Genomic DNA, 71921 nt, shown 5'->3' on the forward strand with positions numbered 1-71921 from the left:
AGGGAAAGGAGACAGGGTTTAAAGCTGAAATTTAGCAGTTTATTTATGAAACGTGACTTTCTTTGAGGACAAACACCAAATAAATAAATAAATAGACATCCAACTGTGACTCTCAAAAGCTGTCATCTATCCCTGACATTCAACGGCATTACCATCGCCGAATCCCCCACCATCAACATCCTGGGGGTCACCATTGACCAGAAACTTAACTGGACCAGCCATATAAATACTGTGGCTACGAGAGCAGGTCAGAGGCTGGGTATTCTGCGGCAAGTGACTCACCTCCTGACTCCCCAAAGCCTTTCCACCATCGACAAGGCACAAGTCAGGAGTGTGATGGAATACTCTCCACTTGCCTGGATGAGTGCAGCTCCAACAACACTCAAGAAGCTCGACACCATCCAGGACAAAGCAGCCCGCTTGATTGGCACCCCATCCATCACCTTAAACATTCACTCCCTTCACCACCGGCGCACTGTGGCTGCAGTGTGCACCATCCACAGGATGCACTGCAGCAACTCGCCAAGGCTTCTTCGACAGCACCTCCCAAACCCGCGACCTCTACCGCCTAGAAGGACAAGGGCAGCAGGCACATGGGAACAACACCACCTGCACGTTCCCCTCCAAGTCACACACCATCCCGACTTGGAAATATATCGGCCGTTCCTTCATCGTCGCTGGGTCAAAATCCTGGAACTCCCTTCCTAACAGCACTGTGGGAGAACCGTCACCACACGGACTGCAGCGGTTCAAGAAGGCGGCTCACCACCACCTTCTCAAGGGCAATTAGGGATGGGCAATAAATGCCGGCCTCGCCAGCGATCCCACATCCCATGAATAAAAAAACCCTTTTTGCTTCTCATTTGTGTGGAAGCACCAATGGCAAAAAGTAATGCCCGCCCACAATCAATCTGATTGGTTCAAATAGGTTTTAGCCCCGCCCCTTCAACTGATCTGATTGATTGTACCAGCCGCCAGTCCCACTTTGCATGTGATCTGATTGGTTGATACTGACAACCTTTGGTCCCTCTGATATTTGGTGTCCTGTCTTCACCGAGAGTGCGACCCTGACCCTGCTCCCCCATCCCAGGCACCGAGAGTGCGACCCTGACCCTGCTCCCCCATCCCAGGCACCGAGAGTGCGACCCTGACCCTGCTCCCCCATCCCAGGCACCGAGAGTGCGACCCTGACCCTGCTCCCCCATCCCAGGCACCGAGAGTGCGACCCTGACCCTGCTCCCCCATCCCAGGCACCGAGAGTGCGACCCTGACCCTGCTCCCCCATCCCAGGCACCGAGAGTGCGACCCTGACCCTGCTCCCCCATCCCAGGCACCGAGAGTGCGACCCTGACACTGCTCCCCCATCCCAGGCACCGAGAGTGCGACCCTGACCCTGCTCCCCCATCCCAGGCACCGAGAGTGCGACCCTGACACTGCTCCCCCATCCCAGGCACCGAGAGTGCGACCCTGACCCTGCTCCCCCATCCCAGGCACCGAGAGTGCGACCCTGACCCTGCTCCCCCATCCCAGTGCGACCCTGACCCTGCTCCCCCATCCCAGGCACCGAGAGTGCGACCCTGACCCTGCTCCCCCATCCCAGGCACCGAGAGTGCGACCCTGACACTGCTACCCCATCCCAGGCACCGAGAGTGCGACCCTGACCCTGCTCCCCCATCCCAGGCACCGAGAGTGCGACCCTGACCCTGCTCCCCCTTCCCAGGCACTGAGAGTGCGACCCTGACACTGCTCCCCCCATCCCAGGCACCGAGAGTGCGACCCTGACCCTGCTCCCCCATCCCAGGCACCGAGAGTGCGACCCTGACCCTGCTCCCCCATCCCAGGCACCGAGAGTGCGACCCTGACCCTGCTCCCCCATCCCAGGCACCGAGAGTGCGACCCTGACACTGCTCCCCCATCCCAGGCACCGAGAGTGCGACCCTGACCCTGCTCCCCCATCCCAGGCACCGAGAGTGCGACCCTGACCCTGCTCCCCCATCCCAGGCACCGAGAGTGCGACCCTGACCCTGCTCCCCCATCCCAGGCACCGAGAGTGCGACCCTGACCCTGCTCCCCCATCCCAGGCACGGAGAGTGCGACCCTGACCCTGCTCCCCCATCCCAGGCACCGAGAGTGCGACCCTGACCCTGCTCCCCCATCCCAGGCACCGAGAGTGCGACCCTGACCCTGCTCCCCCATCCCAGGCACCGAGAGTGCGACCCTGACCCTGCTCCCCCATCCCAGGCACCGAGAGTGCGACCCTGACCCTGCTCCCCCATCCCAGGCACCGAGAGTGCGACCCTGACCCTGCTCCCCCATCCCAGGCACCGAGAGTGCGACCCTGACCCTGCTCCCCCCATCCCAGGCACCGAGAGTGCGACCCTGACCCTGCTCCCCCATCCCAGGCACCGAGAGTGCGACCCTGACACTGCTCCCCCATCCCAGGCACCGAGAGTGCGACCCTGACACTGCTCCCCCATCCCAGGCACCGAGAGTGCGACCCTGACACTGCTCCCCCATCCCAGGCACCGAGAGTGCGACCCTGACACTGCTCCCCCATCCCAGGCACCGAGAGTGCGACCCTGACCCTGCTCCCCCATCCCAGGCACCGAGAGTGCGACCCTGACCCTGCTCCCCCATCCCAGGCACCGAGAGTGCGACCCTGACCCTGCTCCCCCATCCCAGGCACCGAGAGTGCGACCCTGACCCTGCTCCCCCATCCCAGGCACCGAGAGTGCGACCCTGACCCTGCTCCCCCATCCCAGGCACCGAGAGTGCGACCCTGACCCTGCTCCCCCATCCCAGGCACCGAGAGTGCGACCCTGACCCTGCTCCCCCATCCCAGGCACCGAGAGTGCGACCCTGACCCTGCTCCCCCATCCCAGGCACCGAGAGTGCGACCCTGACCCTGCTCCCCCATCCCAGGCACCGAGAGTGCGACCCTGACCCTGCTCCCCCATCCCAGGCACCGAGAGTGCGGCCCTGACCCTGCTCCCCCATCCCAGGCACCGAGAGTGTGACCCTGACACTGCTCCCCCATCCCAGGCACCGAGAGTGTGACCCTGACCCTGCTCCCCCATCCCAGGCACCGAGAGTGCGACCCTGACCCTGCTCCCCCATCCCAGGCACCGAGAGTGCGACCCTGACCCTGCTCCCCCATCCCAGGCACCGAGAGTGTGGCCCTGACCCTGCTCCCCCATCCCAGGCACCGAGAGTGTGACCCTGACCCTGCTCCCCCATCCCAGTGCGACCCTGACACTGCTCCCCCATCCCAGTGCGACCCTGACCCTGCTCCCCCATCCCAGGCACTGAGAGTGCGACCCTGACACTGCTCCCCCATCCCAGGCACCGAGAGTGTGACCCTGACCCTGCTCCCCCATCCCAGTGCGACCCTGACCCTGCTCCCCCATCCCAGGCACCGAGTGTGCGACCCTGACCCTGCTCCCCCATCCCAGTGCGACCCTGACACTGCTCCCCCATCCCAGTGCGACCCTGACACTGCTCCCCCATCCCAGTGCGACCCTGACACTGCTCCCCCATCCCAGTGCGACCCTGACACTGCTCCCCCCATCCCAGGCACCGAGAGTGCGACCCTGACCCTGCTCCCCCATCCCAGGCACCGAGAGTGCGACCCTGACCCTGCTCCCCCATCCCAGGCACCGAGAGTGCGACCCTGACCCTGCTCCCCCATCCCAGGCACCGAGAGTGCGACCCTGACCCTGCTCCCCCATCCCAGGCACCGAGAGTGCGACCCTGACACTGCTCCCCCATCCCAGGCACCGAGAGTGCGACCCTGACCCTGCTCCCCCATCCCAGGCACCGAGAGTGCGACCCTGACCCTGCTCCCCCCATCCCAGGCACCGAGAGTGCGACCCTGACCCTGCTCCCCCATCCCAGGCACAGAGAGTGCGACCCTGACCCTGCTCCCCCATCCCAGGCACCGAGAGTGCGACCCTGACCCTGCTCCCCCATCCCAGGCACCGAGAGTGCGACCCTGACCCTGCTCCCCCATCCCAGGCACCGAGAGTGCGACCCTGACCCTGCTCCCCCATCCCAGGCACAGAGAGTGCGACCCTGACCCTGCTCCCCCTTCCCAGGCACCGAGAGTGCGACCCTGACCCTGCTCCCACATCCCAGGCACCGAGAGTGCGACCCTGACACTGCTCCCCCATCCCAGGCACCGAGAGTGCGACCCTGACACTGCTCCCCCATCCCAGGCACCGAGAGTGCGACCCTTACCCTGCTCCCCCATCCCAGGCACCGAGAGTGCGACCCTGACACTGCTCCCCCATCCCAGGCACCGAGAGTGCGACCCTGACCCTGCTCCCCCATCCCAGGCACCGAGAGTGCGACCCTGACACTGCTCCCCCATCCCAGGCACCGAGAGTGCGACCCTGACCCTGCTCCCCCATCCCAGGCACCGAGAGTGCGACCCTGACCCTGCTCCCCCATCCCAGGCACCGAGAATGCGACCCTGACACTGCTCCCCCATCCCAGGCACCGAGAGTGCGACCCTGACACTGCTCCCCCATCCCAGGCACCGAGAGTGCGACCCTGACACTGCTCCCCCATCCCAGGCACCGAGAGTGCGACCCTGACCCTGCTCCCCCATCCCAGGCACCGAGAGTGCGACCCTGACCCTGCTCCCCCATCCCAGGCACCGAGAGTGCGACCCTGACCCTGCTCCCCCATCCCAGGCACCGAGAGTGCGACCCTGACCCTGCTCCCCCATCCCAGGCACCGAGAGTGCGACCCTGACCCTGCTCCCCCATCCCAGGCACCGAGAGTGTGACCCTGACCCTGCTCCCCCATCCCAGTGCGACCCTGACACTGCTCCCCCATCCCAGTGCGACCCTGACCCTGCTCCCCCATCCCAGGCACTGAGAGTGTGACCCTGACCCTGCTCCCCCATCCCAGTGCGACCCTGACCCTGCTCCCCCATCCCAGTGCGACCCTGACCCTGCTCCCCCATCCCAGGCACCGAGAGTGCGACCCTGACCCTGCTCCCCCATCCCAGGCACCGAGAGTGCGACCCTGACCCTGCTCCCCCATCCCAGGCACCGAGAGTGCGACCCTGACCCTGCTCCCCCATCCCAGGCACCGAGAGTGCGACCCTGACCCTGCTCCCCCATCCCAGGCACTGAGAGTGCGACCCTGACCCTGCTCCCCCATCCCAGGCACCGAGAGTGCGACCCTGACCCTGCTCCCCCATCCCAGGCACCGAGAGTGCGACCCTGACACTGCTCCCCCCATCCCAGGCACCGAGAGTGCGACCCTGACCCTGCTCCCCCATCCCAGGCACCGAGAGTGCGACCCTGACACTGCTCCCCCATCCCAGGCACCGAGAGTGCGACCCTGACCCTGCTCCCCCATCCCAGGCACCGAGAGTGCGACCCTGACCCTGCTCCCCCATCCCAGGCACCGAGAGTGCGACCCTGACACTGCTCCCCCCATCCCAGGCACCGAGAGTGCGACCCTGACCCTGCTCCCCCATCCCAGGCACCGAGAGTGCGACCCTGACACTGCTCCCCCATCCCAGGCACCGAGAGTGCGACCCTGACCCTGCTCCCCCATCCCAGGCACCGAGAGTGCGACCCTGACCCTGCTCCCCCATCCCAGGCACCGAGAGTGCGACCCTGACACTGCTCCCCCATCCCAGGCACCGAGAGTGCGACCCTGACACTGCTCCCCCCATCCCAGGCACCGAGAGTGTGACCCTGACACTGCTCCCCCATCCCAGGCACCGAGAGTGCGACCCTGACCCTGCTCCCCCATCCCAGGCACGAGAGTGCGACCCTGACACTGCTCCCCCATCCCAGGCACCGAGAGTGCGACCCTGACACTGCTCCCCCATCCCAGGCACGGAGAGTGTGACCCTGACACTGCTCCCCCTTCCCAGGCACCGAGAGTGCGACCCTGACACTGCTCCCCCATCCCAGGCACCGAGAGTGCAACCCTGACCCTGCTCCCCCATTCCAGGCACGGAGAGTGTGACCCTGACACTGCTCCCCCTTCCCAGGCACCGAGAGTGCGACCCTGACCCTGCTCCCCCCCTCCCAGGCACCGAGAGTGCGACCCTGACCCTGCTCCCCCATCCCAGGCACCGAGAGTGCGACCCTGACACTGCTCCCCACACCCAGTGCGACCCTGACACTGCTCCCCACTCCCGGTGGGACCCTGACACTGCTCCCCACTCCCAGGTACTGTGCAGGCAGGGTCCACCCAAGGCCCACTCCCTCTGTCTAGGCCTCAGAGAGCCTGGCTTTGATGGTCTAGGTCACCGGTGTAGCCCAGTCACACTCTAGGCACAGACCCTACCCCTCGCAGGGTCTCATGCTAGAAATGGGGCCCTCTTCCCTTGGGATCGTCTTCCTGCTATTGGGGAACAGCGGCCGGGACATCCCCAGACCCGAAGATCTGTCGAGAGCCTACATGAGAAAGGGAGCCCTTACCTTCGCAGCCTCCCTGGCCTTGCTGCCTTGTCCCCTCAGATCCTCTGGTCAGAGGGGTTCCCAGGCACATGGACCACCATCAGCTTCACCAGGCATCCCGATAATGGACACCCATCAGACACAACTGGAAAGTAAGGTGGGCGGGTGTGCCGGGACGCTCCTGCCCGTCTTATCACCATGGAGTTTAATTTAGATAAATGTGAGGTGATGCATTTTGGTAGATCGAATCGGGCCAGGACCTACTCCGTTAATGGTAGGGCGTTGGGGAGAGTTATGGAACAAAGAGATCGAGGAGTACAGGTTCATAGCTCCTTGAAAGTGGAGTCACAGGTGGATAGGGTGGTGAAGAAGGCATTCAGCTTGCTTGGTTTCATTGGTCAGAACATTGAATACAGGAGTTGGGATGTCTTGTTGAAGTTGTACAGGGCATTGGTGAGGCCACACTTGGAATACTGTGTACAGTTCTGGTCACCCTATTATAGAAAGGATATTATTAAACTAGAAAGAGTGCAGAAAAGATTTACTAGGATGCTACCGGGACTTGATGGTTTGACTTATAGGGAGAGGTTGGATAGACTGAGACTTTTTTCCCTGGAGAGTAGGAGGTTTAGGGGTGATCTTATAGAAGTCTATAAAATAATGAGGGGCATAGATAAGGTAGATAGTCAAAATCTTTTCCCAAAGGTAGGGGAGTCTATAACGAGGGGGCATAGATTTAAGGTGAGAGGGGAGAGATACAAAAGGGTCCAGAGGGGCAATTTTTTCACTCAAAGGGTGGTGAGTGTCTGGAACGAGCTGCCAGAGGCAGTAGTAGAGGCGGGTACAATTTTGTCTTTTAAAAAGCATTTGGACAGTTACATGGGTAAGATGGGTATAGAGGGATATGGGCCAAGTGCAGGCAATTGGGACTAGCTTCGTGGTATAAACTGGGCGACATGGACATGTTGGGCCGAAGGGCCTGTTTCTATGTTGTAAACTTCTATGATTCTATGACTGCCCTGTTCCAGGCATAGACCCAGAACTGCCTGTCTGGGGAAGCCCTGGGCAACATACACAGAGCGGAGACCCATCATAATGAGTCACTGGCCTCTTTTCCTGTCTGTCGTGTCCGGGCAAAAGCGTTTCCCAGGCACGAGGGAGGACAACATCGGGGCCTATTTTGTAAAATGTCAAAAGGTCACAGGCACATCCCATTGGGAAGGGGAAAGTGGGGGAGGGGGGGGTTGTGAGGGATATACGGAAGTGGTCAGAGATGGCCTGGTCTCTGATAGAGAATATGGGAGTAGGGAGGTCGAGGGAGCGGCTGTGAATATGTGTAGAAGAGTTTATATGGAGGGAGAGGTTTAAGAAGGAAATCAGGGCAGTAAACTCAGAGGAGAGGTGAGCTGAGATGGAGGTTGAAATCCCCAAAGATGAGAAGTCGCTCAGTGCAGAGGCTGAGGGAAGGAAGCAGTGAAGATATCTCCGTGAGAAACCTGGGGTGGAACAAGGTGAGGTACTCGAAGGAGGAGAAGGTACCAGAGGAGTTGGGGGACAGACCTAGGCGATTTGGTGATAAGGGCCACACCTCCACCTCGACTATTTGGGCAGGGCAGGTGGTGGAAGGTATAGCCAGGCGGAGAGGCTTCCGGAAGGGGCGAGGTGTCGCCACACGTGAGCCAAGTTTCAGTCCAAACCGTGATGTCAATGCAATCATCCACAACAAGGCCGTGGATGGTAAGGGCCTTGTTGTGAGTGAACACACGTTCTGGAGGGAAATGTGGAAAGGAGCGGGAATAGTTGATCCATTGGCAGAGTATGAGGAGGCAGCGGTGGGAAGGGTGAGCTGGATTGGAAAGAGGTTGGCGAGATTAGCCTCCAGCGGGCTGGGTGGGAAGGTCGACAAGAGACGATGGGAAGGTGGGCATTGACTCGATCAGCCCTTCAGACAATGCGAGAAAGGCACAGAGGGAAGCTATGGGACTATCCAAATGGGGATTTAAGCCTGGGACAGCGGCAGGAGAGCAGGAAGCGAGAAGAGTGGTGATGGGTTGGGGTAAGGATTGGGGGGCAAAGTGCTGTCGACACAAAACTAGAGGGATCGTGAGTTATGAGGAGGATGCAAAGAGGCTTCAAGGCAATTTAGACAAGTTGAGTGAGTGGGCAAACACATGGTAGATGCAGTATAATGTGGATAAATGTGAAGTTATCCACTTCGGAAGGAAAAACAGAAAGGCAGAGTATTATTTAAATGGTGATAGATTGGGAAATGTTGATGTACAAAGGGACCTGGGTGTCCTTGTACACCAGTCACTGAAAGCAAACATGCAGGTGCACCAAGCAGTTCGGAAGGCAAATGGTATGTTGGCCTTCATTGCAAGAGGATTTGAGTACAGGAGCAAGGATGTCTTACTGCAGTTATACAGGGCCTTGGTGAGTCCACACCTCGAGTATTGTGTGCAGTTTGGTCTCCTTATCTAAGAAAGGATATACTTGCCATAGAGGGAGTGCAGCGAAGGTTCACCAGACTGATTCCTGGGATGATAGGACAGTTGTATGAGGGGAGATTGGGTCGACTCGGCCTGTATTCACTCGAGGTTAGAAGAATGAGAGGGGATCTCATTGAAACATATAAACTCTGATGGTGCTTCTGGCCTGTAAGGCCTGACCTGACTGGTCAATTTGGCCTGCACCCAACCCATTTCCAGTAAAAAGTTGCTTTTGAATACAATATGTTCTTTATACAGTATATCTGAAGGTGAAGTGAGAAATATATGGATATATACAGGCACATAGTGAGAGCCAAATTTAAGCTGCACTCAACAGAATGTAGATTCCTGTGCACGAAATTATGAGGGGCACAGATAGGATGGATACTAAGGAGCTTTTTCCCTTCGTTGAGGGTTCTATAACAAGGGGACATAGATTCAAGGTAAAAGGCGGGAGGTTTAGAGGGGATTTGAGAAAGAACTTTTTCACCCAGAGGGTGGTTGGAGTCTGGAACTCACTGCCTGAAAGGGTTGTGGAGGCAGGAACCCTCACAACATTCAAGAAGCATTTGGATGAGCACTTGAAATGCCATAGCATACAAGGCTACGGACCAAATGCTGGAACATGGGATTAGAGTAGACAGGGCTGATGGCCGGCGCGGACACGATGGGCCGAAGGGCCTCTATCCGTGCTGTATAACTCTATGACTCTATGACTCTATGAAGTTTCCCCTGGCTGGGGGGTCCAGAACGAGGGGTCACAGTCTCAGGATACGGGGTAGGACATTTAGGACTGAGATGAGGAGAAATTTCTTCACTCAGAGGGTGGTGAACCTGTGGAATTCTCTACCACAGAAGGCAGTGGAGGCCAAGTTATTAGATGTATTCAAGAAGGAGATAGATATATTTCTTAATGCTAAAGGGAGCAAGGGATATGGGGAAAAAGCAGGAACAGGGTATTGAGTTAGACGATCGGCCATGATAATTTTGAATGGCGGAGCAGGCCCAAAGGGCCGAATGGCCTACTCTTTCTCCTATTTTCTATGTTTCTATGGATGTAGGCATCGCTGGCAAGGCCAGCATTTATTGCCCATCCCTAATTGCCCTTGAGAAGGTGGTGATGAGCCGCCTTCTTGAACCACTGCAGTCCATGTGGTGAAGGTCCTCCCACAGTGCTGTAGGAGTTGCGGAGAGGGAATGAACCCAGGAGCTGTTCGAGGGGCAGAGTATCAGAAGGTGCACTGCTGGAGGTTTCCCAGTGGAAACGGACAGCTGAGGAGGAGTGGAGAGTTGATCATGAGCCATCAGAGGTTGAAGCAGGAGTCTAGCGGAGGTGAATAGTGGTCTCTGCGTTAGCAATGCACACCAGCGGATCGCATATCCCAGCAGAGGAGCGAGGGGCAATGGGAGTGAAACCCAAGGACAGAGAGCAGTGAAGCCCAGGGAGCCAGGGGAGGGTGAGAGGTAAATCCACGGGATCAGTGCAGGTGAGGGAACTGGTCCGAGGAACGGCTGTCGGGAGGTGAGGAGCCGGTCCCGCCCAGACCAGTGAATGGGACGGGGAGTTCTGAAAGTTGAGTGGAGTCGGCAGCTACAGGAAGCAAGCGGAAAACAGCAAAGCAGAGATCATCTGGCAGTAAAGGAGCAGAAACCAGCGCAGGATGGGAACCATTAGGAACAGATCAGAGCTAGCTCAGCGTAGAGTGAAAACCTCCCACTAGACGAGCAGAACACTGAGGGTGCAGGAATAGACCAGATACTGGAATAGAGACAGTCCAGGCAGCAATCTTTATTGCACCAGTGGGACTTTCCTGCCTTGTACTTGCAGCAGATTTATCTAGAGCAGACATCCATTATCCACAATAAAGGACCCTCTATTTCCCACAGCAGCCATCCTGGTGCCAATTAGTTTTGATTTATGGGACTTCCAGTCAAGGTACACAGCCTGAAAAGGAGCTGTATCAGCAGCCACAAAAAAAACTCCCAAACTAAAACTTAATATCGTCACAATCCGCAGGACTTCAGAAAAGACATGAAAAAAGCTAGGAATTAAAATGGGACCCCAGACCCAAGTGTGAAAACTTTCCCCCTCTTACCCCATTCCTAGTGTGCGAAGGAGCTGCTCCTTTCAAAGTAAGTCGGAGATCTGTTTTGCCGAGTTACTGTGGGAGACCAGCGGAATCCCTGGGAATTTCGGGCCCGTTGACTTTCGTTGATTGAGACCCTTCATTCCCTGTGCTTGTGGTGTGGGGAAAGTCTGTCAGTGTCTGGGGTGGGGGAGGACGGAGCACATTATTGATGGGTCCAAATCAAGGACATTTGCCTCCGCAGTCCCTGGGTCAGCGGGGAGGCAGTGACAAAGCTTTGCCATCTGCTGCAGAGATGGCTGCAGCCAACCGGCACTATCAGTGGCGGTTTAGGTCACCAGTTGCTCTGCCTCTGCCTCATTCCAGGCTCACACTGCTGTACCAGCTAATGTTCAGCCAAACGCCCCGACTCCACCGGTACACCGCGCCCCGACTCCGCCGGTGCCCAGCGCCCCGACTCCGCCGGTGCCCAGCGCCCCGACTCCGCCGGTACACAGCGCCCCGACTCCACCGGTACACCGCGCCCCGACTCCACCGGTGCCCAGCGCCCCGACTCCACCGGTACACAGCGCCCCGACTCCACCGGTACACAGCGCCCCGACTCCACCGGTACACAGCGCCCCGACTCCACCGGTGCCCAGCGCCCCGACTCCACCGGTGCCCAGCGCCCCGACTCCACCGGTGCCCAGCGCCCCGACTCCACCGGTACACCGCGCCCCGACTCCACCGGTACACCGCGCCCCGACTCCGCCGGTGCCCAGCGCCCCGACTCCGCCGGTACACAGCGCCCCGACTCCGCCGGTGCCCAGCGCCCCGACTCCGCCGGTACACAGCGCCCCGACTCCGCCGGTGCCCAGCGCCCCGACTCCGCCGGTGCCCAGCGCCCCGACTCCGCCGGTACACAGCGCCCCGACTCCGCCGGTACACCGCGCCCCGACTCCGCCGGTGCCCAGCGCCCCGACTCCGCCGGTACACAGCGCCCCGACTCCGCCGGTGCCCAGCGCCCCGACTCCGCCGGTGCCCAGCGCCCCGACTCCGCCGGTGCCCAGCGCCCCGACTCCGCCGGTGCCCAGCGCCCCGACTCCGCCGGTGCCCCCATCCCACGGGTGTTTATTTTTGTGACTCTCGCAGGCTCCTCACCGTTTGACTGACAATTGTTCGGTGACGTCATGGGGAGGGGCGGGGTTTCCGTGTGATTGACAGGAGAGTGACAGGTCAGACACCGAATGGGGCGGGGTTTCCGTGTGATTGACAGGCGAGTGACAGGTCAGACACCGAATGGGGCGGGGTTTCCGTGTGATTGACAGGCGAGTGACAGGTCAGACACCGAATGGGGCGGGGTTTCCGTGTGATTGACAGGCGAGTGACAGGTCAGACACCGAATGGGGCGGGGTTTCCGTGTGATTGACAGGCGAGTGACAGGTCAGACACCGAATGGGGCGGGGTTTCCGTGTGATTGACAGGCGAGTGACGGTCAGACACCGAATGGGGCGGGGTTTCGGTGTGATTGACGGCTGCCCCTGTGAGGCGCGCTTTCTCCCTGTCCCGCTCGCTTGGTTGGGAGATACCTTCGCTCCGCCTCTGTTTCCCGGGCCCGCCCTCCGGCCCGAGCGGCTCCAAAAGGCCAGGGCCGACATGGGGAAAAGGCCACATCGACTGTTATCATGAAGATTGACAGCCTAACTGAAAGTGACGTAAATAAACCGGGAACACTTGATTGACGTGGATGATACCGAATCAGAATGCGTCATAAACATAATTGACAGCCGAGGCGACGAATCAGAGCGCTGTGGTGCGTGTGATTGACGGGCTTGGTGCCCAATAGGACTGGCCGGATGCGTCAGTGACGGGGCGGGTGACGGATGTGGGCCGCGTAACTCCTGATTGACAGCACCCCTGACGGAGGTGATTGGACAGTGAGTGTGACTGACAGTGGGATTGACCAGTAGGGGCCGGGTATGCGCTGTGAGGCGGGGCGGCGGGCTGGTGATAGTCAGGCGGCGGTTGGGAGGCGCGGGCAGACGGCGAGCGGGAGCGAGGCGAAGCGCACGGACCGAGCAGACATGGCGACCGACAAGTACCTGCCCGAACTCATGGCGGAGAAGGACAGCCTGGACCCGTCCTTCGTGCACGCCACCCGGCTGCTGTCGGCAGGTGAGGGACCGGCGGGCAGGCGGCGGCTGCGGGCGACCTCCCACCAGCAGGGCCTAGCACGTGGGCCCGAGCGGCGGCCTGCGCGCCACTTTCTGGCCGGCGATCGGCCTTTTACTCCCGGTTTACTTGACGGGGCGTCGCTAGGAAGCGGTTCCCGGGGCCCAAGACTCGAGCGGCAGCGGCTGCGATCGGGGTGAGCCCGAGGCCCGCGCCGTGCCGGCTCCTCAACAAGGGCCGGCGGCGCGGCTGAGAACAAAGGGAGCGGCGCCTGGGCCTCGCCGGGAGGGGGAGGGGATCCGTCCTCCGTCCTCCGTCCTCCCCCCGTCCTCCGTCCTCCCCCCGTCCTCCGTCCTCCCCCCGTCCTCCGTCCTCCGTCCTCCCCCCCGCCGTCCTCCCCCCGCCGCTCGATCCCGGGCCCTCGATCCGCGTCCCCACTCGATTTCCCCCCCCCCCCCCCCCCGGGCTCCGGGCCCTCGATGCCGGCCTCCTCCAACCCTCTCCCCCCGTGCTCGATGCCGGCCCGGCGGACGGGAGGTGGAGTTGGCGTCGGTCCAGGTCGCCATTATGCTCTCGGAGTGAGCGCGATTGGGGCCGCGGGGCCTGGGCTTAGCGCCCGGCCGGAGGGAGAGCCCCGCGGGGGACAGGGTCTCCGGCCTGTGAGGCTGCCGCCTGTCGGGGGGGAGGATCCCGGTGTTTTAACACACGGTGCGCAGCGCCACCGAGGGCTGACGGGGCCTGGGCTTTAATTAATTTATTCAGCGCCTTTCACCTTGTCCCTCTTGAGGTGAAGTCATTAGTGTTGGAGGAAACGGACAGGCAATCTGCGCACAGCAAGATCCCACAAACAGCAATGCGCTAAAGACCAGGTCATCTGTGTTTAGTGATGTTAGTTGAGGGATAAATATTGGACCAAGGCACTGGCGAGAGTTCCCCTGTTTTTCTTTGAAGTAGTGGCCATGGGATTTTTACATCACCTGAGAGGGCAGATGTTTTAATGTCTCATCTGAAAGGCAGCACCTCTGACAGTGCAGCACTCCCTCAGTACTGCACTGAATTGTCAGCCTGGAGTTGGGCTTGAACCTATAATCTTCTGACTCAGACAAGAGTGCTACCCTCTGAGCTACTTGGCTGACATGTTATGAATTATGCAAAGTTGCTATTTCATCAAAGGCAAGTTGATTCATGGAGAATATGAACTTTATCTGCTCATGACCAGTTAATTATATATTATGATATATTTGGGATCAGAAACTTGCTTCACAGCATGGCGACTGAAATGCATGACCAAACGTTTGTGGTTTGGAAATGTGTGCCCTATGTAAGATTAATTGTATACAGTACACTTGGAATTGTATTTTTTGTTGGTTAATGTAGAGTACTGAGATTAAGGATTAATCACAGTGAATTTGTCACAGTCAATCACACAGTGAAGTGAATTTGTGATGGCTCCTCCCTTGGACATGTAGGAATTTTTAGCTGATAGTTATTTCTGCTTTATTCGCAGCGGTTACATTCACCTTGCTGTGTGTTGGTGAATTTAACCAACTGGATGCTCTTGTGATTTATTTGTAGTTCATTAAATAGTTATGATGGAAACAGTCTGGTTTAGCTGTTTCCTCATGTGCAAGCAGGTTTGAGATGGCAGCACTTTCATTATCGGACTTGTATCTGTTGACTCTCAACAAATTTTTGCACTTGGCAGTTTGCAGTGGGCAATATAATCCATTGACTGGTAACGGCAGGCGTATGGACCACCCTGATGTGAGTTCATATCGCTGGTTTGCACTTGCCTCTTCCACCTGGAGCATTCTCCGCTTTGCCAGATTTTCCATACTTCCCTCCACACTCTGCTGCCCTGTAACCATTTATGCATCCTCTGGGTCTCCTCTTTCTATAATTCTTGCATTATTGCCTCCTTTTGTCATACCATTATCAATTCTGTCATCTCCTGGCCTCCACTTAATCACAGGCTGTTTTTTCTCTCCCCTCCCCTGGCTTTGTTCCTTATAAGCTGTTCAGCTGTAACAAATCCCTATTCTGTCAAAAAGTCAGCGATCTTAAAGGCTAACCCAACCTTCCTCTCCATAGATGCTGCCTGTTGAGTGTTTTCTTTATTAGCCAGTTTAGGTTATTCTGTTGAAGGCAGATAACTGTTTTAACTGTGGTTAGGTCACCATATTGTGCTTGGTATTTGTTTGTATTGCTGAGGTTGTAGGAGCTAAATCATGTTCAGTGTTTAAGTCAGTGCTGATGGCAGTATCACCGAATACACAAGTCTGGATCTCATTTAAGGAGCAGGGCACTTGATTCAAGTTACACTTTGTAATCAAGTTCACTGTCACAGCCTCTTGCTGCTTATGCACGATATATGAACGATATCAACGGCACTAACAATTTACTTTATGGGTTGGCTAATGTTCCTTCATAGACTGGATTGTTCAAATTACTGTGTTTTTTGTTATACTGTCACCCATGTTGCAGCAGTTTGTAAGAGCTGTATTTAAATTGTGATTTTCCAATAAAATCAATGTTATCTGAACCTGCTTTAAGCAGGGTTTCTTTCACCTTTCTGCAGTTGTTGATCCAGAATGCCTGTACTGAAGTGGTGCAATCTGCACAGTGCTGGAGTACTGCTACTAAAAGCCAGTTGACAAGTTTTTTGTTGAATTTTTAGGTAGATGTGAAATCAGACTTTCATCTGCACATATCTAGGCTTTAGGTGTTCAATTGATTTGCTTGATAACGGTGTTAAAAATGGTTCTCTGTTTCTTGTCTCTCCCTCCTGACTGCAAAGCTGTCTTGAGGCTTAGCTGTGAAAGATAGGCTTTCCATAATGGATGTAATTACATAAACGTGCATGTGTGAAATCGAGAAAATTCAAATGGATCTCCTGTGGTGCTGCTCCCAGCGAGTTGTAAGATATGCTGCTTTATATGGAGGGGAGTATTGCATCAGTACTCTAATGCTAATGGGGCAGCTGTGCATAACTTAAGATATACTTGCTGTGTCCTGGGTCAGTTTGAGCCTTGTCTCTTATACATAATGTGTGTATATATGACCTTTTTGGAACAGTATGTAGTGAAGGCCTTCTACAATAAGGGGCAAATGCTGGTCACAAGTTTTGCTGTTTGTTTGAAATAGGATTTACTGCCAGTGACAATGCTTGCCAACCTATCAGCAGATCTGAATAGCTTCATTCCATGACTGGTGTCCCTGCAGTGCACGGCTTGTTTATCATTCCATGTGTAGGAAAGATTGCAGCAGGGTGGCACTCTGATCTGCATTCTTGACACATCACATGGCTCTTGGGACTGTGTTCTTGTCTGACATTGACTACAAAACTGAAGATTTGCAATACAGGTGCTGATGTTTCTTAGCCAGTGCTGTGGTTAGTTATTATATACTATTTTAGTACATGTCTTTGGGGTTACCTCATCAGACAACAGCATCTGCTACAAAGGAAACCTATGCTGCTTTCCCACTATTGAAACAAACTAGTCATTTGTACAAGTTTCAGTTTTCACTGGAGTCCGTACAAAGTTAAAGTATGTACCCACATTCGATTGAACCAATTTCACAGCAGAGGTTATCCTTGATGGTTTGTATCAATGTAAAGCCGAAGCCTGCTTCATGTATCTGAGGTATGAATGACTTTACCCTGATAGGGTTAGATGAAATAGGGAGGGAGGAGGCTCGTGTGGAGCATAAACACCGGCACAGACATGTTGGGCCGAATGGTGTTTCTGTGCTGTACATTATGTAATTTTATGTAAAATAATTCTTGGATATGTGAAGTTCCTCTCCCAGTGCTTTAATAAAGAGAATTGTTTACCTCAGTTTCTGTGTATTGACTGATTGCTGGTAACTTTTTAACTTGGGGTACAAAATAGTTGCCGGGGGGTGTGTTTTAAAAGGAAGATTGGGTTATTCTGCCCTCTGATTATTGCTTTGGGTAGCAATAATTTGCAGGTAACTGTGACTCGACAGGTACGTTCTGTGCAGCCAATGTGGGTAATAAACACATTAAAATTGTATGACTTTATATGTGATCCTGATTGACAAGCTTTGACAGCTGGAATGGGAACTGGACTGTACAGTATCCTGTATCTGAACCAGTATACAGTGGACAGATGCAGTAAGAATGAATAATATACATCGGCAACAAGAATAAATGTTTGTAGTTTTAAAATGCTGAGTGAACAGTGATCACCTTTCATGGCATTTTCCTGAGCTTCAATGCGCGTATGTGCCTTGAAAGTGTAAAGTGGATAAATGATCAAAGCTATAGCATCGAGTATGTAAAAACAGATCACTGGAAGAACATTTTTTATTCTCTGAAGAAAGTACATCATTTTACACAGAATGGTGAGGTAGAGATCTAGTGCAAGATAAAACCCACTACATTGATACTATGTGTCTGGTGTTTCAAGGCATGTGGGAGTGTTATTAATTTTTAACATCGCACGCAGTCTTGTTGGAGTGATGAGTTCGTGCTATCTATTGCAGACCAGCATAGAGAGGAATTAATTCTAACTGAAAGGCTAGTTGTAATCACCTAGCACATTGAAACCATTAAACTCACTTTAATGCTGAGGCCAGGATCGATCTGGTGCTTGCTCCAGTAGCCACCTTGTGTAGGGCAGGAAGTCTTCCGGTTCATGTACACATGAGTTGGCCCAAATTTAACGATAATCTTAAACTTCCATCATCAGTGGGGGGCGGGGGTTTGATTTCATCCCTAGATATGGCATGCCCCACAAGAATAGGGATTCTACTGTAACTGAATTGGACTGAGGCTAATTGAAAATATCTTGCGAATGGTTTGAATCATAGAAAGGTTACAGCATGGAAGAAGGCCATTCAGCCCAGTCCAGCTAGTCCCACTCCCCCGCCCTATCCCTGCAGCCCTGAAATTTTTTTCCTTTCAAGTACTTATCCAGTTCCCTTTTTTGAAGGCCATGATTGAATCTGCCTCCACCACCCCCTCAGGCAGTATGTTCCAGATCCTAACCACTCACTGTGTAAAAAGGTTTTTCCTCGTATTAATGTTGGTTCTTTTGCCAATCACCTTAAATCTGTGTCCTCTGGTTCTAGACCCTTCATGATTTTGAACACCTCTATCAAATCTCCTCGCAGCCGTCTTTGCTCCAAGGAGAAAACCCCAGCTTCTCCAGTCTATCGTCGTAACTAAAGTCCCTCATCCCTGGAATCATTCTAGTAAATCTCTTCTGTACCCTCTCGAAGGCCTTCACATCTTTCCTAAAGTGCAGTGCCCAGAACTGGACACAATACTCCAGTTGTGGCCGAACCAGTGTTTTATAAAGGTTCATCATGACTTCCATACTTTTGTACTCTCTGCCTCTATTTATAAAGCCAGGGGTCCTGTGTGCTTTTTTTAACTGCTTTTTCAACTTTCCCTGCCACCTTCAATGATTTGTGCACGTATACCCCCAGATCGCTCTGTTCCTGTACCCTTTTAAGAGTTGTGCCCACCAGTTTATATTGCCTCTCCTTGTTCTTCCTACCGAAATGTATCATCACATTTTTCTGTTAAATTTCATCTGCCCATGCCACCAGCCTGTCTATATCCTCTTGAAGTCACTATCCTCCTCACTTCACTACAGTTCCAAGTTTTGTGACATCTGCAATTTTGAAATTGTGCGCTGTACACCCAAATCACTTCTCTCTCCTCTTTCCCTCTCAGCAATGGTCCCAGCACTGACCCCTGGGGAACACCACTGCATACCTCCCTCCAGTCCGAAAAACAACCGTTCACCACTACTGTTTCCTGTCCCGTAGCCCATTCTGTACCCATGTTGCTACTGCCCCCTTTATTCCATGGGCCATAATCTTGATGATAAGCTTACCATGTGGCACTTTATTAAATGCCTTTTGAAAGTCCATATACGCCTCATCAAAAAACTCAGGTTGATTAAATGATTTGCGTTTAACAAATCCGTGCTGGCTTTCCCTAATCATTCCGCATTTGTCCAAGTGACCTGTTAATTCTGTCCCATATTATCGTTTCTAAAAATTTCCCCACCACCGAGGTTAAACTGACTGGCCTGTAGTTGCTGGGTTTATCCTTGCACCCTTTTTTGAACAAGGGTGAAACACTTGCAATTCTCCAGTCCATGAAGTATGCGATAGTCTTGTCCATTACAACGGATAGCTACTTGTATCATGAGAAGCAGTTTGTGCCTTTTTGCATGATCCCTCGTCTTTTTCCCCTCTTCATCCTTTTTTTGAAATCATTAAACTTGCTGGGAGTTAGCTCCATGAATGCTGGGGACAGAGTCTTGGTGGGCTGTTCATCTCTTCTGAGACGTCACTACTCCATCTGAATGTGTCCAGCAAGGGGAAAGCATTTGTTGTGCTCACATGCTCCTTGGCTGAGTGTGTACACATCAACTGGGAGTCTTCCGTTTGGGTGGAGGGAGGGAACTCTACGGCCTAATTACTTTCTGTGGTGTGCTTTGTGCTGCATGATGTGCAAAATGTTTCTCTTTTGCTGTCCTCTGAGGTGTGGGCTCATTTTGTGCTGCTACCTGTCTTTGATAAGAGTCAGTCGCTATGCTAGATTGTTACTTATTTAAATATTCTGCCCTGACTCCTCCACTTTGTGGTTTTAGTGAATGCTTCTTTGTGAAGCCATGTCACATTGGAGTGAAACCATGTAATTATTTCACCATGCCTGCCTCATGCAACTGACTAGATAAAAGGGACAGTGGGAGTATCCCTGTTTTGTGATTCAATCCAAGTCAGTTAGAGCAGGGCTAGAATGGTGTATCCATCCTTTGAACTTTTGAATTTCTTCCTTTTTCCAAAAGACTTTGAAAGAATCTAGAAAATTAATTATCAAAGTTTTATTTCAGGGGGGACCATTAAATTTATTAACATGTTTTCTGAGCAATTCATGTTATCACAGGTGCTGCTGATTGTGGTTAACTGTTTGAAAAGCTATCTTGACCCAGTTTTGGAGGTTTTTTTAATATTAAAACTTGGAAATTTCATATAAACAAAGGACTTTTGATTGTTCGGTGAGGTAATTTTGTTAGTATTTTTAAATTCAAGTTTATTAAACATTGGAACTTGTCCACCCCTGGTATGTGATTCTCTGCTCGATGATTGCTGGGAAGGTGGTAGGGATTTGGTGGATGATTGAAAGAGACCACGGCAGTTTGGGTTCCATTCCCATTAGTATCCTTCTCCCACAAGGCTGTCAGGTTCCAGTAACCCTTGACACTGCCAGACTCGCCCCTCAGTACTATGAAACCCCTCCCACTCTCAGATGTTGAGACCCCCCCCATCTTGGTGCTCGCAAATTATTGGACTGTCAAAGGTTTGGTTGAACACATGACTAGAATAAAATGCAACTTGAAATTAGTTAGAAATTGGAATTTCAGTAGCAATTCCATGTTCATCTGTATTCACAACCTTTTCAGTGAATTATATGTGCTCTGACCAGGTAGGAATGTTTGGTCCTAAATGAGTAGAGGTATGTAAAGTTTGTATTGTGAACGTTCTATCGTGCTTGGTAGGGTCGTTTCTAAATATTTTTGTGTTTTTATTTTACAGAAATTGAAAAGGTTCAGAAAGGAGAGAAGAAAGAGGACGAAAAGAGATTTCTTGATGTTTTGACACAGAAAAACATCAAGCTTTCTGAACGCTGTCTGATACCAATCGCACAATTCCCAAAGGTAAGGGCCTCTGTTACACTGCATATGTCTTTGAGAGTTAAAACCGTGTTTTACAATTCTGATGCTTCGCAGGCAAGGATTTGGATTGGGGGGATGGAAAATGATTTATTTGATGATTCTTTAGTTTATAAGAAACGTAAGAAATAGGAGCAGGAGTAGGCCATACGGCCCCTCAAGCTTGCTCCGCCATTCAATCAGATCATGGCTGATTTTCTACCTTAACTCCACTCTCCCGCCTGATCCCTCATATCCCTTGATTCCCTTAGTGTTCAAAAGTTACTAACTAGTTTGTAGTAGTTAGTCCTGCACTACCTGTTGTAGTTAGAAAAGAGAGGGGTGTGACTGGTGGCACTGTGCAATTGTACATACATCAGTGCCATTGTGTTCAGCATTGTTTCAGCCTCAGAGAAGCAGTGCTGTTCCACAACGTTCTCGTATTGTGGCTGTGGGGGCAGATATGAGCTTCATTGCAGAGCCGTCTGCTGACTGATCTGATTTCCGAGAAAGAGCACGTGAAGCACAGAGGGTGAGCAGGATGCCATTCATGGGTGGGGGGGGGGCGGGGGTAAGGGGACAAGATTGCAAAAGTCTCTGGCTGCTTTTTACATTATTAGTCTGGGTCTCCTGCAGATGGAGGTTTAAGGAGCATTTTTTTTAAGACTGGTGACAGGGATTAAGACCCCCCAGGGGAGAGGGTCTCTGGCTGTTGATCTAACTGTACCAGTAAAAATGCTGCAACAGTGGCAGCATGGTGTGTGCTGTGTATAGGCATTTTGCCATGATTCTAACACCCATCCTGCATCTATTTCATGCATCATAAGTCACTGGTGCCATGGTGCAATTACATCGTATATGTACTTTCTTGTTGGCAGCACTTCAGAGGAAGACTGTTTAAATTAAATAAATCACAAACTTGGCCTCAATGTTAGGCTGTTGAAAATGTGAAATGGCTATATGGCATGTCTTTTGTCATGCCTAATCTACAAGCAGATTGTAAACTGGAGACTGTCTCTTTTGGGGACTTGTTGCATCTGGGATGAAGCTTGGGAAATCTTTCTCCTCTTCCCCATACTCGAGCCAAATGTATCAGGTGGGTCGGGGGGGTGTAGAAAGCACTGATTTTCAGTTCTTGATGTGTGTGTTGCTTGGCTAGTTATATATTATATAAGGCGGCTGGTATTAAAGTCTGGTTTATTGTCTGATACTGTGGTTCCGCATTAACTTTGTGCTTTTGCAGTTCAACTTTGTAGGGAAACTGCTTGGACCTAGAGGAAATTCACTAAAGAGGCTACAGGAAGAAACCGGCACAAAAATGTCCATCCTTGGGAAAGGCTCAATGAGAGATAAGGCTAAGGTGAGAATACCGTGCTGGGAAGGGACGATGCACTGTGTAATAAGCATTGTATAGTTTCATTGAAATGGCAGGTTGTGCCCCTGGTGATTTGTACAGAACCTGATGAGTGAGGCCATTTTATGCGGGCTGCAGAAGTTCTCCATGTAGTTGAACGGAACTATCCTATAGAATGGCTAATGCAATTTTGCACAATCTTTTCAGATCTTTAAAATATTTGTAAGCTCCGACAGTGAGCTGAGTGAGTCAGTGTTGAAATATTCTAGGCATGAGAATTTGTAGTTTATATATGTTTGATTCATGGCCATTCACAGAAGAGGGAATGTCAAGTTTGATCCCCACTTGACACTGTTGTCCGATCTCAGTTGAAGTGCTGACAGGGACATTACAATTGGCTTTTGTATTCAAATTGGAGGGTATGACATGATAGCTATTACTGAGACATGGCTGTAGGATGGTCAGGATTGGGAACTAAATATACTGGGTTATAAGGTCTATAGGAGAGATAGGGAAAAGCCTTAGTGATTAGAGATAAAATCACTTCAATGATAAAAGGGGATATAACTAGAGGTAAGCAGCCAACAGAGACCTTATGGGTTGAATTGAGAAATAGGAAAGGATCTATGACTATAGTAGGAGTTGTATCGGACCCCTGGCAGCAGCTCTGAAGTGCTAGTTTGTATAAATGCAGAGATTAGACAAGCATGTAACAAAGGCATAGTGGTCTTAATGGGGGACTTAACCTTCACATAGATTGGGAAAAGCAGACTAGCAACTGTCAGAAAGGTAGTGAATTTCTTGTGTTCAGGATAGTTTTCTACAGCAGTATGTCCTCGAGGCAACAAGGGGGCAAGCCATACTAGATTTAGTAATGAGTAACGAACCAGATTTAGTGAACAGCTTAACTGTGCGTGAACATCTATCCAATAGCGATCATAACATGATCGAGTTCAATGTAGTGTTTGAAAGGGAAAAAAAGTGAGTCAACTGCTAAGATTCTAGACTTGGGCAAGGCCGACTTCAAAGGGATGAGACTGTCCACAGTAAACTGTGCAAATCTGTTAATGGGTAAAACGACTGATGATCAGTGGGAAATGTTTAAAGAAACATTTAACGAGATACAGAATCGGTTTATACCCCTGAGGGGCAAGAACTCTACTCGCCAAAAAAACAGCCATGGACAACTAAAGAGGTAAGGGACAGTATAAAACATAAGGAAAGGGCATACAAAAAGGCAAAAAATGGTGCAGATCCTGACGAATGGGAAAGATACAAAGATCAACAAAGGGTCACAAAACAGATAGTAAGAGCTACAAAAAGAGAGTATGAAAAGAAACTTGCAAGGGATATCAAAACCAATACAAAGAACTTTTATGGTTATATTAGGAAAAAGAGGGTGGTCAGGAGCAGTGTTGGCCCCTTAAAAACTGAAAGTGGGGATATTGTCATTGACAACGGGGAAATGGCGGACATGTTGAACAATTACTTTGCGTCAGTACTTACAGTAGAAAAAGAGGATAGCATGCCGGAAATCCCAAGAAAACCAATATTGAATTGGGGAAAGGGACTCGATTAAAATTAACATAAGTAAAGCAACAGTAATGAAGAAAATAATGGCACTAAAGAGTGACAAATCCCCAGGACCAGATGGTTTCCATCCCAGGGTTTTAAAGGAAGTAGGTGAGCACATTGCAGATGCCCTAACTATAATCTTTCAAAGTTCTCTAGATTCAGGAACTATCCCTCTAGATTAGAAAATTGCACATGTCACTGCTTTTTAAGAAAGGAGTGGGAAACCAGGGAATTATAGACCAATTAGCCTAACATCTGTTGTGGGGAAAATTCTGGAGTCTATAATTAAGGAAAGGGTGACTGAACACCTTGAATTTTCAGTTAATCAGAGAACCAGCATGTATTTGTGAAAGGTAGGTTATGCCTGACAAACCTGATTACTTTCGTCACCTCTTCAAAAAAAAGTCAGTGGACAGGGGAATGTCAATGGATGTTATTTATATGGACTTCCAGACGGCATTTGATAAGGTCCCACATAAGAGACTGTTAGCTAAGATAGAAGCCCATGGAATCGAGGGAAAAGTACAGACCTGGTTAGGCTGAGCGAAAGGCGCCAGAGTAGGGATAATGGGTAGGTACTTTGACAGGCTGTGACTAGTGGAGTCCCGCAGGGATCTGTCTTGGGGCCTCAATTGGTGCTTTGTATGAAATGGTCTGACGTATTATCAACAAATAGTAGGAATTTGGCCAACTGATTAATTCCAGTGTATGTGCGTGGTGCTCGGTAATTATTGTTAATTTCAGATGAAATACTAATGGATTTTTCTTTGTCTCATTAGGAAGATGAGCTCCGTAAAGGAGGAGAAGCTAAGTATGCACACTTGAACAGTGATCTGCATGTTCTTGTTGAAGTCTTCGCACCCCCAACTGAGGCCTATTCACGAATGTACCATGCTATGGAGGAGCTCAAAAAATTCCTTATTCCTGTGAGTCCCATAAAGGCTTCTCATGTTAGTGAGATTCAGGCTACAGCCATGTTTCCAAGTATGGGTTTCACTTGTCTCTCCCTTTCCCCATTGCATTGAAGTGTGACTATATTTTGATCCTGCTTTTCAGTTGAGTCTGTCTTGATCTGAAATGATCAGTGAACTAAATGCGGTGTGAGTACGGTTCATTTCTCATCACAAAAAAGCAGATGATGCTGGTAAGGCTTATAAGTTGTGTGAATGTATCACACTCAGTCTGAGACAGGGAGCCAGTAGGACTTTTTTTCCCCTCAATTACATTGTCTGTTAAATACGCATTTAATAACTTTCAAATCTTGTTATAAGTTCTAATTAACTCGATGTTCTCACATGGTAATTAAATTTTGCAAATATCCGTTTTGCTCCACTGGAATCAGTATGCATGGACGTGAGACCTCCTGATTGAAGCAGGTCAGCTTAATTAGGATTCATTGCAAATCGAGTTTTGTCATAATTCTTGTTGGTTGGAATGTTTCTGTGGGGGAAAACTTCATCCTACTTTTGAAGGCCAGTTTTACATACTAGCATTTTTACTGGTTTTGTTTTTTTTAAATTGTGCTTTGAAAGTGAGATATTAATCCCATGAAATGGAACACTTCTCCATTTCATGCATGTGTGACACTCCCAGCTCTCAGACAGCATGGTTAAGGCCAGAGTGAAGTTCGGTCCTGACCATGTACTTTAACCTGAGAAGAGGGCCCAATAAGATACTGCAATTCCCCACATCAGCTATCCCCGACATTGCCAGTTGGTGCAGAGTTATGGGCAGTACTGGGTTGTAAGCCAGTTCCCATTTTGGGAACCCGGTCAAGTGCCCAATCTCATCTGCATGTCTCGTATTACAGCAGGAAAGAGCATTTCATCCCATCAGTCTGGACTCAAACTGGGAGAACCTGCTTTATTTGGATCAAGCTTGTGTAAATGAGCAGTTGAAATGGAAGCTTAATTGAAAAGCTCGTTAATCCCGTCGCAAGACTCAATTTGGCTGGCCTGTGGTTCTCGCAATTACTGGTTCTGCTTGTATGTCGGACAAGTTCTTTTATGATAGGAAGGTAGAGCTGGTGTGTGTGTTTTCTCTGTTTGCTTCCCCCCCAGCCTCAAACGACAGTGTGTGATCTGTGATCCGATTTCTCATAGCAACGTGTGTGAGAGACAGGTAATCCCCAGGATTACAGCAGGTGCTTCTGCAAGTATTGAGATTGTGTTCAGCTTATGTCAGTGGCCTCCCCCCAGACCCCGAACAGTTCTAAAGAAGAAAGTAGTGCAGGAGTTAATGTCATCGTCAGGCTGAGCAGAGCCTCGTGTGTATGCCACTAGTGCAGTGACTGCATGTCGTCAGCTCATTGGGGTTAAATATGTTCAGAGAAACAAGTCTGGAGAAAAGGCAGTCCTCTATTCTGAAGTGACTGCTCTAATGTAGATCTTCAAAACCCCATCCACAGGAAGGGAAAGTATATAGATCAATTTACTGCTGTTATGGAAAAACCCATTATTTGTTGTGCTGCCATACACTGGGGGGAAGAGATTAAAAAATGCATAGAATGAATAATGGAATAAGATATCGTGAGAAAGCAAGACTTAGCGGTGGGGGGGATTTGTAAACCACCTCCCTGCAACCTCACTGCTGAATTCAAGACTCAGCAGGCAATCTCCCACCCTAACTCCCTTCAGAGTTGTGCAACTTCTTGCCTCCCTTAGTTTCCTTTCATCTTGCAATCAAAGGCTTTTAAAACTCTAGCTTGGTATCACCGTAATCACTACTTCCATCCCTGAAGTTCCTCCTTAAAAACCCACCTCTCTGATCAAGCTTTTCCTTCAGGCTGTTCTTAATTGGCCTTATCGTCTTTGCTGCCGTGATGGTGGTGTACTATGGACCTTAGTCCTTCAATGGAGTTTTAGTTTTAAAAAAAAATCCTCATCTTGGGACTTTAGCTTCTGCTTCCTGTCCCTGTCCAGTTGCTTGGTTGTGGAGCTACTGTATGTTCTACGAGTTAATGTACATACAATTTTTTTGTACATTATTTTTTCTCCTGATCTCCCTATTGGTAAAGTGCTTGCTGTTTACTAACACCACAATATTGTACCAAATGACCACTTATTCCTCTCTCCTTTTTAAGAAACTCTTTAAAACCTGCCAAAACCAGCTTTTGGTCACCTGTCATAACATCTCGATATGGCTTGGTGTCAAATTTTGTTTAACACTTCGAAGCGCCTTGGGATGTTTTACTACATTAAAGGCGCTATATAAATGCAAGCTGTTGTACTCTGCATGTACTCGTGTTGGGTGGGGGGGGAGGGGCAGTGATGCCAAACTAAATATTGCGGCATAATTGCATTTGGTTTAATGCTGATGCATCTTTAGGTATTCTGCCAGCTGAAGTGAGAATTTTTTGTTCTGAAGTACCTGTTAAAGCTAGAATGGCAACAGATAATTCAATATTACATTCATTTTCAGTCAGTTAATTAGAATTGTGATGGTCAAGTGAGTACACCCATACGTATCTTGCATTGATAGCCTTCATAAACACTGATGAATGAAGTGCGGGTTGAGCAGGACTATAATCCTGTAGGGGACTTAGTGCAGTTACATAGCTATAGTTGTCACTGTTACAGACTAACGAGGGGATATGAAGATTGGACATCTATCAATTGATCGTGATAGAATTTAGCATGACATATACTATTCAGAGTATCTAACCCATTGCTGAAGATCCCTAATGAACACCAGTGTGTAAATTTGGGGAACTCTACTTTGACCTTTTTAGAGTTCCTAAGCCCACATCCAGTGGGTGTGCACGGGTGCTATTCTTTATCCCTACGGCTGATTCTTGCTGCGAGCTGTCTAGGCTAAGGCTCCCAGTATTTTGATGGTGATTGGGAATTTGGTTTCTCCCGTAGTGGGTGCGAGTTAAAATGGAGGCATTGAGTTCAGGAAGTTGAGGATTACGCTAATTTTGGGAATGTTCTGACTCATGCAGGAGAAGGAAAATATCAACTGATATTACCACGGGCCTTTAAACTAAAGTTGCTAACTGTAAACCTGCAGGATGTGGAGAATCTGTCGTTAACCAGATTGTTTGAGGTTTGTCTGTTTGTGGTGGGGGGGGGGTGAAGGAAGAAAGAGTAAACTCGCCACAAGATCCCGCCAGTGAAATGTAGGCAAGAGAATAAGAGATACAAATACTGCACTGATTTGGTTAGAGAGCTGTGAGATGCAGAAGGAACTGGCACAGGATCAAGAATTGGACCGTGCAGGCCGTGGTGTTGAAGGGTTGCTGTAACACTGTAATTTGTCTGTAGTTGGTTTATTGAGGTGATTGGGTAACAACTATAATAATTTCTTTAATTGTACTAACAGGACTACAACGATGAAATAAGGCAGGAGCAGCTAACTGAGCTGGCATACTTAAATGGTGGACAAGAGGCAGCCCGTGGGAGAGGTGTACGTGGCCGTGGGGCTCCGCCTGTACCACTTGCAAGGTAAAGGTTCCAAAATGACCTGGGCTGAAAGGGCAGTCAATGCTGCGGATCTGAAACACAAATTTACAGTTCAAGTGTTAAGGGCTGGTTTTTTTTTCCCCCATCTTCCTTACCTAGGCACGCTGAGGTAAATTGTATCCTCTTAACTGCTGGCCCAGTTCAAATCAGCTAACTCAGCATGGAGTGGGTTCCCACCTGCACGTGCGCACCTTCTAGATAATCGGATTTTTCCCTCGAGTGTCCTTCTGCACCTTGCTGCAGTACATTACATTGTGACGGGTGTGCTGTCTGTGGAGAAGCAAAGCTGATTGTAGGATATTAAGTGTGAACTGAATATTAGTCTGTTAACTTTCAATTACACTCAGTATCTTTTAACAACTTTCTTGTGGTGCTTTATTAAATTGCACTGCAATATTAAATGTTATTTTGTGTCCAGAAACATTTCCCATCGTTGCTGTTATATGAATGCTTCCAGACATTATATTCTGTTTGTCACTCTCCTTTCAGTCCTTCTGTGTCTTCGTGAGTGAGAGTTAGTTTACTTGCCTAGTCATCTTTCTGGTTCTGCTGTGGGATTTGCATGCTACCACACACCAGAGATTCCACTTTTGCATATAAGAGTACTTCTGAGCAGTTAGAGGATTCATTACCTGACTTGCCTGTGTCCACTAGCCTGATATAAACAACATAAGTCATGAGCCATAAGTTGTACCAGATATTAAGTGTTACGTACAGAAAAATGCTTTGTGCAGGGTGCAGTCACTTTTTAAGGAGGGTGAAATGGCAGCACTACCTGTTAACCTGTACCTGGTAAAGTACATGTCATCAACTTGCAAACGATAGCATTCTAAAGGATTTGTTATAAGTCCGAACAGCTGTTCACTTGGAGTCTGCTGATTAAAAAGCCTTGATGCGTCTGCTCTGTTTATCTGGACTCGTGGTAAAGGAGGTTTGCCTCGCACATTGACAATAACTTGCCCTTCTGTTTCTCAGTGTAAAATTTTCCTTTCTAGGGGCCGTGGTGCGGCACCACCACCTCCTTCTCCGCAGTACGGCCCGCGGGGTGCAATGACACGTGGAGCAGCGGTCAGGGGGGCACCCGGAGGACGCAGGGAAGTGACCAGTGGGCGTGGTGCCACTCCGGCACAGAGGGGTGCCCCAGCGCCTCGTGCTCGCGGCGCACCTGCAGCGTACAGGCAGCCACTGCACCCTCCACCTGCTCAAGAGAGCTACGATGAATATGTAAGACCATGAATATATGTTAGTGAATATTAGTGTGTGTGACTGAGCCACGTTTTGTATGAGCTATGGGCCCATGTTTTGTCCTGTCTAAATACTCTGAAGGGCCAATTGGAGATGCAGCCTATGACGTCGACTTTAAATGCTATTTAAAACCCATGCGTAATTCTTTTGTTTTCAAAGTGCTATTAGTAACTGATTATATATTCCTTGTTCCCCAGTGGTCAAGCAGCAGAGTTTAATGTATTACCATGCTAGCGTGGGATGAGTCGCTATTCTGTGTTGCATTGGATTGAGAGCCAAAGTAGTGCTTAAAATGAAAGCTGTAATTCCATAGAGAAGGGACTGATCTATCCCAGGATTTTGGGAAATGTCTGTAATGTCAGATTTTAAATAAAACCATCGGGCAGTGTAACTGGTACTGAGCTTTGTGCTCCTGCTAATCTGGCCTAATGCATCCTTTATAGCAGTTCTGTACAAACCCGACTCACTGGGGCAGATATTAATACCTATAATGACTGCGAACAGTTGGGTATCTGATTCAGATTCTGTGTCCAAGAGCTGTGATTCTTTCGAACTAATTGAAGCTTTTTTACAGTCTGGCATCTAATCATATTTGTGCAAAGTGTAGTTAAGTGTTTATAAAGGCAGGAAATCTAGATCCAGTGTTTTAATGGCGTATTTAGTAATGGAAACAGATACCACATTCCTTGGTTTATGTAGCATTTTTATAAATAGCCAGTGCAGAATTTGGTTGCTTGCACCCAAGCTGGTGCTTCAGATATCGCTATGCCTGAGTTGATACAGCAGAGATGAATGAGATTTCATTTTAGCTTTGGGTATTGTGTAGTTTTAAGTAGTTGTGCCTGGGTCTCATTTCCCTTGTGTAATTGAATAGCTCTAAATAGTAGCATTGCAGATGTTTAATTATGAAAGGACCTGTTCTGACCTAGAATTTCTGATGCAAGTTATTGCTCACTGTGCAAGGGGAGTGAAGACTCTGGTCTTAAAAAAAAAAGTCTTGTTAAATCAGCAATGATGAATGTTGTGAATGTGATATGCTTGTGGGAGTAACAGAGAACTTGTTTTTAAACATTGCAGGGCTATGATGATGGGTATGCAGAACAGAATTACGACAGTTACGAAAACTATTATGACCAATCCCAGGGGTAAGTAGAGTTGGGGATTTTTGCACCTTCTGTGCAGTGGAAGCCAAGTATGGTGTCTGCAAATTTGTTTCAGCCCATGGGTGCACTCGCACTCATCAAATATTAGTTACGTTTGGTACTTCAATCTCGTAGACTGCAGGTTGTAGAGTGGCGTCTTTCCATTATTGTAATTATTCACAGCCTGCCAATGGAGACTGTTAGTTGGTAATCTGGACTGATTACCACACAAGTGAGTGTGGGGTTCATGTGACATTACCTGGACCTTGTTCCAGGATGTTTGTTACAGTGATGCAGGCTATCCTAATACTGTGACGCCAGAAGGGAACTATCTCTTCAATCCCACTCATACCTGTTGAAGTATTCACATATAGTTCTCCTCCTAAAAGACACTGAGAACTGGGTGTGGCTGCATTGTCCTGCGTCAGTGACCTGGGTTCTAGAATGAAGGTACTGCTCCCATCGAACCATAGTCCAAGTAGGCATGAGTCCTGACAGTGCAGTTAGCGTGGAATTATAGAATGATACAGCACAGAAGGAGGCAATTTGGCCCATTGTGTCTGTGCTGGCTCTTTGAAAGGGCTATCCAGTTAGTCCCTTTCTCCATAGCCCTGCAAATTTCACCCCTTCAAGTATTTATCCAATTCTATTTTGAAAGTTGCTATTGAATCTCCTTTCACTGCTCTTTCAGGCAGTGCATTCCAGATAACTTTTGCCAATTACTTTAAATCTGTGTCCTCTGGTTACCGACCCTTCTGCCACTGGAAACAGTTTCTCCTTATTTACTCTGTCAAAACTTATGATTTTGAACACCTATTAAATCTCCCCTTAACCTTCTCTGCTCTTAAGGGGAACAACAAGGATCCCATATGCTCTTTTACCAGCCTTCTCAACTTGTCCTGCCACCTTCAAAGATTTGTGTATGTGCACCCCCTTTAAAATTATACCATTTAGTTTATATTGTCTCTCCTCATTCTTCCTACCAAAATGTATCACTTCACACTTCTCTGCATTAAATTTCATCTGCCACGTGTCTATGTCCTCCTGAAGTCTGATACTATCTTCCTCACTGTATACAAGGGTCAGTCCTAATACTGACCCTTGGGTGACACCACTGTATACTTCCATCCAGCCTGAAAAACAACCATTAGCAATCTGAGGCTATCTGCATGACTGGTGTAGAAAATGGAAGTGGTCCAACTGGTGCAGCCAGGAGTGCTTCTAGAGTTGGGAAGAATTAGTGTACCTGACTGTACCATACTTGACTTTGTGACTGAGTGGATGCCCAACTGGAGAAAATGGATCATTTCCCAGTACATCTCCACTCTAATACATAGGAGCTATGTTAAAGGCAGCTGGTCAAGGGGATGGTTGCTAATCTTGAGTTTACACCTAAGCAATAATGCTGAAAATTTCTTCACCTGGCATTATGTTTAAAGTGTCAAAGCTGAAGAGTAGCTATGTGGTTCTGGTCCATTTCTGCTGCTGTTCCTCCTTGGAATTGGAAAGGGGAACGACCCCAAGCTGGCGCATCCATGGGGCAAGATTGAGAGGCCCTAGCACTTGATGAAGCCCCCATGAAGACTATAGATTAAACTCCTACGGGCGATGTGTGGCGTTTACTAAGGACCCAACGAGGTTTGCGCCACACTTAACATGAAGTGCTTTGCTCAGGTGCAGATACTACTTGTTGCATTCCGCAACTTCAGTCTACAGATGTATCACATGGTAGGATTTAGATTATGATTGGGATTAGATCTGCATTGTGTGCAGACTCTCCAGAATTCTGATAGCCCAATCATTGTGGGGAGAAGCTATTTAAACACAAGCCATGAATTTTGTAATGGCACATTACCCAATTTAATATGGAACAAAAAAGCAAATAAGCAAAAATATCTCCCTGCACTCAGTAAAGATTCAGATACGTCGCGTCGTGACGAGAGTTTTGTGTTTTTTTTTCTTTTTGCAGTGACGCTGAATATTTTGACTATGGACACGGAGAAGTGCAGGAAACCTATGAGGATTACGGTGAGTGGGAGATATTTCTTTGGAGCTGGTCCAAAGCTGGATTGATATGCATTTGAAAGTCAGTCATAATTGATTTTTCTGCCTCACTGTTGTAAACTTGATGTGATTGCCAAGCAACTGGGGTGAATTAGTACTTTGTTGAAAGAGTTTGAATGTGGTCCAGTGTGGTTTTATTACAAGTTGTACCAAGTGTAGCTGTCTAAAATGCTGTAAATTGAATCCTTTGCCGAGTTGCTATTTTATTCGCCAACAACCCTGGGAGATGTTGCTTTCAGTCTTTAAGCATTACACACAACTTGTCAAACTGCTCAATTTTCCATGGTCTGTTCTTGCTGTATTTGGCCCTTCATTGCAATCTCATCTGCCCCTGATGAGATGGTACGTTCAAAAACTAAGCTGTAAAACCACTGGGTTACTGGAGAAACTGGGAGGGGGCTGATAGGATGATATAATATCCTCGAGTTGTTGTACAGGAACATGAGGCGGCCGTTCAGCTCCTCAAGGCTGTTCTACCATTAAATTAGATCATGGCTGATCTGTATCTCAGCTCCATTTACCCAAGAATCTTATCGGTCTCTGTCTTGAAAATTTCAACTGACTGCACCCACATGAATAGTATAATACTTCCCTGGTAGGTACACTTGCTGTGTGGGATTAGTATAATACTTCCCTGGTAGGTACACTTGCTGTGTGGGAGTATGCTTGATTTCCACACACACATATTCTCCTCCCTGATTCCCCAGTTGTGGGCCTGTGCTTTGTCTCCTCTCTTCCCTCCTTTTGAGACTAATCTCACTGGTTGTATGTTGGACGATACAGGTCCTAGTTTTGACCATCTTTAGCTGGATTGGAAATCCAGCAAGTGTCTGGGAATGTATAACCCTTAAATTCACTGGTTCTGCATAGCAAGTGGGTGATCTGATGTTGTAGAAGTGCAGCCAAATGTTTGATTCGCTGCTCACTAGTGACTGCACTCTTGGTGAGAAGGGGTGCTCTCACTGATCTCATCTCTTCTGGTAAGAAAGCTAATGCCTAACTTCATCAAGCTGCAGTAAGAGTATAAATTGCCAGATTCAGCTAATGTTAAATGAATTTCAGTAGCTGGTTAGCTAATTAACTGACATTGCCGGTGCTGTCCTGTAACAAGTTTTTATCATAATCAAACCTCGAGCCTGAAGCGGGTTCTCACTACAGATTGTTGCAGTGCTGAGCTTTCCTGGACCTGATACAAGGAACGACTAGCACGGGCCTCTGATGCAGTGGGAGTACATTATAACGGTGTTTTAATATTGATGGCATCACACCCGACCTAGGTGAAAATATTTGGCGCAGATTCTTAAATGTATTAATTAGCAGCAGTAGTGTGCGATTTCTGGTGAATGCTTGAGGGCCATTAATCCAGTGATATTTTTTACTGGGATTGGTTTTATTTGCCTTGAGGCTTTTGAGTAATTGAATTGAGTAAAGGCCCTGACCTGTGAAGACCGGAGATGTAGACAGCCTGGGATCTTGTGGCTCACTCTCTTCCCTCCTTCCCCCATGTGGGCTCAGTGGTTTTGGCTGTGGGCAGAGATTATGAGCAATTGTGCTGCACCACATTTTCACAGAACGTTTACTGCAGGTGTGTGTTCACGCTCACACAGTGCAGGGGTTCAACTGATCTATTTAAATACTTTTCTGCAACAAAAAGGACCAGAAAGCAGCGGGTTTGATTGGAGTGAGCTGGAGTTGACTGGCGATGTTCCTGTCCCATCAGCTCCTGCCTGGCTTCAGCTTTTCAGCCTGACTGCTAACCCAACTTTCCCTCTATAATCCCAGTTCTGATGAAGGATCATTGACCTGAAACGTTAACTGTTTCTCTGTCCACAGATGCTGCTTGATCTGCTGAGTGTTAAGCATTTTCTGATTTTTATTTCCCTGTGTAATCTACCATTCCCAGGTCACTGACTTAGTCACTAAGTCAGATTCATTAAATTAGTGTGTGGATTTTTGTATTTCCCTTCCAGTGTGAGCCCAAAAATTTTCCCAGAGCGGTTTGGGGTGTAAATCCAATCAGGATTTCTGGGACATTTTTCTTTACCATCTTGCTGTAGCAAACGTCAGGTTTTGGTTACACTTCCTTTTAGGCTAAAGGATAATCTCATTCCAACACCCATCAACCCAGTAGGGTAACAGTGTCCTATCCAATTGAACGCTGGCTGTTTATTATACACTTGTTCTTTTTCAGTGCATTAATCGATTCACTGCAGGGATTGGCCATCTTTATTAATTTTACATTGATGTTTGAAGTTGCCATTAAGTGTGAGGAGGGAATGTAAGGCACTGATTGGAAGCCATTTTAAATGCTTTGGGTCAGTCCTGATGCAGGATCCATGCTTTCAGTGGATTTCATTTGATTCAAGCTGCTGCCACTAATGCTATTTTACAGTTCCTTTTTAAGGGTTGGTAAATCATCTAAAGCTACATGTTAAATTTTTATTGTAAGTGAGAGAGCAGGTGTGTCAGTCTGTAGCTGCTTGTGTACCAGGAGGCACAGATTACACCTGCATGACTTTCATTTCATCTGATGTGAAAAATGGCAAATTGATCCCTATTGCACCTGATTACAGGGTTACTGAGTTGCTGATAGTTGGGGCCCAGGAAAAATGGTCTTTTTGTGATCTATAGTGTGTTAAACTTCCTGTAAGTTAATGTACAGCAACAGTAGGGAATCTGAGTGGTTTTTTTTGTTGGTGTCTGTGCACATTTACTATGTGACTGCTCTTCATGTGGGGCAGTGATGGAGGGGTGTGTCAGTGTAGTTTATTCTGCAAAAAGCAAGCTCTGTGTAATGCAAATCTACTTTTCTTTTACAGGACAGGAGGATTGGAACTCGGGGCGACCAAGCATGAAGGCACCACCGGCAAGGCCACTGAAGGGAATGTACAGAGAACATCCCTATGGGAGATACTAAGGCTGACGTCTGACCACGTGTGTGTCCTTATAAATTGCTTCAATCTTCTGTGGTCACCATCTTGTTATCAACTGTGAGACAAGTAATAGTCCATTTGTTTTCTACTCTGGACATTTTTTGGGCAGACTGGTTTATGTACATGTTTAGATGATAATTAAAACCCATGGTAGTGCAACTCTGGCATGATATGTTTCAATAAATTAGAGGGCAGCAAGTTCCAGCTAAATCCATATGATTAGAATGCTTTGTTCTTGTTTTTATACTGTTGACGCATCTGTCAATTTACATGTACGTGTAAAGATGGCTTTTATTTGCCATTTGAATTTCATTCTGCTGTGTAGGTATTTTTAGACTTGTTTACCATGACTTATTTCTGTTGATTCAGTTCAGACAATGTTTAAATGATCTTTGAAGTTGCAGAATCCCATTGGATTACATGAGCTGCATTTCAAACCTGTCAAATCGAATCTTCACCACATTCCATTCACCCTCTGCCTCCTTTATAGAATTGTTTTTATTAAAGTTGCTTTGCCGGTCATTTTGCTACTACCTACACTTTTAGTGTTTGGGGCCCAGTATAAATCCAGTGTTTTTAGCCCGATCGGACAATGTTTTGGTGTCACATGAAGTACTTCAAAACTAGGAGAGCAAATGTTTAGGATTTTTATAACGGGATGTTGAGTACATTTGATTTTGATTTTTTTTGTTGATGAAAGACCCCTTCGAGGTTGACGTGTTGGTGATTCAGTAGAAGAGTCCCCGCGTGCAAAAGATTTTAATTCTGATAGTGAAAAGCAGATTTGTCACAATTGCAAATAGTTCTTTTTTAATCTTGCTACTGGCTTGCAAAAACAGGTCACAATCCTTGTGCATGGGTGTGGGTTTGTTCAGTACAAAGAACAGCTGATCCTGTTCTCCCAATAGAATGTCTGTCTTCTGGGGAAGGGGTGGGGTTGATGATGGAAATTACATAAATGTGTACTTTGTGGATTGCAATTTATCCAAATTGCACAGTATTCACACCAGGCAGGTACATTCTCAATCACCTGGCCCTTGCTCGCTGCTCTCAGCCACTGGATCCCCACACATTCCCTTGCAGTTACTTTCATTAAATTCAGATTGCTGGCGGAGCAGCTGCAGCAACATTGTCAGTCCTGCCATGGGGTGTGTGGTGCCCTGTTGGTTCTGATGTCTTTACAGAAGCTGCAGCGTCAGTGACTGTTTAGGCTGATGTGTGGGGGTGAATTGAATTTCTTTCCTGGCTGAGTGCAGTTTCACTTGGGGTGCCCCTGACCCCAGAAGCAGTACGGCTGTTCTCTCAGGATGTACTGAGCTCTAGTGATGTAGAAAGGAATACGGCCGCCCCCCCCTCCACCCCATTACATTTACTCAGCAGATGGATGGTTTGTGGTATCTCGGCCACAGACAATGACACTTTTTTGTTTCAGGATTCTTGTGATGCGGCAGCTTTGACCCCCGACCCCCCGCAGTTATAAACAAAAAGTGTAGTTAGTGTTTGGTGACATCCCAGTTAGATGACTGTTTGGGGAAGGCTCGGTAACAGAGAGAGTATCTTCAGTTGTGTCTCATCTGCCATTTGCAGATAGCTTTGTGGGGGGTAGCTGGGATTCCTTTATTCAAACACACTTGACAACTTCCCCTGCTATTTGGAGTTAGAATTTTACCAGGATAATTAGGTCCACCAGGGGGTCTCATAATTGTAGAAGTTAAAGGGGTTTATTTCTCAGTTTCATTTCTCCCTCCCCATCTCCCTAGCTTCATATTTTTATATTTTCCCCTCTTTGTGTTTATGGCAATTCTCGAGAGGGTGTGTCTGCTAATGTAAAAAGGGACACTGCAGCTAAAATGAGTTCATGTATGTAGTTGGAAATTTATAACCGCGATTGTCTGTTGTCCTTGAAATCTGTGCCTGGACATAAATATGCATAACACTCCTTGTGTGAGCTTGCCTAAATAGGTAGCTAAACATTTGTCAAACACGTTTGCAGCAGTTTGTCAATAAAGTTCAATTCTTTTGTATAGAACTAAACTCTGAATTCCCTCTTTTCCTTAGAAATATAAAACTCTTCTTTTTCTGCAGTACAATAAACATTTTCACTATATAAACTTTAAAGACCTCGGTGTTCTAATGATTTCATTTAGCAAAAAAATTAGCTTGGTTAAAGTCCTTGGGATGAGTTGAAAGTTAAAAGAAAACCTGCATGGATTTTGGCAAATCATGGTTAATATGTACAGAAACGGTGAAATAAAAAAGACGGTTTCATCTTGCTAAAATAAATATAACGGACTTGTTTATGCCAGCATGTTATCTGTGAACAAAACGTAAAGAAGATAGAGGTAAGACCACTGCTTCAGCATAAAACTGTTAAAAGACAAAATATTCCTTGTAGATTCTATATTGTGACTAACACCGTTAAATCGCACGCCTGACACTACCCCCCCCACGTGGGGTCCTGAGCACTGCAGTGTTTGGAGTCTAATAACCGATGTAACAGTTAACACAACAAAAACCAAAAAAACCACACAAGGTTAATGAATACAAAACGTTAATGTCTTTCTATACTGAGTTTTAAAATGTATTTGCAATTTTCAGTGTTAATGTGACTAAGTCTCGGCAATCCCAGTCAGTTTACAGGGCTCAATGTCTTTATGATGAAATGAAAGATGATGGCTGATTTTTTTAAAGGAATATATCGCAGGACGGATGACTAAACCTTAACCACCTCGCAAAATGCACAAGGTAACCGTAATGCTAAATCTGTAATTTTAAGGCACTGATGTGTATATACAACCTTTCTTGGTAACTATTATAGTTATAAATGGTTAAAAATGTAAACTTCCAAACATTAAAATAGGAAAATAGGCAAATAAATTTCTAATTAGTGTTAACTAGTGATAAACTTGTTCTGTTTTAACCCTGTCTTGATTAAAGAGTCTAAATTTGCCCATCATAACATGAATGTAATGCAACTCTTGCTAAACGCTGAATGCTTTAAATTAAAACTTGAAACAAAGCACACCAAAAAAATAGATCCGTCCAGGTAAAGCATTAAAGGAAAATTGGTTTTGTCCTCAAGCACTAATAAAATGTACTTTAGATTTTGCCTATTTAAGACTAATTTGTTTTTACTGTATCTATTTTCCAAACTTTAATTCTGAAGTTTGTTTCAATTTGTAAAAGCTTGAGTTGCATGCTGCCCTTCTGTGTAATGTAAATCTAGTTTGCATGAAAGTATTCAAACTGCTTTTACCACCTTTTTATGTACTTAATCCAAAATGGTTGAGTCTTTACCCAGTTTTTTCCCTTTGCAGGCATAGGGTAGCAACCCCTACTGAAGTCTGCATCCTTGGAGAGCTGAGACGTCTGGACGGGTATGTATGTTTGCACACTGCTATTCTGTAAAATGTTTCCAATATGATCATTGGGTGGTGTCCTGGATGAAGAAAGCCCTTTTGCTTTGACCCAAACTGGTCCCTGCGCAAGGAGCATTTATCACTGAAGAGGTGTCTGCTTTAGGGAGAGGGAATGAGTGTTAGCTCCTCACACCTGTGTTGAGTCAGGGTGAAGTAGGTGGCTCTAAGATTAAATGAGTTGGAATCTGATGCCTTTGCAGATAACCAGAAATTTTTGTTGGTGGCCATTTCACCACTGGTTGAGGAGTTAATTGATCAATTCTTTTTGGGGTGGCATAAAGTATGTTTTGCACCCTTGCAAATGATCTGTCTAAAGTAGCAGTATTGGATTAGGAAACAGTCCTGCCACAAATTGTGGCTTTGAGGGTATAGTGCACAGCCTAACTCTGCCCTGAGCTCCTATTGAAATGGGATATCACTGTCCAACCTGAGTAGGTTCCATTTGCAGACAGCCTTCCACTGCTCCATCCTTTCAGTCCTGTCTTGTGTGTCTGCAGTTAAACCTTATTTATTAGAAACCTTTCCCATAGTGCAAAGGAAATACCTAGTGGAGGAGTTGAAACTGATTGAAATGAATGGCTGTGTTTGCACTGGAGCTACAGTCACTGCAGCTAGAAATGGAGGCGAAGAACAAACAAAACTGCTTGCTGCCATTTCCAGAGACACAAAGACGACAACAGTGGTCTTGGGGTATAGGAGAGGTACAGTCTACTCCTGATAATTGGTCACTTTTTTTTCCCCTGAAATTTGAATTCTCAATCCTTTTGAAGCGAGCAACCTAAACAACCACAAGTGGGAATTTAGTGCCAAAAAATGAACAATCAGATCATTGAAGTTAGGTACAGTGTGGTAGCCTAGTGGTTGTTACTGGACTAAGGATTTTTGAGTTCAAATCCTATAGTGGTAAATTGTGAAATTAAATTCAATAAATCTGGTAATTTGTGGGCTGGCTCCAGAAAATGACCATGAAATCTGCCAGATTGTTATAAAAGCCTAGCTGGTTCACTGCCAGACAAACGTGTGACTCCAGTCCCACACTACATGATTGACCTCCAGGCAACTTGAGATGGGCAATAAGTACTGCCTTGCTAGTGTCGCCCACATTCCAAGAACAAATCATGTAACTGAATTAAGAAGGGTAGACTGCTTGTTTTTACAATTTGTCTTTTAAAGACTTGTGGCAATATTGAGTGGTGTGGAGCTCTAAATGCAATTGATTCTGGTTTCTCTGGTCTACAGTGTTCCCTTTAATAACCAAAGATTTCCAGATCTAAAAATTAGATAATTGTTTGCTATAGCTGCAACAAGTGTCAAACACTGGGAGCAAGATTCTACTGAAGGACCATTTGGCACTGCCCCCGTAGCAGGTTCCTGGAGGTTACAGCAGTTGCATCCTGTGTTATAAAGCATGGCAACGCTCCCATATTTTGATAAGCAGAACGTTGTTGGTCCGGTATCTGGTGAAATTGTATTTTTCTACCGTTCTGTGCCCTGCTTACTAATGAGCCCACTCCACCACAGGGCAGTGAAGCAAGAAGTAACTGCCTTTATCGTAAGGCACACGGTTTTCTTAAAATCTGTCGCACTTTTGTGCGGTTAAAAATTCTATGGAAAATTGTATTATACTGGAAAGATTGCAGGTGACTCCTGGGAGTGGAATGTTGGTTAGCATAATTAATCCGTCCTCTTCTGCAAGTGGGAGATAAGGAGATTCCAGTGAGCTCAGACCTTTTGTTAAAGCCAGTATAAAAACAGAATAGCTGAAAAAGCTGTTGCTTCTGGGTTATGTTGGGCTCTTTGTGCTGCTGTATTTACATGGCTTAAGAGTAAAAGGTGCAATAAAATTTGTTTCTGATTAAAATAACATAAGATGCCTGGAGGCTGTTCCTGTTGGGGGGCACACTTCTTGGATTGCAGTTTCCATAGAAATAAACATAAAACAGAATATTTTCCACCTTGCAGTCTTTCTTCGATGTCTGCCAATGATAAGGTACTCTTATGCAAAACTGGCTGTGAAATTGGGATTGTAGGGTCAGGGGTTCCTTCCCAATCAGATTGGGATTCTGTGCAATTTGAATGCAATGGCAGAACTATAAAATTTGTGACTGCCTTTTATGCAGAATATTGTGCTCAAATTCTGAGCAGATAATGGCAATTTTGGAAACTAGGACTGGAGGCCATCTGGCTGTCCACAGTTCACTGTCTTCCACAATGCTGCCTCTTATCCCTCAATCCCTTCCTCTACCAAATATCTATGTAATTCACTCTTGAATTTGCCATTGCTATTGTCCTCCCTGCCTCTCTTCCATATATTCCCCACCACCACCCTCTAATAGTTACTTTGGAGCATGAGTCAATGCCCACTTGTAGAATCTGTGATTTCATAGGTCCAGTATACCTAGCCTCCTTTAAATCTGATCTCTTGAGTTACTTCCACCCCCAACCCAATAAATGTTCCACTTCCTCAGCTCCTCTTTAACACGGATGCTACTTCAGGGCACCCATTTAGTGCTTCGCCTTACCCTCTGCAGTGGCAGGATGATTAGCATGGCGACCAGAGATTGGGCCATGCCGATGCTCTGATTTTCCTGGGGCTTGTATGCTATCCCTCTGGCTGCACATCCTACGATTTATGTAGTGAAAATAGTGAATGTTATTCCAGATCAGTTGTGGAAGGTGAAACTGGCCAGTCGTACATCCTTTTAGGATAATTGTTAAATTGGACGGGTGTGTTGGAGTGTGCAATGGTCACGTCGAGCCTAGGTCTTTGCAGATCCGTGTGTGTGCGTGCGTGCGTGCCTTTTGGGTTTCAGGCTGCGACGTGCCCTGGCACCACTTTGAAGGTGCAGTGGTAGATCACAATTGAAATGCTTCAACTTGAGCAGAATCATGCATGCAAAATCCTAACTCAATGGAAAGCTGGTGTGGGCTACTTAAGCAGTGTGCGTTTGAGGTTAGTATTGTATGTTGCTCTGAAACCTGATCATTTAAAATTAAATTAAAACTAAAAGATGACAGTATCTGTAGAACAAATCTTTAGCAGTTCCTTTCCTGCATTAGAAATCTGTGAATTTAAAACTTAAGTATTAATGTTCAGCACTAACTATGCTATCTAACCCACAGTCGGTCAAGTTTTGAAAAGTTTGAAAAGTTCATCTGCACTCTACTACAACCCTTTCACAATTACAGTTTCTCTTCCCTTCCCCCGCCAAATCTGCCAACAGACCTGGACCTGTACATCTTTTAATTGGATATTGGTTTCAGTCCTTGACGTGCCGTGTCCTGAGTGAACAGCTGGAGAGAGAGTGCTGAGGAATGGAGACGGACTGCGATCCATGCAACACAACACTGGTGGTACTTGTTTTTGGGCAGCCTATCAACAAAGTTGGGTTGTGGGGCTATAAAATCAGTAACTTATCACAGTCTTGTGTTCTGAAAATCAAGCTTATTCATAGCCGTCCATTTAAAATCTGTGTTGCATCTCAGTAAACATGTTTGTAACTAAGTCCCATATGAAGTTGTAAAGCTGTTGGCTTTGGTCTTTGGAACTGGGCATATTCTATCTATCTGGATGGATGCAAATGCCATAATGTAAATAGTCTTCAAATAGCAGTGGGGTGTATTTGGTAGTGTCATACACTGGTTGGCCCCAGCAGTTCAGATGGTCTTTTATTGTATCTGTATCCCTTTGGTTATGATATCATTTCAGGACTTGAGATAAGAAAATGGCTTTAATAAACTGATGTCCAGTGAACTTGGGCACTGCCAGTTCTTAAAGGTTCCAGGCTGAGAACTACAGTTCTGAAATACACACCAACAGTGTAGTTGAACAAATGAGGAATTGTGGGAAATCCTTGTTGAAGAGGGCACGAGTCATAGAGTTATACAGCACGGATAGAGGCCCTTCGGCCCATCGTGTCCGCGCCGGCCATCAGCCCTGTCTACTCTAATCCCATATTCCAGCGAGTGTCACATCAAACCCTCATTGTATGAATAAATGTTTGGAAATGGAAAAATGAAGAATCAAATACAAAAGAGTAGGACCCATAATCCTTGGGAAAAATCTCCAAACCTATTTTTGAGGGATCTGGTGGTTGAACACATGTGAAGGGAGACAGTGTGGATTCAGGAAGATGCTGTGTTGTCATATCTAACCAGCTGGAGTTTTTGGAAGTATTACTGATATGGTGGAGAGTTAATGCACTTGATATAGCTGCAGATATGTTATATAACAAGAGCACCATCGATCTGATTGGGTTGAAATATCAATAAATTACTGTAAGTTGAACAATGCTGATTGCTGAAATATTACTCAGGAAATCGGGAGTTAACCAAGAAACAGCACACAGATACTAACACAACCTGTAGGAAGAGAAAGGGAACCAATGAAATCACCTAAATTTCTTCATACTGTCCTTGGCTGTCATTCACCTGTTTCACTAAGATCAGTGTAACAAAAGCTGCACAGTCCTGAAAGCAATCACTGAACCTGCCTGGAAAATCGTTTAATTTTAGAAATCCCTGCAAGGTGTTAAGCCAGCACAGGCCAGCCTGGGATCTGGGACTTGAGTGGGGTCGGAAATTTCAGCTCATTCTTCAGGTGTTGCGGACAAATTCTGTGCAAGAGACAAGGTACCACACGGGAGATTGCTGGAGAAGATTAAGGGATGTGGAATTAGGGGGAGGATAGCAAACTATTGAAAATTGTTTAGAAAGGAGAAAACTGACGAGGGGTTAAGGGCAGTTTTAGGAATGGTTGGATGTGGGTAGTGGTGTCCCACAGGGTTAGTTCTGGGACCACTTCTGTTCACTGTCAATCAATGATTTGGATATAGGCCTAGAGGGAGTGGTGTTGAACTTTGCAGATGATACCAAGGCAGGAGGCACAATTAAATCTTTAATAGACCAAAAGAAGTTGCAAAGAGATATTGATAAGATGTGGAATGGGTGAAAAACTGGTAGATAGAGTTCAATGTCAGTAAGTGTGAGGTGATGTGTTTTGGTTTGTTCCAGTAAATTTGCTGTTACAGCAGTGGGAGAATTAAATTTAGGCTACAGCAATTGTGTTCCAAATATACATAGATGCTAATATGCAAAGGAGCCACAGAATGGAGTTTAAATATGGTGCTGGAGAAAAAAATTGACTAAAGCACAAAACTGAAGGTAACCATAAATGGGAGCATTTGTAGCTGGACAGAGGCTAAGAACAGGGCACCCCATAGGATGGATATAGGGAGGCTTGCTACTCTTTACATGTCTATAATACATCAAGAGTCTTGCATCCTGTCTCAATTTTCAAGTCAAACTTTGTCAACATTTTGCTATAATACTTTGTTGATTGGCTCAAAGTAAAATGGCAGTAAATTAATTTCTCAGTAACTGAAATGTGTAATGTCCAAATTAAGATTTCAATCAAAAACCTATAAAATGTATATCTTGCAATAACCTAATTAAATTTATCTATTGAATTGTTTTGTGCCTTTAATGTCTTTGTTGAAGTTTTTACTTGAAGGCCTCAGCCTCTCAAAGCCTGGGTTTGGACTTTATATATTTGTCCAGAACTATGACTCTAAGCTGTAGGCAGATCCTATGTTCTGAGCATGTGCAGTGTGCACAATTTCCCAGAATTGGAGCACTTAGTCAGCCTTGGTACTGGCATGTCTCTCTTCAGCTTCAAACATGATTTGGTTGTTTTATACATTATAAATTTTATCTGAATGTAAAATTTATATTTCTTCAAACATTGTATGAGAAAGAAATGAAACCTGGCCATATACTGATTACACATCTGTGGCAGGTTTTGATTCTGTTTGTTATAACCATTATTTGTCAATGGAAAATTAATTTAGTTTGTGTTTTTGAAGAGCATTTGAAAGGTAACTGAGTAGGTTTTAAATAAAAGCTATTCATTTTTACTTTGCAGTGTGCCTTGCTCAGAAACTTTGTCTTTCTTTGTTCTAATTTGTTTTTTTTTTTCTTCGAACAAATGCATTGAATTTTGAAAGCTTCTCAACTGGGCTAGTAATTCAGAGGCCTGGACTAATAATCTGGAGAATTTGAATTCAGTTCAAAAAATCTAGAAATAAAAAGCAGGTATTGGTGAAAGTGGACATGAAGCTGTCCACCCGTCTTGTGTACTCTCTGATTTAAAAATGGTAAGTGATAAAAATTAAATACATGGGTAAAGGACACTCGTTTACAGATTTCACCGAATAATAGAGAATTGCATCCCCAAAGCATTGGTCAAAATCTCAGCATACCATCTAATAAAAGTAGAATTTGACCTATATAATCACTAAATCAGTGACCCTGATAATACATTGTACTCTATATGGCATAACATTGTTACTGTTATGAAACAGGATCTGAATCACTAAGCAGTGCCAGGGGTGGTCTGCCAGTAATGTGTGAAGGTTTGTGTATAGTAGGGACATAGGAACAGGAGTAGGCCATTCAGCCCCTCGTGCCTGCTCCGCCATTTGATAAGATCATGGCTGATCTGTGATCTAACTCCATATACCTGCCTTTGGCCCATATCCCTTAATACCTTTGGTCGCCAAAAAGCTATCTATCTCAGATTTAAATTTAGCAATTGAGCGAGTATCAATTGCCGTTTGCGGAAGAGAGTTCCAAACTTCTACCACCCTTTGTGTGGAGAAATGTTTTCCAATCTCGCTCCTGAAAGGTCTGGCTCTAATTTTTAGACTGTGCCCCCGGCTCCTAGAATCCCCAACCAGTGGAAATAGTTTCTCTCTATCCACCCTATCTGTTCCCCTTACTATCTTATAAACTTTGATCAGATCACCCCTTAACCTTCGAAACTCCAGAGAATACAACCCCAATTTGTGTAATCTCTCCTCGTAACGTAACCCTTGAAGTCTGGGTATCCTTCTGGTAAACCTCCGCTGCACTCCCTCCAAGGCCAATATGTCCTTCAGAAGGTGCGGTGCCCAGAACTGCTCACAGTACTCCAGGTGCGGTCTAACCAGGGTTTTGTATAGCTGCAGCATAACTTCTGCCCCCTTATACTCTAGTCCTAGATATAAAGGCCAGCATTCCATTAGCCTTATTGATTATTTTCTGTACCTGTTCATGACACTTCAATGATCTATGTACCTGAACCCCTAAGTCCCTTTGGACATCCACTGTTTTTAACTTTTTACCATTTAGAAAGTACCCTTTTTTGATCCAAAGTGGATGACCTCATTTGTCTACATTGAATTCCATTTGCCACAGTTTTGCCCATTCATCTAATCTATCAATATTGCTTTGTAATTTTATGTTTTCATCTACATTGCCACCAATCTTTGTCATCGGCAAACTTAGATATGAGACTTTTTTAGCCTTCATCTAAGTTAATAAGTATTGTGAATAATTGAGGCCCCAAGACAGATCCCTGCGGGACTCCACTAGTCACATCCTGCCAATGTGAGTACCTTCCCATTATCCCTACTCTCTGTCGCCTTTCGCTCAGCCAACTTCCGAACCAAGTCTACCTAACCATAGTGTGCCCTTTGTCACAGTTTCCACATCACACTTTGTTAATATCCCTATTACAGACAGCATATCCTGGCCTTCTATCAGCACCTCCATAGATCTGCTAGTAATATATTAGAAGTCTTGCATATTAACATCCATGTTGGCATAAATGCCACATATTGTCACACTTCACTGTCATGCCTAATTTGTTGTACTTGCCTCAGTCCGCCTGGTGTCATCTCCAAGGTAGGTTTTGCTGTTCTGAGGCCTGTAGAACTTGTTTGTTGTCTATATCTGGATGCCTAAGTTTAATTATCATTTCTGTGCTGACAGATAAATGGCAAAGGGTAAAGAAATAAAACAAGTGAGGGGTTGTTATGTGATTGAGAAGGGAAAGAGTGGCAGCAGGTTGCAATGTAAAATTTCAAGGGGGAGATATGGCAGAATGGGTCAGGAAAAGAACTGCTGGAGGTAGAAAAGAACAACTGAAGTGAATGAGAGGCTAAATCACAGATGAGAACAGTCAGTGATATATAAAGTTTAAAATAAGTACCATTACAGCTAAAAATACTGAACACTTTTTTTTTAAATTTCACTTGCACCAAATACAGCCTGTTTCTGTGCTGTTTTGAGATTGAATTGTTGGTGCAAACAAAGTGCAACAAAATGTAACTCTTTGCCTGCGAGCAGTGTCACAACAAATGAACCAGAGTGAATATAATCCAAGGTTGAGCTGCTTAACAGAGACTCCATTTTAGTTTTGCTGTTTCATGGCCTTTTCGAAGTGTCCTGCAGGCTCGCTGGGAGGAGATATGACCAGCTGGTGCCTGAAAGGTGACTCCAGCTGCGACCATGCTCAATTTTTCATGCTGTAACTTCAGTTCAGGTCCAGTGATGCAGGACCCCTGAATCTGCTTCCTGATCTCAGGCACAAGAGATTGGTAATTGCTTTAAAGGTACACTGAAGGAGTTGGATTGCTCATTGGCACGCAAAACTTGGTGAAGCCCATGGAGGCTCTGGGTCTTGATGTGCCATATAGCTTGTGCAGTAAAGTTTGTTTTAGCTGTTCAGAGTGGCATCTCGGGCTGAACTAGCTGCATGTTTCATGTCTCGAGTTGCAGGTAGCTATTCCTACATGGGAGCAGTACATCTATTCAATGTAATTAGGGCCTTACCATGGAAAACTAGTTTTATAATGGGGTTTAGGATTGCAGGTTAGACAGGTGACACAGATCCAGCTCAGATGTGACAGTCTGGATGTAAGGCTACTACATGAAGTGAGTTTGGGGGATTTAATCTAATTCAGCAGCCACAAGTGCCACCAGGAGTCTGCACTAAATTGACAATCTAGTCCCAAGGCTGTCTGTTGGAAATGGAAATACTCAATCTTGTGAACTTTTGCAGTTGGTTACAGCATGTTCTTAGACAATGAGAGCTTGTCCCTGTGTCTAGCCTCTGCTGGGAATTCTCTGCACTGTTAAAGTGCAGAAATTCACCTTTCTCTTCCTCCTAACCCCTTTGAGACAGAACAGTGCTGTAATATCCAAACCAGAAATGTCATCTTGTGTTTGGAAATCCTACCACTGCTTCAATCACTTATTGGTAAGGATTTACACAAGAGATTTCAATCTGTGGCATTGCTTAGTCACCCTCTGCTCTATTGAAACACTGGACTAAACCAGCTTACAGTCAGCACAGCACATACCTGGGAACTCTCAATGACGAGATGAAAAACAAAGGACAGATGACTGGCAGGTAAGCATAATGTGAAACCTTCACCCAATTTAAATCAATGCCTGTTGGATTTGCAGCAGTCTGTATTGAGGAACAAGCTGGATAGGCTTTGGTACGGTGAACATTGAACAGCAACTCTTACAGCATTAACTGCTGCAATTGTTCCAAATGTGGAAATGCAATTCAGGTTAAGGGTGGTTCAGCTAATGGTTAAAATGTACTCAAAGTCTAGGAGCACATCTTCATGTGGTCTCTGAATATAAAGTACCTTGGATGTCATCTTGCAAACAGGTTATTTGGAGAGTGTGGTCAATATAAAAATCCACCAAAATGTACCATTTGAGTGACTGCATAAGCCCCTACCCCAAACACACTTGATTTCATTTCCTCAGTGTAACCCAGTACCTGGTCACTTAAACTCCCACCCACTCACACAGTGCTTAGCTGCCACTCTTCAGGCCAGTGCCCGCTGAGATAATAACCTTTTCCTCGGGCATTGTTCTCCTGACCTTCAAAGTTGCTGTATTGGCACACTTCTTTGCAAAGCTTACCGTTAACCCTTCTGTCCTCCCCTTCCTCCCTAATGTATCTGAGCATGTAATTGCTGCCCAATTCTGTATCCATTTCTAAAACCGCACATCTTATAGTTCCTCCAGTCTGGCTTCTACCCTGGCCAAAGCTATCGGTGACATCCTCTGACTCATGCTGTCCCTCTTTTTTTTACCTTAACCCCTTTTAAAGCAGTTGATTGTTCCATTCTCTTCCACTCCATGGTCCACTACCCTCATTCCATTCCTACCTGTCCCATTGCAGCCAATTCATCTTGTCCCACACTGGTATGGTTAGCTCCTTTATATTGAGGTCCATCCTTGGCCCCTTTTTTTTAACACTATACTGTCCCTTGGCACACCATCTGCTAACTGGATCAGCTTCCCTATGTAACTTTTTTTATTTGTTCATGGGATGTGGGTGGCGCTGGCGAGGCCGGCATTTATTGTCCATCCCTAATTGCCCTTGAGAAGGTGGTGGTGAGCCGCTTCTTGAACCGCTGCAGTCCGTGTGGTGAAGGTTCTCCCACAGTGCTGTTAGGAAGGGAGTTCCAGGATTTTGACCCAGCAACGATGAAGGAACAGCGATATATTTCCAAGTCAGCATTGTATGTGAATTGGAGGGGAGCGTGCAGGTGGTGTTGTTCCCATGTGCCTGCTGCTCTTCTCTTAAGTGGTAGAGGTCATGGGTTTGGGAGGTGCTGTCGAAGAAGCCTTGGCGAGTTGCTGCAGTGCATCCTGTGGATGGTGCACACTGCAGCCACTGTGTGCCATGGTGAAGGGAGTGAATGTTTAGGGTGGTGGATGGGGTGCCAACCAAGCGGGCTGCTTTGTCCTGGATGGTGTTGAGCTTCTAGTATTGTTGGAGCTGCACTCATCCAGGCAAGTGGAGAGTATTCCATCGCACTCCTGACTTGTGCCTTGTAGATGATGGAAAGGCTTTGGGGAGTCAGGAGGTGAGTCACTCGCCGCAGAATACCCAGCCTCTGACCAGTTCTTGTAGCCATAGTATTTATGTGGCTGGTCCAGTTAAGTTTCTGGTCAATGGTGACCCCCAGGATGTTGATGGTGGGGGATTTGGCGATAGTAACATAGCTTTCTCATGTCCAAACATTACTATCAGTCCATCTAGCTGACCCAAACTACTACTCCGTTTCCTTCCTGTGATTCCCTAACAGGAGCTCACCCAAACTCTTGAAATCTGCCATGGATTTCTATTACGCCACCCCGCAGGTAATCTATTCCACAATTCTGCCACCCTCTTGCTTAAATTTCCTATTTTTGTTTGATGCCCTTAAACTTTAAACTGCCCCTTAGCCCTCGAATCCTGTGCCTGAAGCAAGAATTTACCTGGATCTACAATTTCTGTGCCTGTGAAACTCTTAATGGCCTCTATCAAGCTCCCCATCCTCTTCAGAGGCACGTCCCAGAGATGAACTTCCCTCATAACTCAGCCCTTTTAAGTTCAGGAATCAGTGTTGTAGCTTTCCTCTAATACTACATTGTTCCTGTAAAACAGACCAAAACTGACCATCCTGGCGAGGCGAGGGGGGGGGGGGGGGGGAGGGGATGGAGAGGAGGAGGGAAAGGGGAGAGGAGAAGGGAGGAGGGGAGGAGAGGCGCACCTTATCGAATGCCTTTTGAAAATCCAAATGTACGACATCCACTGGTTCCCCTTTATCTACCCTGCTCGTTACACCCTCAAAAAACTCTAATAAATTTGCCAAACATAGATTTCCCTTTCATAAAACCATGTTGACTCTGCCTAATCACATTATGATTTTCTACTTCCTTAATAATGGATTCCAGCACTTTCCCTACTACTGATGTCAGGCTAACTGGCCTGTAGTTCCCTTTTTTTTCTCTCCCTCCTTTCTTGAATAGCGGGGTTACATTTGCCACCCTCCAATCCACTGAGACTTGAAATTTGTAACCCCTCTTTTAACATCTTTATTCTCTCCATATGCCTCATGCTTTGTCTGCCTCACACACTTTCCCTTTTTCTCTGTTCACACTTTCCATTCTATATTCTCTAGACCGTGCACCCTGTCCTTTTCTCTCTACGTTCTCACTCGGTAAGTTGCGCACTTCCTTTTTTTCTCTCCATTCTGTGTTCGTATCCTTCCCTTCTTCCCCTCCCCTTCCCCTCAGTTCCCATGGAGATCTTGAATTTTAGAGCTCGGGCTCAGACACTGTGATAGCTGCAGAAATGACCTTTGGATTGAGGGGTCGGGCATGTGTCTCAGGCCATGCTTTATGCTTCCATGGTGGGAGGGAGAGGCAAAGTGCTTTGGGTGGATCTGTGCTGAGGGAAGGACAGAGTCTGGGAGGCGGGGGGTAGATTTGTGCTGAGGGAGGGTCTTTATTCCGGGACCTGGAGCTGGAGTATGAGAGTTGGTCCCTGATGAGTATATGGTATCGATGGTCATGTGGCTCCCATGGATTAAAAATATTTCTGGACAGTAGACTGCAGCTATGTTCACTCCAGATTTCACTGGTTCTGATCAGGAGTTCATAGTGACTGAACGTCACTGTTTATACATGTGCAAATTAGCAAAGATGGGTGTTTTGGTCCCTTGGTGCATGTAAGTGTATGTAGCTTTTAAGGTTAGTGTTTGGAACAATGGAGAAAGTTGTAAGAGATTCCTAATAGTGACGGAGAATATTAAGTTTTGGGTGCATTTTAAGAGCATTGCCTCATGTGCCCGGTATATTATACAACAAGGATTGTAACCTGCTCTGTTAGTGATTGATTCGGGTCACACGTTTTTGCAGGTGCAGTCCTGCATGTGACAATAGGGTGCAAGTGCCTTAATTATTGGACAGATGTTCGAGTGATGGGACTGAACAGTATGGAACAAAACAGTGTCTCTGTGTGCTGCCCTGCCACACCAGGCTTTTTAGAGGTTGAAATCTCACTTTTTCTGCTGGAGCCTCAAGCTCTCCTTTTGATGTTACAACATTGTGCGGTCAGGTACCTGCAGCACATGTACGTTGATACATTGCTGCTGTCAGCTGATCTCCCGGATCACAAGGCTGCAGACTGATCTCCCGGATCACAAGGCTGCAGACTTGTATTAAGGTAAGTTCAGCACTTGCTGCCAATCCCTGCCCATTTTTGTAAGAAGGGAAAGATCCATTCTGGGTGCTGAACTTAATGTGGTCGGTCTGAGGCGAAATCCCTTTCTGCTTAGGTCCTGCTGACTCTGAACTCGATCCTATCCTGGCAGGGACTGCGATGTAACGAGGAGGAGGGGAGGGTGGGACATTTTTTGATTGTGTTAAACACACAAAAACTTGAAATGAGAATAGGCCATTTGGCCCATCAGGCCACTACTTCCGCAACCCATGTACAGTCTACCCGATGGCGGGCTCTACTCTATCATGGACTTCAATCCCCTTGCCCAGCGCACGTACAAAGTACCCTATCGTGGTCTCTACCCTCTCTGCTTAATCCAGTTCCGCGCCCCAAGTACAATCTGCTCTGGGCTGCCCTCTCATGGACTCTACTGTCTCCATTCAGTCACCTTCTGCTGCCCATGTACGATCTATCCCATTGTGGAGTCTACCCTCCCAGGTTTATTCTCAAGACGGAAAGTTCTGTATTAATATTGGACTCCAACTCCAGAATATTCGGCCTTTGCCAAATCTCCAATATTTGGCACAGGTTACAGCCCTTCTCTTCCTAGCAGCACAGAACACAGTGTCCCGTGGAATGTTTAATTACAACCTCTTTAATTTGCTATCCTCCCAAACAGCTATTAATCCAGTACTCCTTAAATAAATGTATTAATACAGCAGCAGTTCCTTGTGAGAGCCTGCTCTGTACTCTGAGGAGAAGGAGGGAGGAGACCTTCTGATCTCTACTCTTGTTTTAGATTTGTTAATTTTAACCTGTCTCCTTCAGTTTTCTGTTTCAAGTCCAAGCCAAATAACTTGCTCCCATTTACCCTCCTCTGTCATTTTCCGGATTATTTCTCCAGTGATTATGCTTTCATCAAGACCTTGCCTGGTCAATTCTCCCCTGCTACTCGAATACATCTGCTGGTGTTCCTCCAGTCTCTGGAGCATTGTGGGCAAAGAGGAGACAATTCGGGGAAGTCACAGCCAAACAAAGCAGTGCTGTGAATCTCTGCGGAGCCCACGTTTTGCCAGTTCTGAAATTTATAAACTGTGGGAATCAGCTTCCTCATCAGGATGTGATCTCTGCACCTCTCACTGCTCATTGTCAGCATGATACAAGCTCTCTCATACCATTAGCAAATCCACTGCAACAGTGCTTGATGGCAAACATTGAATAACTGCTGTCCGATATTGTCACAGTTTGCATTCCCATTCAGAATTGACCTGGCAAGAAATGTACTTGTAGTTATTTTCTGTTGAGCAGGATCTCATCCAGTAGTTTTGTTGCAAAACTGTAAAGTGACCCTCTCATCCCTTCCTCCAGCCCGCTGTGTTTTGGTTGGAGTATGGATAATACTGGCCCATCTTTTGGGGAATATGGAATACTGCTGGAATGATGGACGGTCTGATACTGTGGGGTCTAAATTGGACCGCATAGCACCCATTATGTAAGCACTACACGGACTCCCAAAGACCCAAAATGGCATCGGGAATGCTTGAGCACACTTCTAGCGAGACTTGTGCCGGATGCCATGTTGATAAAGGTGTTTGCGCAAGCGCGGGTAATAAACGCGGGCACCATGTAAAGTAGGGAGAATATGTGGTAGATCAGTGTGCGACGCTGATTTAAAGGGACAGATGCAATTTTGGAACTCAATGCTCCAGCCAACGCACTGTCTTAACCTCGCACAGCTGAACAGGTCTTAAATAGCATGGAGGACCCCCTACTGGCGCTATTTAAAGGGATCATGCAGGAGTTACAGGTTAGTTGCTGGATTATTGCTTCTGGATGCATTTGTACCTGTTTTTGGAGGTCGTCTACACTTGAATACTAGGACTAGGGGATATACCTAAAAATTAGAGCCAGGACTTCCAGGAGTGAAGTTAGGAAACACTTCTACACACAAAGGGTGGTAGAAGTTTGGAACTCTCTTCCGCAAACGGCAATTGATGCTAGCTCAATTGTTCAGTTTAAATCTGAGATAGATAAATTTTTGTTAGCCCCATATCCCTTTAATACCTTTGGTTAAGGTGGGTATATGGAGTTGGGTCACAGATCAGCCATGATCTCATTGAATGGCGGAACAGGCAAATGGAATTGTGTGATCGCCCTGAGCAGGAACACGTTGGATTTAAGCACAGCAGTCGCTGAGGGATTGTGTGTGCCTGTGTGCGTGCTAGCGTTCCCCCTCACTCGCTTCCTCCCCCTCACTCGCTTCCTCCCCCTCACTCGCTTCCTCCCCCTCGCTGTCTCTCACACACAAACTATGATACATCCTGACTCCGTTCCCCACCCACAGACTCCATCCCTCTCCCTGGCTGCTGTCTGAGGCTGAACCAGACCATTCGCAACCTTGCTGTCCTATTTGACCCTGAGATGAGCCTCTGACCCCATATCCACTCCATCACCCAGACCGCCTACTTCCACCCTTGTAACATCGCCCGTCTCCGCCCCTCCCTCAGCTCATCTGCTGCTGAAACCCTCATCGATGCCTTTGTTACCTCTAGACTCCACTATTCCAATGCTCTCCTATCCGGCCTCCCATCTTCCAGCCTCCGTAATTTGAGCTCATCCAAAACTCTGCTGCCCGTATCCTGACTCGCACCAAATTCTGTTCACCTATCACCCCTGTGCTTGCTGACCTACATTGGCTCCCAGTCCTGAAACGCCTCGATTTTAAAAATTCTCATCCTTGTTTTCAAATCCCTCCATGGCCTCGCCCCTCCCTATCTCTGTAACCTCCTCCAGCCCTACAACCCTCTGAGATCTCTGCACTCCTCCAATTCTGGCCTCTTGCGCATCCCCCATTTTAATCGCTCCACCATTGGCGGCCGTGCCTTCAGCTGCCTCGGCCCTGAGCTCTGGAATTCCCTCCCTAAACCTCACGTCCTCTCTGCCTCTCTCCCCTCCTTTAAGACGCTCCTTAATTGATCAAGCTTTTGGTCACCTGTCCTAATATCTCCTTATGTGGCTTGTTAAATTTTGTTTGATAATCGCTCCTGTGAAGCTCCTTGGGACATTTTACTACATTAAAGGCACTATATAAATGCAAGTTGTTGTTGTTGTGTGCTTGTCTATCTCTTGTTCTCTGCGTCTCACACTGTCTGTCTCTTTCGCTCATTCTATGCCAAACTATCTCTCGTGCTGTGAGTCTTGCACATAACTGCATCTCACGCATACTGTCCTCTATTTCTCCCACCCTTCTTCTCTCCCCCTTTTCTCCTTTTCTTCTCCCATCTGTTGCTCCCCCGTGGGGGTGGTGGGGAGGAGAGGGTTGGTGAGGGAGGTACTAAGCAGTCAGTTGTAGAATTGCTGGGAGAACAATGAGAGGTCAGTGGAATGCTTGGTGTAGAGAGCACTGGGCCACCTCTATTTAATGATTGAAGGAGCATGACGACTGTTGGTCACAGTTTGATCTCCGTTACCCCCCTCCTCACACACAGTGTGAGCCACAGGATGTGGTGTCACCATGGGGTCGGCTCCTGGTTTATCGTGACTGCGGTGCTCCTGAAACATTGGCTGTGATTGTCAGCGTCTGATGGGTGAAGGCGTGAATCGATAGTGGCTCTTGGTGTCGGGCTGGAGATGGTGGAGGATGTTTGACAGCGAGCGTGAAGTTGGGAAGGAGAAGAAATCAAACAATAAGGAAGGGTTAACCCAGATATACACGGCTCTGGACAGGCCGATGGAGTGAACATAAAACTAAATTGGAAATAAACAGCGGGAACAGAAAGAAAGGACTTGTATTGACCTTTCACAATCTCAGGATGTCCCAAAACGTCTTTCAGCCAATGAAGTGCTTTTGAAGTGCAGTCACTGTTGTAATGTAGGAAACGCAGCAGCCAATTTGCGCACAGCAAGATCCTAGAAACAACAATTAGATAAATGGCCAGATAATCTGTTTGTGATGTTAGTTGAGGGATGAATATTGACCAGGACAACACCTCTGACAGGGCAGCACTCCCTCAGTACTACACTGGAGTGTCAGCCTGTAATGAGCAGGCTGCTGAATGAATACATGCTCAAGTCTCTGGAGCAGGCTCGAACCCACGACCTTCTGACTGAGCCGAGGGTGCTCCCACTGGGACACGGCCCACACCTGTTATTGAAAAGAGACTCGTTCCCTCCATCTGATAGAGGTAAACGTGCTGAAAAACTGACAGTCACTAACTTTCAGAGACAGCATTAAACCGTCTGCCCTCTCAAGTGGATGTGAAAGATCCCACGGCATTATTTGAACAAGAGCAGGGAGTTCTCCCCGGTGTCCTAGCCAATATTTATCCCTCAATCAACATCATTAAAACAGATTACCTGGCCATTTATCTCATTGCTATATGTGGGATCTTGCTGTGCACAAATTGGCTGCCGTGTTTCCTACATTACAACAGTGACTACACTTCAAAAGTACTTCATTGGCTGTAAAGCGCTTTGGGACGTCCTGAGGTCATGAAAGGCGCTATATAAATGCAAGTCTTTCTAATAACCCTGTTGTCCCATTGTTCCTGCAAAGGTCAAACACCCAAACACACCCATCTCTGAACTACCAGGGATGCTGCTTTCAATATGTGCATGTGTGTAATTGGAGCGATCGAGAGTGTGAACAGGTTCTGAGATTGCAGGCCGCTTGCTGCTGATATTTTTAACTGGGACAGTAAATTTTCATTTCAATACAATGGAGTCTGGTAATTGTTTCCCCAAGAATTTGAGTGTTGGTGCGAGTGGCAATCTGATGAAGGGTTCTGAGTGATGGGAGCTGGGGTTTGAGTGTTGTATCTGGCTCTGCTGGGCTTGTACCTGGACTGAGCACTGTGTGATGGTGATGTGCTGCATTCTCCCAGGACTGTACTATAAAGTCACCCGACTGCAGTCCAGGACTGGGCAGCTCTCCGCAGGCAAGTACTGGGCTTTACTCTGTTCTAATTGCCTCTGTGCTTCCATTCTCTCCTGTGTGAACTGTGGGCCCTTTAATTATGTTGACTGTGCTGCTGCTCATTATGTTATGGAGAGTCCTAGTAGTTTCTCTGCTAATTGAAAGTCGTTCAGCCAATAGTTACGTTAGTGCATTGTGAAGAGAGGATTGTGCTCTTAATCCTTGGGGGGAGGGGGTGTTGGATTGTACGAGCTGCCTGTCAGGCCTCATTGTATGGGTGTATCAGGCCTTTCCTTGACGGAACAGTCACGGTTAGCCGTGTGTGTTGGAAGTGTGTAGATCGGGCAGGGATGGGAAGTGCTGACTGCGGGGCTGCAAAAGGCCTGGAATTGTCTGGAGTTGTTTGTTTCCGCAGGATTCATGCTGTCGAAGGCGGGGTCAAACCTGGGCCACGGTCAAAAGGGTTTTCTGCAGCTGCCGCTCATTATCCTGAAACACTTCAGGAAAAGGCTGCCGTCAACAGCAGATCCTCTGAGAACACAACAGGCCTCTCTCACCTGCCACTTACCCTGGGGTCAGTGGAAGGGAGCTGAGTGTATTGGACAGGGCACTGAATGAATTGCGGAGAGGGCAATGTGAGGGGAGGAGAAGCTAATGTCATAAACCAATGAGCAGATATCGAGCAGTTTTCATCAGAACTACAAGATTGGGTAGCTCCTCACACTGTGCTGGTTTGGCCACACTTAATGCCAGGGCTGCCATGTTATTACACTGGAACATAGGAATAGGAGGAGGCCATTCAGCCCCTCGGGTCTATTCTGCCATTCTATTACATCATGGCTGGCCTGTATCTTAACTCAATTTACCTGCCTTTGATCCATACCTCGTGATACCCTAACCTAATAAAAAATCTATCGCTCTCAGCCTTGAAAGCTCCAATTGACCCCCAGCATCCACAGCCTTTTGGGGGAGAGAGTTCCAGATTTCCTTTGTGTGAAAAAGTGCTTCCTGATTTCACTCCTAAACAACCTAGCTCTAATTTTAAGATTAAGCCCCCTTGTTCTGGATTCCCCACCAAAGGAAATAGTTTCTGTCTATCGACCCTATCAAATCCCTTCATCATTTTAAACACCTCAATTACATCACCCCTCAACCTTCTGTATTCAGGGGAATACAAGCCTAGTCGATGCAACTGGTCCTCATATAATTTAGGGGTTAAGGGTAGTTACTCAGACTGGCAAAAGGTGGGAAGTGGTGTTCCATGGGGATCGGTGCTGGGACCGCTGTTGTTCACCATTTACATAAACAATTTGGATTCGGGAATTGGAAATACAGTTTCAAAATTTGAGGATGATGCCAAATTGGGGGGTATAATTAATACTGAGGAGGATTACGACAAAATACAGGAAGACATTAATAAACTTGCAGAATGAGCATGTAATTGGCAAATGAATTTCAATATAGATAAGTGTGAGGTGCTACATTTTGGTAGGAAGAATAAGGAGGCCACATACTGCTTGGATAATAAGGGTCTAAATGGGGGAGAGGAGCAAAGGGATCTCGGGGTACAGATACACAAATCATTGAAAGTAGCAACGCAGGATAATAAGGCCATAAAAAAAGGCAAATCATGCTCTGGGGTTCATTTCTAGAGGGATAGAATTGAGAAGCAGAGAAGTTATATTAAACTTGTATAGAACCTTGGATAGACCACACTTGGAGTACTGTGCACAGTTCCGGCCTCCATATTATAAAAAGGATATAGAGGCACTGGAGAAGGTGCAAAAAAGATTTAATAGGATGATACCAGAACTGAGAGGTTATACCTATCAGAAAAGATTGAGCAGGTTGGGGCTCTTATCTCTAGAAAAGAGAAGACTGAGGGGTGACCTGATCGAGGTCTTTAAGATAATGAAAGGGTTTGATAGGGTGGATGTGGAGAAGATGTTTCCACTTGTGGGGGAGACCAGAACTAGGGGCCATAAATATAAAATAGTCACTAATAAATCCAATAGGGAATTCAGGAGAAACTTCTTTACCCAGAGAGTGGTGAGAATGTGGAACTCACTCCCACAAGGAGTAGTTGAGGCGAATAGTGTAGATACATTTAAGGGGAAGCGAGATAAACACATGAGGGAGAAAGGAATAGAAGGATATGGTGATAGGGTGAGATGAAGTAGGGAGGGAGGAGGCTCATGTGGAGCATAAACACCAGCATAGACCTGTTGGGCCGAATGGCCTGTTTCTGTGCTGTACATTCCATGTAATTCTATGTAACGGTGGGAACCTGATTTAAATATGTTAATGAAGTGTCCTGGCTCTCAAGGGTGGGACACTCGGACGCCACGAAACCTGCCGCCATAAAAACAGCAACGGCCACGTACCCAGCAGGTTGGGGACGCGTTCCTCGTTTTAAAATTTTTAACCCCCCCAACTCTCTCCCACCCATTGTGGGGTTAATATCGAAGCCTATGGCTCTTTGTAACTTCCTGCTCCCATCGAGACAATTTACTGTGCCTCCTAATTTAGTGTCATCGGAAAACTTGGATATACAACTCTCTATTCCCTCATCCAAGTTATTGATATATACGGAGAAAAGCTGAGGCCTCAGGACAGGTCCCTGGGGAACACCACTTGTCACATCCCGTCAATCAGAAAACATCCCTTTATCCCCACTCTTTGTCTTCTACCTCCCAACCAATTACCATCCCACGTCACAAGATTACCTCCAATTCCACGTGCTCTCATTTTTGCCAACAATTTCTTCTGCGGAACCTTCTCAGCTGCACTCTGTAAGTCCATTTAGACAATATCCATTGACCCTCCCCTATCCACCATGCTAGTGACATCCTCAAAAAATCAACTAATTTAGTCAGACATGACCCACCCTTCACAAATCCATGCTGACTCTCTCTGATCGGCTCAGTCACTCTGCCATTGGCTCCCGGTCCACCAACGCCTCGATTCTAAAATTCTCCCCATCCTTGTTTTCAAATCCCTCCATGGCCTCGCCCCTCCCTATCTCTGTAACCTCCTCCAGCCCTGTAACCCCCCCGAGATCTCTGCGTTCCTCCAATTCTGGCCTCTTGTCCATCCCACACTCCCTTCGCCCCACCATTGGCAGCCATGCCTTCAGCCCTAAGCTCTCCCCCTCTACCTCATCCTTTAAGACACTCCTTAAAATTTACCTCTTTGACCAAACTTTTGGTCACATGTCCTAATATCTTCTGACGTGACACGGTGTCAAATTTTGGATACAAAACTGGCTTAGTGGCAGAAGGCAGAGGGTGATGGTCGAAGGTTGTTTTTGTGACTGGAAGCCTGTGGCCAGTGGGGTACCACAGGGATCGGTGCTGGGTCCCTTGCTGTTTGTGGTCTACATTAACGACTTGGATATGAATGTAAAAGGTATGATCAGTAAGTTCGCTGATGATACAAAAATTGGTCGGGTGGTAAATAGCGAGGAGGATAGCCTCAGTCTGCAGGACGATATAGATGGGTTGGTCAGATGGGCGGAACAGTGGCAAATGGAATTTAACCCGGAAAAGTGCGAGGTGATGCACTTTGGAGGGACTAACAAGGCAAGGGAATACACAATGAATGGGAGGACCCTAGGCAAGACAGAGGGTCAGAGGGATCTTGGTGTGCAAGTTCACAGATCCCTGAAGGCGGCGGAACAGGTGGATAAGGTGGTAAAGAAGGCATATGGGATACTTGCCTTTATTAGCCGAGGCATAGAATATAAGAGCAAGGAGGTTATGATGGAGCTGTATAAAACACTGGTTAGGCCACAGCTGGAGTACTGTGTGCAGTTCTGGTTGCCACACTACAGGAAGGATGTGATCGCTTTGGAGAGGGTGCAGAGGAGATTCACCAGGATGTTACCAGGGCTGGAGCGCTTCAGCTATGAAGAGAGACTGGGAAGATTGGGTTTGTTTTCCTTGGAGCAGAGGAGGCTGAGGGGGGACATGATTGAGGTGTACAAAATTATGAGGGGCACAGATAGGATGGATACTAAGGAGCTTTTTCCCTTTGTTGAGGGTTCTATAACAAGGGGACATAGATTCAAGGTAAAAGGCGGGAGGTTTAGAGGGGATTTGAGAAAGAACTTTTTCACCCAGAGGGTGGTTGGAGTCTGGAACTCACTGCCTGAAAGGGTTGTGGAGGCAGGAACCCTCACAACATTCAAGAAGCATTTGGATGAGCACTTGAAATGCCATAGCATACAAGGCTACGGACCAAATGCTGGAATATGGGATTAGAGTAGACAGGGCTGATGGCCGGCGCGGACACGATGGGCCGAAGGGCCTCTATCCGTGCTGTATAACTCTATGACTCTATGACTTTGTTTGAAAATCACTCCTGTGAAGTGCCTTGGGATGTTTTACTCTGTTAAAGGCGCTATATAAATGCAAACTGTTGTTGTAGTGTCATTTCCTGCTCCTTCACTGGTTCTCTAGAATTATTGAATCAAACATATCTTTAGTGCATTAATAGTGATCAAAACACAAACTCAGCCACACATTGAGGGTGTATCTGACTGGGGCAACCTGCCATTTTCCATATTATTCTATTAATGCCCCTCAGAGCAGACGGAGCAGCAAGATATCCCAGAGCAACAGGACACAGGCTGCAAATTGCAAATGTACCTAGAATATCTTTCTGTAATTAGCAGAACCCAACTCCCAACATCAGTACTTACTGCTTGACAGTGGTTGGCCCTGATATTTTTTTCTGTTTTAAATTAGTTTTGTTATTTACAGTGGGAGCAAGGGATTATTTCCTTTTAGCACCCAGTATGAGCATTGAGCAGGCCAGGGATAGCAGGGCTCTGCATTAACTGGATGCTTTCATCCTCCCTCAGCAGAGCACCACTGACTGTACCGTCCTGAGTGAGACTGGCCATTCGATGCTGGACAGTTGTGCGCTGTGGATTTGTGTCAATGATGAACTAGAACAAGATTGTCCCCCAAACTCAGCTCATGCAAAGGAGCCTCAGCCTCTCAGTCTGTGACTCTGGGCTACATTCAGATTCAGGTCTCAAATGTGAGAAAGGACAGTGTGCAGTTCTCTGGGATACCTGGGCCTTGAGCGTGCTCCACCTGTCAGTGAGTACTCACCCCGCTACCCGAGCCCAGCACTGGTTGTGTTTACACTTCATTCATGCACAGTCCTGTTCAAACGCTGCGCAGACGAGGTGGGAAAGTTTTACTGTGCTCCAAGCAGTGATGTGGGACGTTGCTTTCACAGCTGGTCTGAGGCAGTGTGTCTGGTCCTAGCCTTGCTGGTCACTGCCGGCTGGTGTTGGGCCTGGGTCTCGGGTGGGTGACTCTTCTTCACACTGGTTACAGGTGAGTCACACGTTACAGTGAGATTCCAGCGGGCAGTTTGGTTTGTGGCATTTTATATTTACCAGTTTGCAGGAATATTAATGCCATTGACGTCTACTGTCATTGAAACGGTGCAGACTCCCCTCCAGCAGTTCATCCCAAAGTGCTTCACAGCCAATGAGTGAATTTTTTGAAGTGCAGTCGACGTTATCATCTAGGGAAACACAGGAATCAGTTTGCACACAGCAAGCTCCCACAAACAGCAGTGAGATAAATAAGAGATAATCTGTGTGAGCCATGCCTGAAATAACCTGGCAGGTCTGAGCAGTGCTGGACCTGTAATCTGCTCTGTTGCTTGCAAACTTGTCCAGGGACCATGGATCAGTGCTGTTCTCGTGAACATCTCGCCCTGCAGGCAATCCCTCTTTAATTCCAGGAGGGTGGTGTGTGTGATCCTCCCCCTTCACACTCCGGTGTGTGCTGAGACGTTAACCTCTGGTATCTGGTTCTGGAATCAGTGTGTTGTGGGTTAGTGCGGCTCTGTGAGATATTGCCAGCTCATTGTGCAGGAGCACTGAGGACTGTGTATGGTTAGTGCTTCTAAATGATACACTGGCTGTGTGCAGAATCCTTTGGATCTACCAGTGCTGTCTGTCTGTCTGCATTCATTGTGTGACCTCTCAGGGTGACATACTTTCCTAACTGGAGACTCGGGATAATTCCTCAGATCCCACTCTGCCGCTCTGTTCTTGTGTATTGGAGCCAGGGGGGTTTGGAGTTGGTTCAGTTCCTGATTATAGCACCAGGCCGGTCTGCGGACTGATGCTGGTCTAAAGTGTTTGGATTTAAACACTAAATGTTGAGCAGTTCCGTAACTGTGGGCTTGACTTCAGTTTAATGATGAACGAGTTCCTGATAAAATTGTGAGTGCAATTTAAAGGGGACGTTTGATCTTGGCTCTAGTGCAGCACTGAGGGAGTGCTGCGCTGTCGGAGGTGCCGTCTTTCAAATGAGACATTAAACCGAGGCCCCGTCTGCCCCCTCAGGTGGACGTATAAGATCCCACAGCACTATTCAAAGAACAGGCGAATTCTCCTCGTGTCCTGGCCAATATCTAGCCCTCAACCAACACCTAAAACATTGCTGTTTGTGGGAGCTTGCTGTGTGCACGTTGGCTGCTGCATTTCCTACAATACAATAGTGACAACACTTCAAAAATGAACTTCATTGGTTGTAAAGTGCTTTGGGATGTTCCGAGGTTGGGAAAGTCACTATAGAAATGCAAGTCTTTTTTTTCCTGTTCTACGATTTCTGAGTGCTGAGGGTGGAATGTTACTGATCTGACCCGGGATCCAGCGGCTGATGAATGTGTTTTTGCAGACACCGGCTAGACACCGGCTGGGAGCTGCTCTGGACGCACAGCCCATTCACCTCACTGCAGGAAGGTATCAATTTAAATGACCTGGTGCTCAGTGCTGTGCATCTTGGGACAGGCAGGCGTGTCTCCGCCTGGGAATGGGGAGAACAATGTGTAACACGGAATGGTCGGCCCTGGTAACAGGCTCTCTGAGCAATGAGCCCCGCCACCTAGAGAGCAGACTGTCGGAACACGGTTAACATCTGAAGCAGTCAAAGTTTACTCAAATGCATCATGGGCAGTGAGTGCAAAGAGCTGGAACTGGGTGTGTAGAATTTCAAATACACATCTGTTAACCTGACTTCCCTTCTTCATGTCCCTCCAGATGGCGGGGTAGGGGGCAAAGTTTTACTGAGGCAATTCTGAGATTATGGATCATAATCAGAAAATGCCCTAAGAAACAAAGAAAGAATTTGCATTTCTATAGCACCTGTCATGACCTCAGGACGTCCCAAAGCATTTTTCAGCCAGTGAAGTACTTTTGAAGGGTAGCCACTGATCTAATGTAGGAAACGCGGCAGCCAATTTGCGCACAGCAAGATCCCACAAACAGCAATGTGATAATGACCAGACCATCTGTTTTAGTGATGTTGGTTGAGGGATAAATATTGACCAGGACACCGGGGAGAACTCCCCTACTCTTCTTCAAAATAGTGCCATGGGATCTTTTATGTCCACCTGAGGGGGCAGACAGGGCCTCGGTTTAACGTCTCATCTGAAAGACGGCAAGTGAAGGCTCTTGGACTGGATTTCCAGCAGTCCTCCCTGGGCTATTATTTTAATACCAATTAGAAACTATAATGGGTGAATGTGCCAGCCAGTGCGGTACTGAGTGCCACAGTGGAGGGTACAGTAGCCGAGTGGTACTGGACTGACGATCTTCGAGATTGTGAGTTCAAATCTCATTGTGGCAAGTTGTGAAATTGAATTCAATAAATCTGGTAATTTGTGACTGGCTCGAGGAAATGACCATGAATTGTGCCGGATTGTCATCGAAACCCATCGGGTTCAGTCATATCCTTCAGGGAAGGGAATTTGCCATCCCTGCCTGGTCTGGGCTCCAAGCAGTGGTGGTTGCAGTGGGGGTCAGGGAGCGGGATTATGACCCCCCCAGTCATTTTGAGGTCGGCCAACGTGGCTTAGGAGGACCCAGGAAACACAGTCACCAGTCTCCGGTCTCCTGTCTCCGGTCTCCAGTCACCAGTCTCCGGTCTCCTGTCTCCGGTCTCCAGTCACCGGTCTCCAGTCTCCAGTCTCCAGTCACCGGTCTCCGGTCTCCAGTCACCGGTCTCCGGTCTCCAGTCACCGGTCTCCAGTCTCCAGTCACCGGTCTCCAGTCACCGGTCTCCAGTCACCGGTCTCCAGTCTCCGGTCTCCAGTCTCCGGTCTCCAGTCACCGGTCTCCAGTCACCGGTCTCCGGTCTCCAGTCTCCAGTCACCGGTCTCCAGTCTCCGGTCTCCAGTCTCCGGTCTCCAGTCTCCGGTCTCCAGTCTCCAGTCACCGGTCTCCAGTCACCGGTCTCCAGTCACCGGTCTCCAGTCTCCGGTCTCCAGTCTCCGGTCTCCAGTCACCGGGCTCCAGTCTCCGGTCTCCGGTCTCCAGTCTCCAGTCACCGGTCTCCAGTCACCGGTCTCCGGTCTCCGGTCTCCGGTCTCCAGTCTCCAGTCACCGGGCTCCAGTCTCCAGTCTCCGGTCTCCAGTCACCGGGCTCCAGTCTCCGGTCTCCGGTCTCCGGTCTCCGGTCACCGGGCTCCAGTCTCCAGTCTCCAGTCACTGGGCTCCAGTCTCCAGTCTCCAGTCACCGGGCTCCAGTCTCCAGACTCCGGCCTATAGGTCTATACAGTTCCTGGCTCGCCCTTCGGAATGGGGGAGTCGACATTCCCCAGTCCCCAGCTCGGGTCCCTTCCACCGAAGTTGGCCAAGCCTAGCTCCGTCCCTGCCTGTATGTGATTCCAGTCCCACACTATGTGGTTTACTCAATGCCATCATGGCAATGTGGGATGGGTAATAAATGCTGATTTCCAATGTCACCCACAGCCCAGGAACAATTGAAAAAAAACTGGAGGGTCCTGGGTTTAGTTCCAGGCCGGCCCCTCGGCCCCTCCTACACTGCTCCTCGGCCCCTCCTACACTGCTCCTCGGCCCCTCCTACACTGCTCCTCGGCTCCTCCTACACTGCTCCTCGGCTCCTCCTACACTGCTCCTCGGCCCCTCCTACACTGCTCCTCGGCCCCTCCTACACTGCTCCTCGGCCCCTCCTACACTGCTCCTCGGCCCCTCCTACACTGCTCCTCGGCCCCTCCTACACTGCTCCTCGGCCCCTCCTACACTGCTCCTCGGCCCCTCCTACACTGCTCCTCGGCCCCTCCTACACTGCTCCTCGGCCCCTCCTACACTGCTCCTCGGCCCCTCCTACACTGCTCCTCGGCCCCTCCTACACTGCTCCTCGGCTCCTCCTACACTGCTCCTCGACCCCTCCTACACTGCTCCATGACCCCTCGGCCCCTCCTACACTGCTCCATGACCCCTCGGCCCCTCCTACACTGCTCCATGACCCCTCGGCCCCTCCTACACTGCTCCATGACCCCTCGGCCCCTCCTACACTGCTCCTCGGCTCCTCCTACACTGCTCCTCGGCCCCTCCTACACTGCTCCATGACCCCTCGGCCCCTCCTACACTGCTCCATGACCCCTCGGTCCCTCCTACACTGCTCCATGACCCCTCGGCCCCTCCTACACTGCTCCATGCCCCCTCGGCCCCTCCTACACTGCTCCATGACCCCTCGGCCCCTCCTACACTGCTCCATGACCCCTCGGCCCCTCCTACACTGCTCCATGACCCCTCGGCCCCTCCTACACTGCTCCATGACCCCTCGGCCCCTCCTACACTGCTCCATGACCCCTCGGCCCCTCCTACACTGCTCCATGACCCCTCGGCCCCTCCTACACTGCTCCATGACCCCTCGGCCCCTCCTACACTGCTCCATGACCCCTCGGCCCCTCCTACACTGCTCCATGACCCCTCGGCCCCTCCTACACTGCTCCATGACCCCTCGGCCCCTCCTACACTGCTCCATGACCCCTCGGCCCCTCCTACACTGCTCCATGACCCCTCGGCCCCTCCTACACTGCTCCATGACCCCTCGGCCCCTCCTACACTGCTCCATGACCCCTCGGCCCCTCCTACACTGCTCCATGACCCCTCGGCCCCTCCTACACTGCTCCACGGCCTCTGGCCCCGCGTTCGGAATGAAGAAAAGTCGTCCAGAGTTCCAGCTCCCGAGCGCAGGCTCGTGAGTCCTGCCGTAAACACGTCTAATTGTGACACCGGGTGAGGAAAGGACTGGGCTCTGATGTGATGTCTCCTGCAGTCAAATAGCTTGCTCATGTTGACTGTCTAGGCTCATACAGAAAGAATGGCTGCTTGCAAGGGGTAGCCCGAGGACTCTCGGAATGTAAATGTCAAATCAGGAGAGGAGGGGGCATATCCCTTTCCGATCAGTGCAGTTTACATCCTACCCTTTCCTCCACTTTCTGAACTGTGCTCTGTTCCCTGACACTCGGCAGGCCCTGCTCCTCAGGGGCAAGATTTTCTGGCACTTCCCTCTGTGCGGGGGTGTCTCTGATTAATCCTCCTCCCCCCAACTGAGCTCGACAGCTCCCCGTGTGAGGTGTTCCCAGCTCTGTGACCTCCCCTGTGAACTCTGACCTCCTGCCTTCTGTGACCTCCTGTGAACTCTGACCTGTGTTCTGTGACTTTCCCCGTGAACTCTGACCTGCTGTGTTCTGTGAACTCTGACCTGACGTACAGTGAGTATTCAGACACTGCGTTCTGGAATGGGACCATTGTGGGGCTTGGGGCCGGGTCCAGTTCAATCCCAGCACACCACGCAGAGACATTAGTTTCTGTTCACAAATGTTCCCACGCTCACGGGATGGTTAATGTGAGGTTGTGGCGGTTTGTTCATACACAGTAACTGTTTGATTTGTCTTTCAGGTTATGAGAATCAAACGGAGCTGTAGCAATCCCCCGTCAGAACAAGCTGCTGCCCGTCTCCCGTTGGTTGCTAAAGAGACAGTGTGTGTTTAAAAACCCACATCAACTGATCCACCATCTGATGTCACCTCGTCAACAGACCCTGAACAACAGACCCTGAACAACAGACCGTGAACTCCAGCAGTGCACTGTTTCAAAGCACAAAGCACACCTGCCTCTGCATTGCCCCTTGCTCCGTGTCTCGGGCTCTCAATCACGGAAAACCTCTCACCCAGTGTCGCACTTTGTGATTCATTTTGGTTGGAAGAATGAGGAGAGGCAATATAAACTAAATGGTACAATTAAACGATGTGGAGATGTGGAGGTACAATTAAAGGGGCCGCAGGAACAGAGAGACCTGGGGGTCTGTGTGCACAAATCTTTGAAGGTGGCGGGACAAGATGAGAAGGCTGTTAAAGAAGCATATGGAATGCTGGGCTTTATTAATAGAGGCATGGAGTACAAAAGCAAGGAAGTTATGCTAAACCTTTATAAACACTGGTTAGGCCTCAGCTGGAGTATTGTGTTCAACTCTGGGTATCGCACTTTAGGAAGGATGTGAAGGCCTTAGAGAGGGTGCAGAGGAGATTTACGAGAATGGTTCCAGGGATGAGAGACTTCAGTTATGTGGAGAGTCTGGAGAAGCTGGGGTTGTTCTCCTTAGAACAGAGAAGGTTAAGGGGAGATTTGATAGAGGTGTTTAAAATCATGAAATAAGGAGAACCTGTTTCCAGTGGCAGAAGGGACAGTAACCAGAGGACACAGATTGTAGAGAATTGGTAAAAGAAGCCGGGGGGGAATTGAGAAGAATTCTTTTTACACAGCGAGTTGTTATGATCTGGAATTCACTGCCTGAAAGGGCGGTGGAAGCAGATTCAATAATAACTTTCAAAATGGAATTGGATAAATACTTGAAGGGAAAAAATTTGCAGACTATGGAGAAAGAGCGGGGACTGGGACTGATTGGACAGCTCTTTCAAAGAGCCAGCACAGGCACGATGGACTGAATGGCCTCCTTCTCTGCTCTCTGATTCTATGATTTATAGCCTGATGGGATGTTTGCAGCAAGGTCAGAGTTTGTTAAACATTCACAGAGCAATACAGCAGCTGGTGTTGCAACTGAGCCCTGTGCTCACTCACCCCCTCACCCCTCAACCCACCCCCTCACCCCCCTCACCCCATCACCCACTCACCCCCTCACCCCACTCACCCCCTCACCTCACTCACTCCCTCACCCCCTCACTCCTCAACCCACCCCCTCACCCACTCACCCCCTCACCCCACTCACCCCCTCACTCCTCAACCCACCCCCTCACCTCACTCACTCCCTCACCCCCTCACTCCTCAACCCACCCCCTCACCCCCTCACCCCACTCACCCCCTCACCTCCCTCACCCCCTCACCCCACTCACCTCCCTCACCCCACTCACCCCCTCACCTCCCTCACCCCACTCACCCCCTCACCTCCCTCACTCCTCAACCCACCCCCTCAACCCACTCCCTCACTCCTCAACCCACCCCCTCACCCCCAGCCTTCATCCCTCACCCCCTCACCTCACTCATTCACTCACTGCCCTCTCTCCCTCACCCCTCACTCACACAGTCAGAATTACCCATACGTTCCGTTAATGAGAGTTTTGTGATACTGAATGTGACTTTCTATAAACGCGGGCTGACCTTTAACCTTTGAGACAGACTGCCGCTGGTGCTGTTAGTCGCTCTGTGCAGGGTGAGGTTTGCTGGGCTTCGGCAGTACCGTGCATTCCGTTGTATGATGTCATGTTGACGTTTTAAAACTGGATTTACTTCTTATTAAAATGTTTTTACCGAGGCTGCAGATTTGATGTTTTATCCTGATTTTTAAGCTATTCAGGTCCGAGTCTCTGGAACTCCCTCCCTAACCTCTCCGCCTCTCTGCATCTCTCTCCTCTTTAAGACACTCCTCAAAACCTGCCTCGTCACATGTCCTAATATCTCCTTTTGTGGCTCAGTGTCAAATTTTGATACTCACTCCTGTGAAGCGCCTTGGGAAGTTTTACTACATTAAAGGCGCTATATAAATGCAAGTTGTTGTTGTTGAGATGTATCGGGCTTGGATGTGTTGGTTGTAACAGCTGCAATAGATGCCCAGCTGGAGTGTGGAGTGTGGCAGGGCGGAAACCTGATTGGAGATGACAGCAGTATCCTGCAATGGACCAGCTATAGGCTGCTTCTCTATCGCTGCCTCCTCCTTCCACATATAGACAGGCTGGTGGAATGGGCGGACACGTGGCAGATGAAGTTTAACACAGAAAAATGCAAGGTGATGCATTTCGGTAGGAAACATGAGGAGAGGCAATATAAACTAGAGGGCACAACTCGGTACAGGAACAGAGAGATCAGGGGGTATATGTGCACAAATCGTTGAAGGTGACAGGGCAGGCTGAGAAAGTGGTTAAAAAAACATACGGGATCCTGGGCTTTATAAATAGAGGCATAGAGAACGAAAGTTATGATGAACCTTTATAAAACACTGGTTCGGCCACAACTGGAGTATTGTGTCCAGTTCTGAGCACCACACTTTAGGAAAGATGTGAAGGCCTCAGAGAGGGTGCAGAAGAGATTTACTGGAATGATTCCAGGGATGTGGGACTTAAATTACATGGATAGACTGGAGAAGCTGGGGTTGTTCTCCTTGGAACAGGGAAGGTTGCGAGGAGATTTGATCGAGGTATTCAAAATCATGAAGGGTCTAGACAGAGTAGGTAGAAACTGCTCCCATTGGCGGAAGGGTCAAGAACCAGAGGACATAGATTAAGGTGATTGGCAAAAGAACCAAAGGTGAGATGAGGAAAAACTTTATTACACAGCGAGTGGTTAGGATCTGGAATGCACTGCCTGAGGGGGTGGTGGCAGAGTCAATCCTGGCCTTCAAAAGGGAACTGGATAAGTACTTGAAAGGAAAAAATGTGCAGGGCTACGGGGATAGGGCGGGGGAGTGGGACTAGCTCGATTGCTCTTCCATAAAGTCAGTGCAGACTCGATGGGCCGAATGGCCTCCTTCCTTGCTGTAACCTTTCTATGATTTTATGTGCAGGCATCTGAGGGGGTTGGTAGGAGGGGTGCATGAATTGTTAGACAGTGCCTTCCTGCTGTGACTCTGGTACTGGGCCCAGACTCTGACATACCAGTAGCCAGTGAGATTGCAGACTGAATGTTACCGAGTGAGGTCCCTGTGAGATGCTTGTCTGAGTCCCAATCCCAGGTGCTCGGAAGCTGTAAGAGAGAGAGAGCATCCTCTCCAATCTCTCAATAGAAGCAGTGTGAGCACTCACTGTGGGAGCAGTGCCCCATCCCGGGCCTCCTCCTGGCTGCTCCACTTCTCCCTGAAGCTGCCTTGCTCCAGGATGACCTGCAGTGCTGTGAGACCAGCCAGTGTGTTATGGTACGTGCCCAACAGGTACTGCACATTCTGGGAGACTGTCCAGTCGCTCCACACGGTGATGTCTCCTGACACTCTCCTCAGAAACACCTGCCTCTTCACCTGGGCACTGTTTGTGGTCAGTGGGCTTGGTCTGTGGTCAGTGGGCGAGAGGCCTGTGGTCAGTGGGCACAGCCTCTGGCCGATGTCTCCCTGGTGTGGTTTCCTGTCGGAACAATACTGACTTAGCATCTGTTGCTCCCCCAAGGTTGTGGACAGCCTTGACTTGCAGGCAGAGCTCATTAATGAACACTAGTGACTGGCCAAAGGGAAGCAGCAGTGAGTCCTGGGTCCTGAGCACGTCACTCCCTCCCCACACTCCCCACTAACTGCACAGTGCTCTTCCTCCCTCTCCTGTGTGATGGAATGTTGTCAATGTTCCTCTAGCACCAAGGGGACAGAACCATGTGGTAATTTTACAGCTACTTCCCCGAGGTCACAGAAAATGTAATGGGATAGAGTGCTAAAGAATTGGAGCGGAGAGACAGATCACAATATGTTGTATCACATCCAACGTCCAAGCTACAGGCCGGAACCAGAGAAATACCAACTGTCTGTCAGGGCAGTGCCAATCCCCAGGCAAGGAAGGGGCACAGAACAGAGCCGAGCCGAGCCTCGCTCCTCTCCGATCTGCTCCACGGGAACAGTTAAATATTCAAACAGGGGGAAATAAAGAATGGTTCTACATATTAAACACGCAGCCTGATTGAGCGGCTAATTACTGAACAGATGGAGATTTGCATATTTTCAAACAATTGAATAATTCAGAGGCAGTCTAATGAACTGTCTGGACTTCACAGTTCAAGACAGAAATCAAACTGGAAGGAAAGGAAGAGGTGACACACACATTATAGGAGGGAGTGCATCGACAGGGA

General features: G+C 47.9%; 1 protein-coding gene across 4 annotated transcripts; it reads left to right on the forward strand.

Annotated features, from left to right (window-relative positions):
• The first annotated feature begins 12998 nt into the window (after positions 1-12998).
• On the forward strand, positions 12999-44962 carry LOC137342487 (KH domain-containing, RNA-binding, signal transduction-associated protein 1-like). Of its 4 annotated transcripts, none has more exons than XR_010967275.1 (11): positions 12999-13158; positions 20737-20858; positions 22096-22212; positions 24561-24707; positions 28105-28226; positions 29240-29468; positions 30567-30634; positions 32601-32659; positions 35515-35694; positions 38946-39005; positions 42171-44962. XR_010967275.1 is itself a non-coding variant. In XM_068006376.1 (9 exons), exons 1-9 carry the CDS (start codon positions 13068-13070, stop codon positions 35610-35612), a joined length of 1053 nt encoding a protein of 350 aa, XP_067862477.1. In that variant the 5' UTR covers positions 12999-13067; the 3' UTR covers positions 35613-37662. The 4 variants fall into 4 exon arrangements, 1 of the variants encoding a protein (XP_067862477.1); XR_010967277.1 differs by having other exon boundaries at positions 42237-44962; XR_010967276.1 differs by having other exon boundaries at positions 42272-44962.
• The last annotated feature ends 26959 nt before the right edge of the window (positions 44963-71921 follow it).

This window comes from Heptranchias perlo, chromosome 26, assembly GCF_035084215.1.
Source record: "Heptranchias perlo isolate sHepPer1 chromosome 26, sHepPer1.hap1, whole genome shotgun sequence".
NCBI lineage: Eukaryota > Metazoa > Chordata > Chondrichthyes > Hexanchiformes > Hexanchidae > Heptranchias > Heptranchias perlo.

What these genes read in the sequence shown, in the direction of transcription:
- LOC137342487 (XM_068006376.1), top strand. Translation starts at nt 13,068, where the DNA reads ATGGCGACCGACAAGTACCTGCCCGAACTCATGGCGGAGAAGGACAGC. An exon ending in CACCCGGCTGCTGTCGGCAG is followed by an intron (nt 13,159 to 20,736) that starts GTGAGGGACCGG and finishes TTTATTTTACAG; the next exon opens with AAATTGAAAAGGTTCAGAAA. An exon ending in CAATGAGAGATAAGGCTAAG is followed by an intron (nt 22,213 to 24,560) that starts GTGAGAATACCG and finishes TTGTCTCATTAG; the next exon opens with GAAGATGAGCTCCGTAAAGG.